The sequence below is a fragment of the Passer montanus genome, unplaced genomic scaffold (assembly GCF_014805655.1).
Source record: "Passer montanus isolate IOZ18808 unplaced genomic scaffold, ASM1480565v1 scaffold4, whole genome shotgun sequence".
Lineage (NCBI taxonomy): Eukaryota > Metazoa > Chordata > Aves > Passeriformes > Passeridae > Passer > Passer montanus.
The window spans coordinates 5,363,772-5,424,719 of NW_024368818.1; the positions used below are offsets into that span (position 1 = coordinate 5,363,772).

At 42.4% G+C, this 60,948-nt stretch overlaps 3 protein-coding genes and 1 long non-coding RNA gene across 8 annotated transcripts in view; all 4 read left to right on the forward strand.

The window, feature by feature from the left end:
• Positions 1-10,938, forward strand: part of LOC120506770 (gap junction beta-6 protein) — a 12,029-nt gene extending 1,091 nt beyond the window's left edge. For 2 of the 4 annotated variants that reach the window (XM_039718746.1, XM_039718744.1), the window contains exon 2: positions 8,043-10,938. In XM_039718746.1, coding sequence (XP_039574680.1) covers positions 8,065-8,856 — 792 coding nt within the window. In that variant the 5' untranslated portion in view covers positions 8,043-8,064 and the 3' untranslated portion in view covers positions 8,857-10,938. Of the gene's footprint in view, positions 1-4,898; positions 4,972-8,042 lie in introns of those variants that run through there. The other 2 variants (XM_039718747.1, XM_039718745.1) reach the window with 2 other exon arrangements.
• Positions 10,939-30,689: 19,751 nt separating this feature from the next.
• LOC120506777 (gap junction beta-2 protein-like) lies at positions 30,690-34,212 on the forward strand. The gene is made up of 2 exons (XM_039718756.1): positions 30,690-31,152; positions 32,149-34,212. The coding sequence occupies exon 2, from the start codon at positions 32,171-32,173 to the stop codon at positions 32,846-32,848; it is 678 nt and encodes a 225-aa protein (XP_039574690.1). The 5' UTR covers positions 30,690-31,152; positions 32,149-32,170; the 3' UTR covers positions 32,849-34,212.
• A 22-nt stretch (positions 34,213-34,234) lies between these two features.
• Positions 34,235-34,875, forward strand: LOC120506778. Its single transcript, XR_005628591.1, has 2 exons — positions 34,235-34,621; positions 34,739-34,875. It is a non-coding gene; the product is annotated as an uncharacterized LOC120506778 (long non-coding RNA).
• Positions 34,876-44,160: 9,285 nt separating this feature from the next.
• GJA3 (gap junction protein alpha 3) lies at positions 44,161-57,593 on the forward strand. Of its 2 annotated transcripts, XM_039718725.1 has the most exons (5): positions 44,161-44,403; positions 45,769-45,867; positions 45,968-46,166; positions 50,929-52,437; positions 55,317-57,593. In XM_039718725.1, the coding sequence occupies exons 4-5, from the start codon at positions 50,946-50,948 to the stop codon at positions 55,451-55,453; spliced, it is 1,629 nt and encodes a 542-aa protein (XP_039574659.1). In that variant the 5' UTR covers positions 44,161-44,403; positions 45,769-45,867; positions 45,968-46,166; positions 50,929-50,945; the 3' UTR covers positions 55,454-57,593. The 2 variants fall into 2 exon arrangements, with proteins under 2 accessions (XP_039574659.1, XP_039574660.1); XM_039718726.1 differs by lacking the exon at positions 45,769-45,867 and having other exon boundaries at positions 44,394-44,403; positions 46,065-46,155.
• Positions 57,594-60,948: the final 3,355 nt, after the last annotated feature.

Sequence of the window (60,948 nt, forward strand, 5' to 3'; positions counted from 1 at the left end):
CCATGTGTCCATCTCCAGCTAGGCACTGCAATGTAAATTTCCAGGTGGGCTTTTCAGCACATTTCCAGAGCCATGAGATTACATCTGTGCTGCATGTGTCAGTGTTTCTAGACTACTTCAGATGGTCCCCAGAACTGTCAGTCTCATAACTGGTAGGATTACGTATCTCAGAGCTTATCAATGGAACTGTAAAACCCCATGAATTAGCATACTTCTCTGGAAAAATTGATTGTCTTCTGACAGGGCCAGTTTTCTCAATTTGCTGAAGCTATGCCTCTGACAGCGTTGCTGTTTTGCGTCCCTTGGTGCACAACCCAGGTAGATTATTTGGGCAGCCTCATTTTTTTTTTGTACAGAAAAAGTAATTGTACATTGGAAAATGTATAGCAGGCTATCTTAGTAGCTGGAAAAATAACAGCACTTTGAGTTATATGTGCAAGTTCGTAATGGTCGCTGCATAACCTCCGTGGGTACTTGTGAGTAAAGGAGATGCTTTTACAAGTTGATTATTGTGAACACTTCCAGTTAAATCAGTGGTCCCAGACACTGTGTGAAACAGGAGCATGGATTGAAGCTGTTTTTTCTTTTATTGTTTTCCTTTGTTCTGTTCCTTGCTGATTTTACTTGTTACTTAATGATGACTGATGAGGTATCTGGAAGGAAAACTGTGACTCTTACCTGGCTAAATACCAGTTTGTGTAAGGAAAAGTTTGAAGTGATGATATATAAGGTGAGAAAACGTACTGTCAAAACAACAGGAATCGTAGAAAAAGAGAAGCATGTCTCCTGTTAGTTGAAAAAAGAATGTTGAAACTAATTATATTCCTTATCATATACCTGCATTTCTTCCTGTAATAGAGTTTTAAAAAGGAAAGAGTTACTTTGGTCTTTACTCTTGATGAATGAAATAACAAAATACATGCTCAAGGAAAGCTACAGTGCAGTGTAAAATATTCGTGTTTATAAGATTAATTAATGTTTCCAAAAGGGTTTGAGTTGTGTGTGAAAGAAGACAGAGGCTTGTTAATTTTAGAAGAAAGGAGAGGCTTGCAGAGAGAATGTAGACATGTGCCTAGATGGAGGGGGATAGAATTAGGAATTAGGTAACAGGCTTTAAAGAAAAAGCTACATTAAAAAGTCATAACTAAGAAGTTATTTTGATGACCAGAAGCAGGGTGCAGTATCTCTAAAACTTTAAGATATATGGGAAATAGGACATTTGTATCAACAGAGACACAGTTCTCGGGAATTCCGCTTTCTTCTAAAGAACCGTAAGCACACTTTGAAGGAAAGGTTTGCAGGGGGAAATGGCTGAGACAGGCTAAACTCCAGTAGGACTTGTGCTGTCTTGTTGTGCCTTCAAGTGTGACCTTTTGTGCAGAGATGTTCTGGAGGATAGGAATCTCCAGTTATGCTTGCAGGCTGGTGAAATAGGTATGAATGTTTTCAAGCATTGGAAAATGACTTAAAACTTACATGAGGACATGAATATGGGACAGTCATAAGGGTGTCATTGTGGGCAGAAACTGAACCCTTAAATGCTCTTGATATTTAAATAGCATAATTTTTTAATAATCTTTAACTACATACAAATTGGGTCTTAATCTGTTGGGTTTCTCTGGATTTCATGCTGGGTTTAATTAGAGCAAAGAATGCCTCCTGTTTTCCTGAACTTGAGTAGAAGGAAAGAACAATGCTTGCAGTGTTCAGACCTGCAACTGCAGAGGTTTCCTGTTCCTGATTAGTCTTTGCCTGTTCTTGTGTCAAATCAGATATACTGAATCCCTCTGTCGTGGCTCTTCTCTCCAGTTTCCACTCTGATCTGGAGATAGGTGTTCCGAACAAAGTTTAAGAGCTACTAGAGAGAATTGTACAGGCTTTTGTGGTTGTTAGGCTGCTCCTTTGATCTTTGTCAGCTTTTTAGGAAAGATGTTGCTGATATTCCAGAGTCTTCCAGCTGCATACTCCTTGATGTTTTTAATATACTGCTGTAAAATTAAAATAGCTGGAAGCTACCTGTTAAAGGATTTTAGTTGTCTAAGTTCAAAGCTTTGTCTCCTTGTATTTTGAACTCTGCATTAAAGCTATAGCAATGTAGGGAGCTGCATTCTTTTTCAGGTGTCAGAAATATGCTGGATGATTGAATTCAAGGTTGGTGCTTCCAACTTTGAACTGTTACTTATCTGTCTTGGTCCATTGAGCCTGTGAAGCTTGTAATTGCAGTGGAGCGTTTCAGGAGAACAGCCCTGTGAGATGGTGAGATTTTTCTTATCTCTAGTTTAATGTCTGGGAAACTGAGGCATGGGGCAGACTGACAAATTAGGTAGGAAGTCCGAGCAAGTTAGCAAGCGATTGCTGTAGCCTGTGTACCCACCTTTCTTGGTGAAATGAAAGGATGATGTCTTGTGGAAGATGTTAATCTGTATTTATTAGAAGCTTTCTTGCTTCAGCCTTGACAGTGCTGCTGTTCTCGTAGTACAGCACCAAAACTAGCTCAGCAGTAGGAATAACAAAATCTACACACTGGCAATTACGTGCTTGCTGTAAACTAGATGCCAGGTTGGCAGGGTGGAGGCATGGTGATGCAAAATTGCTGAAACCCAGACTAGTGTGTTCTTCAAATCTGAGTAATGACACAGCATTATGCAGCTCTGGGACACCTTGGTGCTGGTTACCACCTCCCCCTATGAGCCCCTGCTCCAGTGCAGCTGTTGAGATCAACACATGAAGGGAAAGTTGTCTCAGCAGCACTTTTGAATGCATGTTGGATGTGCAGCAGTACTTCTTGAGGAAAGTTGGGTCGTAAAATAATTTCAGTAATGATTTTACATTTGTTAGTTTAGATGTTCTGAAGCTTTTTGGTGGCAACAGTTCTGCATTAAACTGCTGCTCTTGGGTATGTGAGTTGCCTTTGTCCCCAGGTGGGGGGTGAGCAGGGACACCTGAGACCAGTGCTTTTTGGCTTAAAGATTATCTTGGTTAACACATTCCCACGAGGGATAAAGTGACTTTTTTCTTGGCAGTCTGCTGATCTTTTATCAGTATCTGGATGCACTGCTGAAAGTGGTGGAAAGTGAACCCAAACTGGTAATTCCTGGTACACTGTATGCTAAAATTCTGATGGAAGTGGAGTCATTGTGAACACCCTCTAAATTTCTGTGTAAATCCAGTGCAGTAAGTAAATTGGTAACCAAACTGAAGGTGAGAAGGGTATAATCATAGCCTGAATTTGTGCATAAATTAGGGGTCTGTGGGCCTCTTCTTGAATGGGCCTCCTAGATGTTCCTGTAGCATAAGCAGATACTGGAATACTTGCTTGTGACCTTTTTTTTCCTTGTGATTTTCACAATCACCATATATGTATGTGATTGAGACATATCATCTGTTGCTTTTATACCTTCACTGTATTCCAGCTGTGGATTTAGCCACTGAGTAATGAATTTCCAGTATAGCGGTCTTTAACAAAGGGAAAGGGTGTCTGTTAACAAGCTAGCTGGACTCAAACAGGGGAGCTCAGTGATGATTGTCCTCGGTGTTGTGAATTGCAGGGATTTTCACTGAGTGTATGCCCCATGCTGTGATTGCAGTTTAATGTAGGCTTACAGGAGCTAGCTTTAAAGTAGAAGGCAATCTAACCATGGCAGCACAGAGCTCAAAATACTGCCCCTGAGCTGTAGAACTACATAAGGAGTTAAGCTGTAGTTCTTCTCTTGCTGCTGTCTAGCTTTCTAGTGGGGGGAAAATAAAAACCTACAAAACAACAAAACCAAACCCCAGATAAAACACCTGCTTAGGTGACTATGTTGTGTGACCATACAGAACTGTTTCCCTTGTAACTTAACTTTTCAATCAAGCGTGGTGATCTTTTGTGATTGTTTTTAGCTGTAACAACCATATCCCACTGACCTGCAAAAACTTCTCTAATTGTTGAAATGAAACAGAAGGTGCTGCTAGTAGTAGAACAGATACCTGTGTGGAGACTTGGAAAAGCTTATTTTCATGCCCAGCTGCAATTTTTGTGAAAGAGTATTTAACATTTAATGCACTCCCCCATTAGAAATTATTCTAAATGCTTAGTTACTCAACCTCGCTAACTTCAGCTGTCTTTTCTTCCTTTATAAGCAATCCCTGTCCTCATTCCTACTTTATATCTTCCCCCAAAATTCACCTAAGTTTTCATGTCTTTAATGTGTTCTTGCAGAGTTCTGTACCAGCAAACTAGGTAAGTCCTTGGCTGTCTACATACTATTATTTCTGTAAGCATTTGGCAGGATTTCCTCACATAGAAATAGTATCTGGACTGGCCCTATAAAAATAGGATTTACCAACCCATTAAAGGGATGTAATGTTCCTGCTTTCTTCTGTGGTCAGCAAGACAGTTAATGTTTTACTTGCTAGTGAAAAGGAAAGCAAGTATTTGAAAGAAAGATAACCTATGCTCACGGTTCTAGCTTTTGAGTGAGTAAAGAGTAAATGAGCCATCACATCAGTACAGGTAGCCCTGATGGGGTGTTTAGTTGGGGTGATCTGCACTGGTGGCTGTAGTTGTGTGAAGGGCCATACTTGGCTAACTTAAATTCTGCTTGGATCACTGTGTCTGTTTGTTGGAGAGGGGAGGACACTTTGGCAGTGTCTGAATTGTCTTTACTGGATCCTCTAAGTTACATTGAGGGGAACTGTTTGAAGCCAGCTAGTAGGAAACACTGTGGCCAAAGTATTTGGATGGCATTCAGGCTGCCTGGATATGGCACTACAATCTTTCAGGGAGAAGATAGACTTCACTGGTGTCTGGTCATGCCTTTAGCACTCTGGAGTAGTCCAAAAGTCAAATGACTCTCTACCAATGTCAAAACAAGCCTGAGAGGCTGTGAGCAAGAAGGGGCAAAGGTTGGTGACTTGCTCAGCAAGCAGTGGGAAGAAGAGTGGATGGTGGCAGGAGGAGCTGAAGAGGTAGCTGGAAGATTTGGTAAGGTGTGTGGGAAGGGTGAAGGGAGGAGTGTTTGGGCGGATTGGAAAGACAGAGGCTTTTTTGGAAGGGAGAGGAGATGTCACCAGGAGACTCTGGACAAAAGACTGCCTCTTCAAAGTGTGATGGCTTTTTTCTTCTTTCTTGGTCCTGATACAGACATGTCTTTGCTGTAATTGCAGCACAGATTTTTGGCTTAACAAGCACAATATACTCTCAGAGAATATGGAGCAAGTCAGATGAAGAGGAGTGTTGCCAACCCCTCTTTCCTGCTGACTGTTCATTCTTACATTCTCATGCTTTGCAATTTGCAGCCTGGGGTGTTTGGTGGGGGGGGTGGGGTTTGTTTGGTTTGGGGTTTTTTTGTTGGTGGTTTATTTTTTTCATTTTGGTTGGGTGTTGTTTTTTAATGTAGCTGTCCTTTTCAGATGATCTGTGGGTCTGTACAGTTAAGCATATTGATTAAATGGATCATGTTTAAAAAAACCAAACCAACCAAAACATACTAGTCCTGGGAAGAACTTATGGATGAGTTGCCTGCTTTATAATGCACCTCCACAAAGTCACAGGACATGAGCTGTGTGACCTTAGCAGAAAACAGAACTAGGGGAGCTTCTTGAGCTAACTATATGCTGGGGAACTTGTATTTTGAATGTCCTCCTGCACAAGGAGGAGGAAACAAATCCATGTGAAGTTATAACAAAATGGCACATCTCGCTGCACACACACTACTGGCGTGCAGCAAGATGTGAAGCTAAGAAATGGGGCTTATGAGGAGCAGATACACAGGTTTCACTTCACAGCCTTTTCACCCTAAGAAGATGGAATGACTGAGAAGAAAGTAAGGACTCTGGTGGAGTTACAGGATAGGTGGATAATGTGTGTAATAACACAGTCTGCTTGGTGCTAGTCTTCTAGAGGATTTATTTTCAAATACTCATAAGTATTTCTAGTTATAGTATTTAGTTGTGGTATCATTTTATAAGTACTGTAATTGCCATATGTGTGTAATAGTAACAGGACACTTAAAATTGTAACTGTCCATCTGTTTAACAATGCAATAATTGCGAAGGAAAATTCTGAAAGAATTTTCTTCAATCAGATGGCAGAAAAGGGGTAGAAACTGTTAAAAATCCAGCTGATATGTTTAGTAAGGATGTCTGGTATTAAGGATTGTTCCTGTATCCTCAGTGTACTCATAGGGTTGTTAGCCCTAGAGACTCTGTAACTGTATGCTAATGAAAAAATAATCTTCTTGGAAAAAATAGCCTAGTAGGATAGCAAGGTAAATCTGTTTCTGTGTGGTTTCAGTCAGATACAGAGGAAATAGCCTGAAGGAGGCTCAGGAAAAGTTCTCTCCAGTCTGGAGGAGATCTTGGATCTTCTCCTTGGTTTTCACCTCTTGGAGTATAACCCCACACAGTCAACCAGCAGGATGTGAGGGAAATGTAGTTTATGGAACTAGTGAAGGGAGATTCACTTTAAATCCCATTAACTCAAGGAAAAGACACCACTGTGTTGTGTAACAATTCAGTGTCCTCATTTTCTCTGGTTTGTTGTGTACTTTGATACTCAGTCAAAGCATGTGGCCTACTGATTATATGTATCTCACCATAAACCAGGAAGGTTTTTGACATTACTCAGAATGGGAGTGTGATGTGAAAGACAACTACAAAATAGTGTCGTCATTTTCTTCCTCATGCAGTGTGATCCAGCTCAGAGTCAGGAAAATCTTGTGATTGATATGATGACCTTTTGGCCAGTAGCTGCTCTTTAAAGCAACTTTGAAAAGATGATTTTGCTTATTGGCGTCTTGTGCTGTAAATGCCAAAGAAATATGTGCTCTGAGATAGAAACAAATTCACAAAGTTGTGAAATAAAAACCTCATGAGTAATTTCAGAATCAAGAGATCTGTGAGCACTCTTAGAGGGTCCTGGCTGATAGGCAAGAGATGCTAGTTTCTTGAAGACACAGTAGTTTGCAAACTAATTTTCTGTAAATCCATCTGAAGTGGAAGGGTGTGGGAAGATGGGCTGAAATGCCTCTGAATGCTCTCTGTGAAAAGCTCTTTGTGGAAGCTGCAAAAACTCAGGCAATTGTGGTGTTCCTGAGGAGACCAGAAGGTGAAATCCTTAATTCATTAGTCATAGTACTTTGAAACTCACCTCCTGGAAACTATATTCTTCTGTTGAAAAAGTCTCTGAGCTACTGCTGGCTTGTCTGAACTCTTCAAATGTTGACTATAGCACTCTCCCAGCCTCTGAAATATCTCCCCTAACCTAGGACTAATGAAGTCTGTGTTATGAGAGGAAGAAAACTCCAACCTGACATGTATTCACAAAGGAGGAGTCCTTATCCATTTACCCTAGGCCCTTTTTGTAGTTAATGGAAAGAAAAGTGATTTTGATATGAATCTTAAGCATTGATTTTAAATGTCCAGCTCAAGGAGATGGATAATGAGGATTTTGCCTTCATTGCTTCAAGCTAGTGTGAAGTTTGCTTTGACTAAGAATGCAGTCACACTTTAACTGGTGAATGCAGGTTATCCAGACCTTCTCATGGAAGGTGCAGAGCATCAGCAGTAGTTGCTCAAGGTCTGTCTTTATTGCGGGAATGTACTCAAATCATTATTTACACTCTAAAGATAAGGATAAACCAATTGGCTTTGATTTATATAGGAATTCTCTCTAACATGTTTTTTAACATATCAGCCAAAAGTAAGGTAGATGTTATCTTCTATCATTTTGTTACTGTTATCAAGCTACTAGAAGTCGTATCTTTTCATTTAAGGCTGTGTTCATTGTTTTCCCATCTTTCTTACTTAATGTGGCATTGGCAAATACACCTAGGAGTCAAATGAATGTGGTGCTGTGTGTGTAATCCAGTATGAAATACTACCTGCTGATATGTGATTAGGTTATCATGTATGACTAGTTGTAGGTAAGCCCAGTGCGTCAACAAATGTTACCACAGCCAGTGGATGTGCTACAATTATGATATTGCCTTTATTTTAAACCACATGCTTGCTGGTATTTGTTTCCTGTCTTGATTAATCTTAGTTTTGTTTCGTCTTAGGTCAGAGGATTGAAACAAGACAATGGATTGGGGAGCTCTGCATACCATTTTGGGAGGTGTAAATAAGCACTCCACCAGTATCGGGAAGATATGGCTCACAGTCCTCTTCATCTTCCGTATCATGATCCTGGTTGTGGCTGCAGAGAGAGTCTGGGGAGATGAACAACAAGATTTTGTCTGCAACACACTTCAGCCCGGCTGCAGGAATGTTTGCTATGATCACTTTTTCCCCATCTCTCACATCAGACTCTGGGCCCTGCAGCTGATCTTTGTCTCCACACCTGCGCTGCTGGTGGCCATGCATGTGGCTTACAGGAGGCATGAGAAGAAAAGGCAGTTCAGAAAAGGAGATCAGAAATGTGAATTCAAGGACATTGAAGAAATTAGGAAACAGAGGTTTCGTATTGAGGGCTCCTTGTGGTGGACATACACCGGCAGCATCTTTTTCAGACTGATCTTTGAGGCTGTCTTCATGTACGCGTTTTATTTCATGTACGATGGGTTCCGAATGCCTCGCTTAATGAAGTGTAATGCCTGGCCCTGCCCCAACACTGTAGACTGCTTTGTTTCCCGACCTACTGAAAAGACGGTGTTCACTATTTTCATGATTGCTGTGTCCAGTATTTGCATTCTTTTAAACGTGGCTGAATTATGTTACTTACTGACAAAGTTTTTCCTCAGAAGGTCTAAAAGAGCTGGAAATTCGAAAGAGCAGCCCAACCATGAGAATAAGGAAGAAACCAAACAAAATGAAATGAATGAGTTAATATCTGATAGCTGCCAAAACACAGTTATAGGGTTCACAAGTAGCTAAAGTGGTGTCAATGCTGATGCTCACTCTTTTTGGAGTGAATGTTTCGTTTAAAGGCTGCAAATGAAATTTGTTGTATGAAACAAAGTTGGGTGAGGTTTTGATGCATAGTGTCAGATGTCGAGTAGGTACATGTGTGGGAAAAGTCAGGGCAGCCTAAACATGTGAAAATTGTGTGAGGATTAAATAGGAAGGTACACTTTCCTGTGAGTACCCTTACAAGCTGACTATGACAAGTGGGAAGCCCACTGCTCCCTTCATGCTGACACAGCTCCTGAAAACTAAATGCAACAGCAATAAGAACAAAACTCTTTCCAAGCTAGGTATTCTAGTATTACAAGATGTTTTGTAATAGTGATAGTTTTTACTTGTGAACTGATGATTAAAATATTTTTCTAAAATCTAAGATTCCATGTTACTTAAGGTGTTATAGTACACAACTGTGTTTTATTCTTAACCAGGCACATGCAGATGAACCCTGTAATACCATATTCATAGGGAGGAGATGGCAATAGGCTACATACATCTTCACAGCTTGCAAGTGCTGCTTGAGTCTGGGCAGGTAGCTGGAGATGCTTGCATACACACTGCTGGCTGTAGGGGAATTGTATGAAAGCCTACCAGTGTGGATAATTGAGATACCTAGATTCTGAGAACAAACTCGTGCCTAAAAACAGCACAAAAATATAGTTACAGCCTATGTAGATTTGTTTAAACAGCTAGCAGACCTGGTCATCTTGCTGATCTCTTTATTGCATACTGTCAGTTTTATAGCAACTTGCATAAGTTTATGTAGATGTTTATTTCTCTAATGTATTAGCTTTGTTTCTTTATACTGTATCACATCATGGAACTTTTTGGGTTTTGATTTGTTTGCTTTTTTTGTAGTAGACTGATGGTGCTGTTATGAGACTTGAGTCTGTCTGGTTTCAAGGACATGGAAAAGTATTCCTGGAAATGGAGCAAGTCTTCTGAATAAAAGGCAAACACTTTAACCTTTCTTAGTGAAGTGAGAGTCTATATGTGAATGCTAGGCAAGATTTTAAGTAGGAACTTATAAAAAACTTTTTCAAGTTGAGATTCTACATCCAAAGTGTGTATAACCCCCTAGGAACCCCTCATTCCCATCCAGGGCACTGATGCCCTAATTCTGTTGTCCATATTCTAATGGAGACAGACAGGAAACTCTGAGTGCATGGCATTATGTGGCTGTGGGAGGGATGTGCTTGGGAAAGCAGGGGAACCTGAAAGAACCTGAAAGTCAGAGGTGGGTGCAATGCAAAGCAGCTATATTGTCATGTGTGCTTCCTCTTTTGGGCTACTTCTCACCATCACAGGTACACTGACCTCGGTAGAGCTAAGTTTTGGGGGGTTGTTTGTCTGTTGTCATTTTACAGATGTATTGGCCTCACTATTTTTGTATAATGGAACTACTCTTCCGAGGTGCAGAACAAAGAGCAGGCATCCTTAGGAGCAGATATTGCAGTGCCCTTTCCTCCTGCTGTTGTATCACACTTCTTACAGGTGCTAGCACAGCTCTGTGTGTGTCCATGCTTCAGTAGAGGGCTTCAGTGGATTGGTTGTTTTATTTGTGACTAGTAAAACCCTAACAGGGAGCAAGCACAAGCAACAGGAGAGAGAAAATACCTAGTCAGCTCTGTCCCTGCATGAGGGCCTGAGCTGAGCCCTGCCATTTATCTATTCTCTTCCACTGGCAAACTCCTGATCTTTCCTGCCTTCACAGCACATTTTCTTTTTTAATCACTGTTGTGAAAAGAAATTGCTGCTAGTCTTCTGAATGTGTCTACCAGCAAGCTCGAGGAAAAAGTATACACAAGTATAGTATACTCGTGCATATTATTCTCTCTGCAAATTTAAGGAAGCTGATCCCTTAGGGTCAGGAAGGTGGGTGCTCAGGCTGTACCTTGCTGGATCACTCCCCAGGTGCACAAGCAGAGTGGTGGTTCCAGGGTACGAAGATACAGCTAATTCTCTTCCAGGACTTTTTCATGAAACAACTTGAGACTGGACTTTCATCTGGGTCATCTGTGAATCACATACCATATTGTGACTATAAATGGAGATCAGATAATAATTATGCTTGACTGTGTCTTACCTCCTTAGTAATCAATTTGAAATTGCCCTATGCTGAATGCCAATAAACCTGTGAAATACTTTGAGGTAGATATGTTTTCCTCAAATGGAGGAGGAGTAGTTTTTCTTGGTCTATGATAATATGCAGGCCTGCAGAACCCCAAATGGTGATATGATGATAGCTCTCTCTGTGGTTTTTCTTTTCCTGCTCAGAAGTTTTCAAACAGTGAGTTCCATTCCAGCAGTTAATTTTTTCTAGAATGTCAGTTCCATGGCTGCTTTTCTTTTCATCCTGGGTAAGTGGGCAAAGTTTCAATGAATAAATCTGTCGTCCTTTGTAGGCCAGCACAAGTCTGTGTGTGGCCGTGCTGTAAATGGGTTTGGGGTGGCTGGACATTTCCTGTGTGGTAGCAGGACCTGGTAAGGTGCAGTCTGACAACACTGCCCTGTTGCTGCGGTGCCCTGGCAGCCAGACGGGTTGGGAACAAGTGTGCCAGTCCCTGTTGAATCTGCACCAAGGGCAGCTGTAAATCAAAGAGCCAGAGCTGGTCCAAGGCTTCACTAGCACTAAGCTATTGATCATCTCAGCAGGCAAGACCAGTTGTGACTGATGTGTTTGGCTGAAATATTTCTTCTCATTGTATGTTCAGCCCTCATTATGAACGCTTTCCTCTGAAATATCCCTAATTTCTGTTGCTGCCAAGGTAAAGTCCCTGACAGTTTCAGTGCTCTCTTTAAATTATTCCCAATAGATGGCACCATGATGAAACAACAGCTTTAGTGACTTGTTTCTCCAAGTCAGCTTCCCCCTGCCTGCTGCATTTTGTGGCCTCGGTAGATGGTAGAGGAGGCAGCAGTGTTTAGTAGGGTCGCAGTTAACCCTTTCTGCAAGGAAAAGCAGAGCTGCTTTTCTTGGTTTCCAACTTCCTGTGCCTTTCCCTGCTGGCTGAGGCTGGCTGGGCTGCTCTGAGCTGCAAAGCACGCCTGCCCCCAGCCATTCTCTTTGCCCTTGCTCCTGCCCTGCAGCTCTCCCTCTGGGAGAGGGTCTCTAAATCTCTGACCTACTGGTGACTGGTTTATGCTGTGCTGGCACCACCATCCTCCCGTGGTAGTTCAGCCAGTTTTCTCTGATGGCAGCTGGCTCAACTGTCTCTGCCCATCCCTGCTGCTGTTCCCCACCCTGTGATTTCTCCTTTGTTATGCCTGGGGCAGAGATTGCTTAAATTGGTTTTGGTGCCAAACAATTAATCAGAGCCTCTGGAAAAGCTCTCTTGCAAATTCCCTGCATCCCCTCCCACCTTCTTGTCTTGCTGTCCTTTCAATGGGCAGGAGCTCTGACTGCCTACAAGGACAGCAGCACTGGCTGCTGGACTCTATTCCTGTCATGCACCATGGCCCTTGACTCCAGCACCACTGCAAACCCTGCTCCATCCTTCTCTCACCCCAGCCCCATTGCAACTTTGACTCTGTTTTTCCATTGACCTAGGCCCATCCCAGCAGCCCTGCATGCCAAAGATCTAAAAGCAAATGAGACGAGCTGTGGGATGGTCTGAACCCGCTCTCCTCCTTTTGCACAGGCTGCCTTCCCTGTGCCAGGTGCTGCAGCCATGAGCTCTTTGCTGCCAGGTTAGAGTCACTTTGGCTCTCCAGCCCTTTTTGTGGTGTCTGTTGTGTCAGCCCAGTGCCTCACCCACCCTTGCCCTGCAGGAACATGCTGGGAAGCACTGCCACAGCCAAGATGAGGCAGACCTCTGCTCCTAACTGCCTGGTATGTTTTTCTATTGCCACTGTTATCTGTATTTCCCTTACCAAGCCAAAGCTGTATTACAGTCCTGCTGAAATAAATCTGTTTTATAGAATTATAGAATAGTTTGGGTTGGAGGACACCTTGAGAGGTTATCTAGTACAAACCCATTGCAATGAGCAAGGGTGTCTTCATCTATATCAGGTTGCTCAGAGTCCCATCCAACATGACTCTGAATCTTTCTAGTGATGGGGCATCTACTGTCTCTCTGAACGACCTGTTCCAGTGTTTTACCACTCTCATTGTAACTAATGTCATCCTTATATCTAGTCTGAATCTGCCCTCCTTTAGTTTAAAACCATTACCTTTGTCCTATGGTAAGGGGCCCTGCTAAAACGTTCATCACCATCTTTCTTATAAGCCCCTTTCAAGTGCTAAAAGGCTGCAAGGTCTTGGAGCCTTCCCTTCTCCAGGCTGAACAACCTTAATTCTCTCAGCCTGTCTTTGCAGGAGTGACCTTCCATTCCTCTAATCATTTTTGTGGCCCTCCCCTGGACCCACTCCAACAGGTCCACACCTTTGCTGTTCTAAAGACTTCAGAGCTGGATGTAGCCCTGCAGGTGGGGTCTGAGCAGAGCAGAGGGGCAGAATCTCCTCCCTGCTTTGGATGTAGCCCAGGACACCATTGGCTTCTGGGCTGTGAGAGCACACTGATAGCTCGTGTCCAGTCTTTCACCCTCCAGCACCACAAAGTCCTCTGCAGGGCTGCTCTCAATCCCTTCATCCTATGGATACTTAAGGTTACCCTGACCCAGGCTGCGTTTGTTGAACTTTGTGAGGTTCCCATGGGCCCACTTCTTGAGCTTGTCCTGATCCCTCAGGTGTGTCACTTGAAAACGTGTTGAGGGGGCACTTGATCCCACTGTGTATGTCTCATGTCACTGATGGAGCTACAGAGTATTCTCTGTAGTTGGAAGAGACCCACAAGGACCATGAAGTTCAACTCTTAAGTGAATGGCCCAATTCAAACAGACCACCTTGGTGTTATTAGCACTATGCTCTAACCAACTGAGATAATCTCAGTGGCTTAAATTAAAGGTCATATGGTTTTGAAACTGCCTGCCATGGCAGAGGAAAGGGGATATTAAACAGTGTGGTCCCAATATGGAGGTGGTCCCTGAAGGACACCACCTTTTACCAATTTCTTTTGGGACATTCAACCACTAACCACTCCTTTTTGGATATGACCATCCCAACCTATTCCTCATCTACTGAACAGCAAAGCCATTAAATCCACCTCTCCATTTCAGAGAGAAGGATGTTGTGAGTGGACTGTGCCAAAGGCCTTGCAGAAATGCAGGTAAATGACACCTGTAGCTCTTCCCTAGTCCGCTGCTGTAGTCACCCCACCACAGAAGGCCTCTGGGTCAGTCATGCAGGACTTGCCCTTGGTGAAGCTGTGCTGGCTGTTTCAAATCACCTCCCCGTCCTCCATGTGCCTTAGCACAGCTGTGCTCTCAGAGAGCGTGGCCTCTGAAGCCAGAGGGATTGTCAGGATGAGATCCTACCCCACAATGGCCACTGCTGTCCCCTCAGGCGGGCCCATGGGCAGAGGCCATGTCCACCACAGCGAACTTCTTTGTAGGGACATTGATGGGGCTGCAGTGAGAGCATGCCTGGTGTGGCAGCCTTTCCCCTGCCAGAGGCAGTGTGCACACCCATTTCCCTGAACAGCCCTGTATTATCAGGCTTGTATTTCTCAGCTTAGGCATGTAAAGGTGAATGGCCTCCTCTTCAACATCCACAGAAGCTGAAAATTGGCTTCACAAAAAAAGATGGGGGTGGGGTGCAAATAACATTTCTGCAGGTTCTCACCTGCTTGTCCCTGCATCCCTGACACTTTTTTGGAGTACGACTGCTTCTCCAGCACGCAAGCAGAGCCAGGTGGCTCGGGTGGACTTCTCCAGAAAGAAGCACCCAATGCTGTGATTGACACACAAAGCAATGGACAGGTGGGTCCGTGGGAGGAAAAGACAGGGAGAGGTTCTTGCAGAGCCCTGACTCAGCCATCAAGTCCCAGCAAGGGCTGCAGTCAGCACCGTGTTTCATCCCTGGCAAGAGGCAGGACAGGAGTGCTGCTCCCTGTGCCTTGTCACCATGGCCACCACCTGCCTGAGCTGCTAGGACACCTATCAATGCCAAGATTTGCACTTCAGCCTCCCCACACCCGCCAGTGCTCTGAACATCAGGTTGGCCCTTTCTGCAAGCTTGCAGATATTTCAGCTCCAAAGCTCCTCACTGTCACTCAGCAAATCCCTGTTGATTCCAAGCAGGCTTGGGCCGGGCCCTTAGGAAGGGTGTAACTCCTTAAAAGCACTGCAATTCCACCCAGACGCTTTCTGCACTCCCCTTTTGCAACATCAGTCCCGTTTCACACAGCAGCTATTACCTCCTGGCAGCAGATCTCCATACCGGGTTCATAATTCCCAGCTGAGGCCGTGCCCACCCACTGCCGGCAGGGATGGTGCCCCGGTGCTGGGCAGGCTGAAGGGCCCACACCGATGTGTGGTCATGCTCTCACAGCCAGTTCAGCCACTTCCAGTTTCTCTTGGTGGCTGCAGAAAAGACTTCATTACTTAGAGGAGGAGGGGGACAACTCCTTAGAATGTTCTGGCTTAACAAATCAAGAGTCTTTTTCTCCTGCTGTGTTGGATGTTGGGTAGCCATTTATTTGTGTGTGAGCCCATGAATCAGAGAAGCTTGGGACAGCAAGATCAGTAAAGCAGGAAGGTTTTACACCCTGCTGGCTCCTAACCCAACAGAACTCTTAGTCCATGGCAGTCAGGTTATTTGACTTCCCTCAGACCCAGAGGCAGAGCTGGTCTGCTCCTAACAATCAAGAGCAGCGTGATGCAGCCTTTCTGTATTAGCCAAACCACAGTGGAGTCCTGGCTAATCTAATTTCTCCCAATACTTTACACTACCATCTCCTTATAATTTACATGATGCACCTCTCAGGCCAGTGGCCCATCTCAGTGATGTCTTTGGGACATCTGGGAAATTTATTAAACAACATCTGGCAAGTATTAAACAATGATGACATCATATAAAGCATGATAATGGCCTCAAGAAAGAATCCTCTGATGTCACCTAGGATATGTGAAAAGCCTGGAAAGAAAAGCAACTGGTGCACCCTATGGTCCAGGTAAATCTCCCAGTATGTCCCTGGGGCTAAAGTTCACAACATTGAACCTGGAATGGCTCTTGCAGCTTTTAGCCAGATGTGGGTGACACAGGAGGGAGAATTTAATCCTGTTATTAGGAATGATGGCTTGGTTTAATTGAAATATTGCCCAGGTAGGCACAGAGAGTGTGTTCAGTTGAGGGTAATAAAAAAACGTTTGAAAGCATCCAAGAGAGGCTGTCAGAAAAAATTGCCACACTCAGCTATTTACTCAGTTTTCAGTTTTTTTATCTGGTAAAAATTTAACTAGTTCACCAGTCCCTGCAAAGTTTCCCAGAGCAGATAAGGTTGTGCAGTGAGCAAGAACACTCGTGTCTCCCACACCACAGCTGTCCAAATGGGGCTGAACCCCGCTCTGATCCCACAGTTCCAAACAGAGCCAAAATGAAAAGAATAGTTTATATTAACACAGAATAAGTGTAGCAAAAAGTAGGATTCCCAGCAAATGTTTTGAAACCTGGGTTAAGGACTCAAGTTTTCTTGTGGTATCCCTTATAATTATGTATGTTTAAAGAGATATTTTCAGCAGGAGAGACTGATAGAAGATAAAATTGTTAGATAATGAAAGAGAATTAGTTTGGATCAGAAAAGAATTAAGGCACATTGAAGAAAGATCTTTTTACCAGTAGCAGATAGGTGAAAAATAAAATTAATTTCAAGGAAAGACTTTAATTCCTCATCCAACTCCCTGGTTTCCAGTGGTTTGAGCACCTTCAGGAACAAGAACTGTCGAGGCAGGCACTTCAATCAGCTCTGCTCTGTGCCCTTAGGTAAAAGAGAAAAGGGGAAAACAACCAAAAACAAAAGCAAAAAAATTTAGATGTGTAAAGAAAAAAGTTGCTAATAAAATATATAATTATATCACCCAGTTGTGCTCAGCTTCCTTGGGGGTCAGAGACCCGAAGGGGGCTCTCAAAGACACACGTGATTTCTGGCACAGAGCTGGAAAGTGTGTCCACACCCAGCAGAGGTGAGAAGTGATGACCAGAAACACCTTCCTTTTTCTTGGTCACTGTAAGGAAAAAGAGCAGCATCAATGAAGTAACTTCTTCACGTGTTCACAGACACATGAAACTGATAACCTGGAACTGCATTTACTGTGCATTATTTCACAGGAATTAGAGCTGAAAGGCAAATGCTGCATAACTCAGTTTTACCTCCTCACAGCCAAGAGGGATAACCTTGATTCCAAGCTTATTTTTGTGTTTATCCACTGCTTATTGTAAATATTAAAGTCGTGCTGGAGCTTCCTCTGCCGGGAGAGCCTGACTTGCCAAACTGCCACCCACGCTTTCTACCTCTGGCATTTCCCCTGCTCTTCCCAGAGTGAGGTGGGGTTGAGATGAAAGTTATATGGGGCTACATGGAGAAACCCCTTGCCCATCCCTCTGGTCCCTCCAGCGACAGCAGAGAGTTCTGGCATTTCCCCTGCTCATCCCAGGGCTGAGGTGGGGTTGAGATGGAAGTTATATGGGGTTACATGGAGAAACCCCTTGTCCATCCCTCTGGTCCCTCCAGCGACAGCAGAGAGAGGAGTTGTGGATGAACAATATCCATAGGTGATAGTGGAAGCTACCCAGGTGAATTTAAGTGCCCGGAGGGCTGGGTGGCAGCTGGATGGGGGTTTCCTTTATTACAGCTCCGATCTGAGTAGGTGTCTGACATCTGTTTAAATCCTAATAAGTACCTAAATAGTCTCTTGGATCTCATCCCAAAACCTATCTAACCCCTTTATCACTGTGTAGGGAACCCTCATTAGCAGTCGAAGGTTTTGGCAGTCAAAGACATCCTACCAGCTAATCACCAAGCAAAGGGAACACTTCACAGCCTCTGGAGGACCGACCTGTACAGCTGTATGTCCTCGGCCGGAATGCTCTTGTGATATTACCTGGTTCACACACAATTCACCAGCATAATTTACTCCTCAGCAAGTTAACTCTCACTTTTTTCTTGGGTTTTTGTGGGTTTTTTTGTTTTGTTTTGTTTTGTTTTGGGTTTTTTTTTCTGTCTTTTTAAACAGTTCTTATATTTTTGCAGTGTCATTCACCCAAGAGCTCGGAGGTATTATCCAATCGACCACTGAAGAATAGCCAGCTATTAAACATGATTAAAAGCCAGCAGAAAATGCATTGTTTCTTGATGTTAGAAAGATAGGAAGAAATGCTAATTTTTACACACTTACGAACCAATGAAAATAAGGGGAATATTAAAAATAAGATGTCACAATCTGCAAATCTGAAGCAGCATTAAATTCACCTGGATCATACTTCAGTTGTATTTGACTTGAAGAATGCTTGAAGAATAAGGGCTGCCTGATCTTGCTTGAGCATTTCCTGTATTAGAAAGGCTGCTTTGATTGACTAAATTAATTTTATATTTATCTTGATAAAATCCTGAAAAATTCCGTGGTAGATATACTTCAATTAACCTAAAGCTTGACTACATTTTTTTAGCTTATTTTGGTAAGCTGTTGGTGCTGCAAAACCAATTTGAACATTGGGTAAATTCTCAGCACTAGCCAAGCCCAGCAACACCGACAGCAAAAGCCCAAATATTTGTCATTTTGGGATTTAACTATGATTCTCAGCGGGTGGAGGACACCACTGAGGACTGAAACATGTTGAAGGGATTCCTTTAGACTGCAGGGCTCAAACCCACATGTCCATCTAACCTCAGGAGAAGGAGGTGAGAGTACCTCCCCCTCCAGCACAGCTCACAGGCCCTCACTAACAGTCCTGGGCTGTGGTATAGAAATGTAAGGCTTTCCAGAAAGTAGTGGATTTCAGAAATCTGGCCAGTAACTTCTGGGCCTAACTGGAGAGTATTTAGACAAGTTTCCCCTTCTCTTCCTTTGCTCTCTGGAATTTCAAAGGGAGCACAAGCTGTTTTATTCCTGAAGCTGGACCGTGGTCACAATTCTGTCATAGGACATGTCAAATAAGAAAAAACAAAAATAATAATTAATTTAGCTAATTTTAGAGATCATGCTGTGCTTTTCACATCAGCAGGCAGTGCTATTACATTACTAGGTAGCGCTGAAAGTGTACTGAGTACCACAGAAAAGGAAAAAGAGATGCAAATACAATTAACCAGGCCAACTGGAGCTATGCATAGCTAAAAGGGCATGAACAATCTTGGTTTTTTTATGCCCTTATGTTTTTTATTTCATGTCTCTGAAGTTATAGACATGCATGGAATTTTGCTCACTTACAGGCAAAATACCTATTCGTGGGACATACACTGGGCTGCACAACAACGCAACATGTCTTGACACAAGGAAGAATGACCTCACCTGGGGCTGTGGGCTGCAGTTTGGAAATAAAGTGTTTCAACAGCAATTGTAATCCCTGGCAGGAACCGAAAACTCTGCATGTTCTGATCTTGACTGGAATTTCCTTGGGCTTCGCATAAGTGCTGTCAATCCAAATAAATTCCAGTAGATTCCATCTCTTTTGAAATAGTAGAAACTACTGCAAGTGATTTATGAGCACCTTTGCCTGATGCTCCACCCGTAATAATAAAATATGTATCAGTAAAACACCTGGTGTTGTTTAGACCTGATTTATTTTACACTTTTTCCACAAACTAGACATGTACAGAGTTGCTGTAAAGTTGTTTTAATCCCATTTGTCTGTCATTTCCAGACAACATTCCCTGCACAGCTCAGGACAGCAGCCAGTCTCTACCAGGCAAATGCCAACAGGAGCACTGTGTGGTGGCCCCACTGTGAATGCCTACTGGTCTCATTTTGGTTTGGAACCTTACAACCTGTGGGTCTCCAAGACCTGAAATTTGCCTCTCTTCCTATCCTCTCCATTTTCTCTGAAACCCCAGCATATTTGGGGGAGCAATTTTTCCTGGTTTTTTTTTGCATTTGTACACGTGGCTATGTGCCAAGACAGCCCAACACCCAGTTCCTCTGTGCTGCCTTGACCACGAAAGACATCCCAGTCCTTCCCTGGCCAGACTGAGAAGGGACTGCACACCCAGGCTGGAGAGAAGAGACTTATAACTGGGTGTCTCTTGGAGGGGTGTCCTAGCACACCTGAGGGGCTCTGGTAAGGAAGCCCCAGCTAACACAACTCAGCATGCACTCAAAGTGTGGGGTTTGGCCACTTCCCCTTGAGCACGCCTCAAGCAATTCCAACCTCTTTTTCAAAATGCTATCCTTTTATGTAGTCAAATAACAAAGGAAGAAATTTTTTTCCCCATGGTCAGTTTATTCTGCCACCCACCATTTACTCATAAAAATGTCAGCTCAAACAGGAACCACCCGGCAGCAGGCATGTGATGGTGCTGAGAAAGGATCTCAAATAAGGAACAGCAACGTGGAAAAAAAAAATATTTCTTAGCAAAAGAAATTATCTACTGACCCATTAAATTATGCCAGCAAGTCACCAAGCACCTGTTCAGTTGGAGTCCTTGACTTTGTGCCAGATTTTAAGTACTGAGGGTATCTGGATAATAAAAGCATTGCAAAAGACATTGGTTTTATTGGATGTCCACCTTTCCCTGCCTGAAGAAAATCCCTTTATGGTGTACTTGAATAAAATGAAGAACAGAGGTAGAAACATTCTTGACCCAAAGGGATTTTATTTTCCTTCTTTTGTGGTGCTGGTTAAAAAAGATATTTCTTGTATTTATCTGGATTTTTGTAATCCTGAATGTCTACATTTCTTGGGAATCAGCTCGGTGACCTTCTGAGGAGATGCTGTGTGGCTCCTTGCAATTTCTTGCCATAATATCTCTGTTTCTTCCATTGCAAGATCCCTTCCTACAGATCTCTGCAGTGGGCTCTGCTGGGACTCCTGTGGAGAGCAGCATGATGACAAGCAAGGAGAAGAGACACTGGTACCTGCAACATTATTTTCCCTGGGGCTCCACCACCCTTTGGAGACAGAAATCAAGGACTCCTTCCTCATATTCATTTAGCAATAATTGCTGATGCAGTCCTAAATGATCTGATCCCTTTGATTTGTTCCAAGTCTAGCTGATTCAGTCTATGTGTAAACTTAATAACTACCTGAGCTCTCTTCCCTGGTTCCGTGTAGTTAAAATACAGCTGCAGAGAAGTCCTTGAGATATTTCAGGGAACAACCTGAAAGTTTGCAGCTTACCTTCTTTTCAGATCTGCCAGTACAAGTCTCCTCAAAGAGCTTGAAAGTCATCTTCCACCACCTAGTCAGACGCAGTGAAAAGCCTTTCTTCTCTCTGGGACTATTCTGCACACCAGAGATTTCTTGGTACCTGACTAAAACACACAAGTGAGACAAGTTCTCAGTTTTTCCAGCCTGTGGCAGCTGCTGGCAAAAAGACTGGGGAGAGTGACAGGGCTGAAAAGGCACTGTCCTTTGGGCAATGAAAATGGGGTATTAGAAAAGTCAGGACTGGGAAGAGCACATGCAAAGTTTGGAAGCGTGGCAGGGAGAGCCTAAAATAGCAGACAGATTATTTAGGCTACTGGGGCAAGAGTTCCAGGGATTTCTTCACCAGCAGCCTTTGTATCCCAAGGATACTGCCATGTTCAAAGTGTTCTCCACCTCTTATTGCACAAAGCAGGGGAAGAGCCAACATCCCTACTCCTTTCCAATCTGTTACAGACAAGAGTTATGAAACAGATAAATACAAAACCACCACTTCACTTCTCATAACTATTCATAATAATTAATGCTGTAATCAATTATTGACTCATTTAATGAAATACTGTTTCAGTATTTCAGTCCCCAGTTGTTATCTTCAACTGTCATCCCAATTTATCAGTAAGGGTCATAAATTATAAGCACTGACCATTACTTAGCCCCTAAAAATCAAAAGTTCTTCTATTTATACCTAACATTTGTTTATTACCTGTAGAAAATGCAGGAAATGAACATAACAAACCAGAAACACTTGGGCAAGAAAAGGGTCACACTGGCCCATGAGTATTTTATTCAGCTGCAGAATAATTATTTCAGTAAAAAAGTTATTGGGATTTTTTTTTTGTTATTGTTTGTTTGTTTTTTAATGTTAGCAAGGTATCTAACATTTTCCCTGCCTTAACTCATGCATTTGTTTTTGCGGTTTTACGTACCAAATATACCATCTGAGGCTTGTGCTGCTAGTCTGGAGTTTGTCTGTACCACAGAACTGAGAAGAGTCCTTCTAAGCATCAATGCCATGCTGTAGTCCAGCCCCACATCCCCCAACCCCAGAGAAGCATGATCTGCCTTCCTCTGACAAAGGAAACTGCTCTCAGCTCAACAGCATTTTTGTGTATTTGCTCTTTGGTTTTGTGTCTGGTTGTTTCAGGTCAGCAGAATCACTCCAGCAAGCTGACCTCTCCCCACTCTGCTGGTAACATTTCCCTCTTAGGTATAAGGTGGGGATAACCTGGATGTATACCCTGTTTTATTACACACTTAGTGGCCCTTGGCCAAAAAAAGTCTTCCTGAAGCCTACTTCAGCTTCCTTTATTATTTCCTGCACAAAGCAAAGCCTCAGAGTCTTGCATAATTTCTGTTAACTTTACAGCTCCAAATTGTTGCCCATTGACCAACAGCACTCAAGTTTGAGCATGCAGCTGCCTGCTTGGTTCCTGTCAGGACAGGAGCTCTCCTAATGTTGTCTCTGCCCAGGGGCACCAGTGCCAGCTTTGCACACAGCTTTGTGTGCTTCGGTGCCCAAGAGCTCTTCGGGTGCTGCAGATTTCGCCCCATCAGCATTACAGTCTTACTCTGTCACCCTGTTTTCTTTTTAAATCTCCTGCACTAAATATAGATGGCTGCTGAAAGTCAGCAGATTTTGAGCATGCTCCCAATTATGTGCATAACCCCCTTGCCATGTGCTAAATTTTTCCAGCACTCAGTGGAGCCCTTGCTCTTGGATACCCACAAAGGAAAAGAGAGCCATTTGGCTATGCCACAGTGAAGGAGCCATCTGATGGGATGTGTGGCAGGTGTTTCACAAGTTGTTGAACTGCCAGGAAAAAAGCTTTAAAGTAGGGAATGAAGAAAACCTAGGGAATGAAAAAACAGAGAGTGGGCATTTGAGAATTTGTCTTGTCTATACGTCCTGAGGCACAGCCTGGATACTTCCCAGACAGCTTCACAAGCGTGTTCTCATCTCCAGGGAATAGCACTGGGCATGGGGATAGCACCCAAAGGGCCCCGGGACTGTCACTGACTAAGAGCACTACACAGACACATGACCTCCAGGGCACAGCTGTAACCCAGCACGGATCTGTTGGAGGAACATGTTGGTGTAGGCTTGACAGAGCTTCTGCCTGGAAAGCTCTTTGTAATTGTCACTGCTTTTCTTAATTTTGTTAACAGCATGAGATTCAACCATATCCCTTTAGTTCCTCATGACTCTTCCTTCCCAGCTCCTTTCAACTCCCAGTGCAACTCCTTTATCTCCAAATATTTAGCAAGAGGAAATGTTTCCCATTATATATTTGCATGCAAGAGATGACTTGGTTAATATGATGCATACATAGGTGCAACCAGGCGGTTACTGAATCATCCTATTCTTGTTTTAAATCTGATTCGGGACATGAATTTCAGACCCTGACAAACTGCTGGATCAGCCACGTAGTCAACGATTTGAATATTGACAAAGAACCCCAAGAGAATGTACTTTATTCCAATTAAATTAAAACAACGCAAAAGAGGTGAATCTAGCCCAATTTCCATGGAGGAATCATACATCGTTCTCACATACTGCCTGCTTCCCCATCATCCCATTTGAGTTCCTGTCACTGAGTCCAACGATTCACACCAGAAATTTTAATCACAATGCGTCCCACCCACATCTTTCCCTTCTCTTTGTGGGGTGTGCAAAATCAGAGCTTTTCCCGTTGCTGGCATCCAGCCTCTCCTCAGTCTTCATTGGCTTTTTATTTAGCAGCTTTTATGGCTGTCCATAAAGGCTCCATCATCCCAGCTTTTAGCAATTTCTCTCCGTAGTCTTGAAGTATTTGTCACTGATATGTCTCATTGTCTTCTTCCCACCCTTATCTGTGAATAAGTAAATGAATGCGAGTTTCTTCTATTCTCTATGTTCTCCAAGAGATAGAGAAGGACAGAACCTTCTCAGATAAGCATCAAAGATTGAAAGTGCTCCTGGCAAACCTGAGAAGTTTGCCTGAACTCTGATAGTGCATTCACAGACATGGAATATGCATGGCAAAAGGTGGGAATTGGTCTGTAAGGCCTGCCCCTAGCTCCGGCTGTGCCCTACACCCTCTTCTTTGGAAAGATTATTTCTGGGAAAGCATCTCCCCAGACACAAAGAAAATGACAAAGTTCCTTTTGGACCCTGCTTTGCCCGTTCCTGGCCTTATGGTGCATCTTTGTGACCCCCTCTTTCAAAAGGCATCACTCTCTCACATGAAACTCCCCACCCTGTCACAACACTTATTTTGTTTGTTTGTTTGTACAACGGGTAGGAAATAGGCGTCCTACCCACCGACTCTGTCTTACCCGTGATGGGGTTTGAGCCTTTGTGCACAGCAGGGCCAGAGGCTGTGGAGCTCAGGGCACTGGAGACCCTGAGAGCTGCAAGGCCAGCTGGGCCAGCCAGATGCTCCCCTGAGGGGACAGGCGGTGGCCCTGTGAAGGTGTCTCTGGAGCTGCAGGGCTTGGACAAAAGACCTGAGTAGTCGAGGGAAGCATACTTATCTATTCTAATTAGGGAGGAAAGGCAAAGAGCTACTACAAAGAAAATTCTGGTTGCCACAGGGGTGTGAAACAAGGGATCGTGCAGCAACTGACGCTTTAAAATGTGTCAAAAAGTGTTGTGTTAACGTGTCTTTTTTACAGCTGGACTAAATGATGAGACCTGTTTAACTTCCTTGTTATCCTGCCCAGCCAAAATAAAAGGTAGAAAGGATCGGGCAGCTATTGACACTTTAAAACGAGTCAATAAGTGTTGTGTTAAAAGTGTCTTTTTTACACCTGGACTAAATGATGAAACCTGTTTAACTTCCTTGTTATCCTGCCCAGCCAAAATAAAAGGTAGAACCCATGCTGCTTTATGAAATAAATTTGGAATATGATTTTGAGGAGCTTCTGGAAGACAACTCCTACTCGGACAAGTAAACCAGGTGCTGTGCCCCTCTCCAGAAGTCTCCTGAATTATTTGAACTAGGCAGCAAACATAAAAGAAGATTGATGTCTTCTGTGCTGTTCTTTTGTCAGGGGTCTCAAGCTTTGTCTGGCAGAGAAACCTTCGGAGACTGTAATGATCATGGGATGGACGCCATGGCCAGAGAACTGAGACTCACCTGGGGCAACACCGACATAAAGCAGCATCTTTGCAGCCCTTACATCAGGCTGAGTTTGCAAAGCACGCCGAGTGCTGTTTTCACACGCAGAGCAGCCTCTCAATCCCCGATCCTCCTCCTACAGCACAAACCACAGCAGTATTTTTATCACATTAACTTTTTTTTTTTTGTAAAAAAAGCGGAAAGATGACAAAGTGACAAAGTATTTACGTCAAACAATGAAAGTTTGTTCTTTGAAAATAAAATGTTCCCTGAAAATGGAACGAGCCCATTACTTCTGTGTGGGGAGGCAGGACGCAGGGCTGTACCCAACATGGTGGCTCTGTAAGATTTAAGAATTTAATGTTGTGCAATAGACATGGAAGCCATGGCTTTATGGATTTGAGCTCCTACAACCATGTAGTTGTACTAGCCAGACCTTGCTAACAGCACTTCAGGCACTTTTCTATAAAATAGAAGGTTTATTTCTGAAAAGGCTGGGAGGGCAATTAAAGTGCATGTAATAAAAATGACTGGTTATGTATTTCAGACACTAATATACATGTAAAGATATGGAAGGAGACAAAATTATTTGCTCAAGGGCTAAGCAAGTACAGTATTTTTGGTCATATAATGATGAGTGTTTGAACAGCAGAGCAAACTGGTTACACATGCTGAGTTGAAGGTGCTTTTATTGCTGATGTTAGTGCAAAAATGCCAGGTGTGACATGTTTAATCCAGCCTCAAAGAAATTAAAACTATTTCCAAAGTGTGGTCTGAGTCTCTAGCTGCATTTCCAGTTGATAAATGACAGTTGTGCATGACAAGTAGTGAGTAAGCTGCTAAGTGTTGACAGAGCCCCATTTGAAGCAAAAGCGGTGAATAAGGAGGTTGCTACACTTATGAATCAGCAAAAATCAAAATAAAAATCTTCGTGAATCGTAAAAGTGATGCTTTGCAGTCAAAACTAAGCCTGACCATGAGGAACAGATGAGAAGCAGATCTTATCCAGTGTAACAGGATAATAAAATGCAAGTGAACCTGGGCATCTGCTGATGCAAACTAATACACAGTGTGAAAATTAGTTCAAAATACACCTATTCAAGTGTATGGGTGTATGTGTACCCCAGGAGGTATTGTTCTAATTTCTAACAATGCTTGGGAAAGAATCTTGGACTGACTATGAAAAAATCAACGTATTGCTATAATGTGTCTGAAAAATGAAAACAAGTAAACAGGAATTACGAGAAAATGATGGCAAATGCCACAGGAAGCATTGCTATGTGAACTTATAAACTGTGCAGGTACTTGGACTGCTCTTGTAAAAATGACACACATCACAAGTTGTGATGAGAATCATGAAGATATATAACAGCTCCTGCATGGAGCTTCAACAAATCAGGCCTTTCAGCACAGAATAAAAAGGATAGAGAGATGATATGACAGAAGTTTATGGACTCTTAAAGGAGATGAACAGGAAAAGATAATTAGTTATTACTCCCAATGATGAGGACTCAGGAATGTCCCATGGAATTACATAAGAACAAGTTTTCAGGAAATGAAAGTTTTTTCTCTTTCACCACCATAATTAAGCTACTGAGTTAATTACTCCAGGATCATGTGGATTTATATATATGGCATAAATATTACATATTTATATAAGCCATAGAGAGGTGACATCAAAACATAGTTAGGCAAAGCAGTGAGTGAAACAAGTGCTATTAAGAATATTAAAATTATAGATCCAGACAGAGCCTCTGGAGGTGCCTGGGGCTGTTGAATGCAGAGATGAAGACACAGTCTTTAGAAAGCCATAGGGCATTACTGGGAGATGATGCCAAGATTTCTGATATCCTGAGATAAGCTAAAAGCTGTTTCTGAGTTGAGGAAGTTACAACAGTATTTATTTTCCTATTTTTATAAAGCTTTTCTTTCCACATTACTTTATGACCCACAAGAAACAACATTTTGTATATAAAAGAACACTTCATAGCATTCACCAGCTTTAATTCTATCTCTTGCTTACAGATGAACCTTTAAAAATTCCAGAGTTGTTAAAACTTGTCTCTCGCACCTCCTGCCAATGAGACAGGTGTTAAGAAAAGTGTATGCAACAAGCCTGTAACCCTGGATTTATGCTCTGTCAGAATCCCTTGCTAGGATTTCCCTCTCCTTCCCAAATAAAGCATTACATACATGTGCAAGCAAACAAAAATCAAGTAAACTGAGGGTAGCACTCAGCTTTAACATCGAATTTGTTTGATTGCAAGTGAAAAACACTGTGGCAGTACTGAGCAACACGAGCTGTGAATTTCTTCCAAGCATTTACAATTACTATGTATCAAACCTGGGTATCATTTCATAAAACATAGTTAACTATTCGAGGTCTTTCTTTTTAGATTATTTAAAGGTCTTAGATTTCAGTGAAGCTTTTAAGACTCTCACAACGCCCTTCTGAACAAAATGTCCAGCACACAGCTGGATAAACATGTCATGCAAACATGGTGAGCAGCTGGCTCATGGGTTGGGCACAAAGGGTTCCAGTGAATGGGGTGACATCAGACTGGTGTCCTGCCACTACTGGGGCTTCACAGGGCTCCATCCTCTGCCCTCTGCTCTTCAACATCTTCATAAATGACTTGGATGCAGGACTCAAAGATACACTAAGTTCACCAATGATACTAAATTGGAAGGAGCTATCCACTTGCCTGAGGGCAGAGAGGCCATGCAGAGTGACCTGGACAAATGACAGAGCTGGGCAATCACCAAGCAGCTGAAGTTCTAGAAGGGAAAGTGCTGGATTCTTCACCTGGGATGGGGCAGCCCTGGATGTACAGACAGACTGGGAAATGAGATGCTGCAGAGCAGTGCTACACAAAGGGTCCAGGGTGTCCTGGTCTGTGACAAGTGGAACGTGAGCCAGCAGTGCCCTGGCAGCCAGGAGGGCCAACCCTGCCCTGGGGGCATCAGGCACAGCATGGCCAGCTGGAGGGATTGTCCTGCATGGGCAAGGGAGGGGATTGTCCTGCTCTGCTCTGCTCTGGGGCAGCCTCACCTCCAGTGCTGGGGCAGCTCTGGGTGCCACCATGTAAAAAAAGACATTAAACTATGGGAGAGTGTCCAAAGGAGGGTAACAAGGATGGAGAAAAGCCTTGAGAGGAAAACATATGAGGAGCAGCTGGGTCGCTTTGTGTGTTCAGCCTGCAGGAGACTGAGGAAAGTCTCATTGCAGTCTGCAGCTTCCTCATGAGGGGAGGAGGAGGAAGAGCAGACATTGACCTCTCCCCTTTGATGACTAGTGACAGGACCCAAGGGAATGGCCTGGAGTTGTATCAGGGGAGGTTTAGGTTGGATATTAGCAAAAGGTTTTTCACTCAGAGGGTGGTTGGATACTGGAACAGGTTCCCTAGAGAAGTGGTCACAGCATCCAGCCTGACAGAAAATGGTCTCCAGCACATGGTGTTACTCTTGGGTGTCCTGTGCAGGGCCAGGAGTTGAATTCAACGACTCTTGTGGGTCCCTTCCAACTCAGAATATTCTATGAAGTCTGACTTAATGTTCTAAACCTCTGAGAGCAAAGCCAAAGTAATTTGTAATTTTGCAGATACACACACAAGTTCGAGCTTCTAGTAGTTGTTATCTATACAAATTACTATATCAAATTTAAATATTATTTAAGTCCCTACTGATGAAAGCATTTCTACTCCCAGATACATGTCACAAAACCAGGCTCAGTACTAGGTGTAATATACAGAGCTTTGCTTCAATATACAGTAACAAACAGCATTTTCAGCAGTACTTTGTATACTCAGACACATTTTTATTATTTTTCCTACACATGCTTTTCAACACACCATTTCTGGTAGGAATTTTTGTCGGTGTTCTGAAAAGCCAAGGCTCTTTACTAAATTGTAATCAAGCATCATTTAGTAGAAGTCATGCTTGGTTGGATGCTTTGGGTGAAGTGCAGACTGTGTGAGGATGACCTGAGCCTGAGAGCAACACATACTTTATATGTTACATGCAAAGCCCAAGGTAAGTGCTTCTAGTGCTGATACAAGTAATTCATGCCTGGCTGGCCTGGACTTTGTCCACAAAACCTTTCCTTAAAGATGGGGCTTAAAGAGTACTATAAAAAGAACAAACTTTTTTTTTTTTTTTTTAATTGTGAACAACAGAGCTCAATCACCAGACAAACACCTAGTGACAGATCTTCACATGGCAAGTAACTCTGATTCGAGTCACTTTGTACTTCCTGCTAGATTACTTTCTCTCACAAAAAACAACTTTAATCCTCACTCCCTTTGCGCAGTAGCACTGAAATCAATGCTGTGCACCCTAGTGAGGAATTCCTTTTCAAAGGAAAACCAAGCATCTCACTTCTATCCTGCCTTTAGCTGCCTGATGCCCTTGTTATGCCTGCCTACATCTGGCTACCCAAAAGAATTCTTTAATTCTCAATTATTAGCTACTTTACCTACTCCTTGTCTTCCAAAAAAGACTTCTACTTTACCTGCTTCCTTGCCTTCTAAGAAGGTCTCTGAGGTTTCTCTCTGTAGCCCTGCCCCACCCCAGGGAGGAGGAATCTATGGGGGCTACGTTTTATCACAACATTGTCCCAACTTTTGCAAGGTGACGATTTCCTCCGGCTGCCACAGCTCAGGGACAGTTTCGGAGCGTCCCGGGGCCCGATTTCCCTCCGGGACGTGTTTTCTGCCAACACTTGGGAATCAATCCCGGTGCCGGCCCGTATTTGCAGGCTACCGGGTCCTCTCCGCTCGATGCGCGCTCTCTGCTCATGGACACCCCGGGCGAACCCCAGGGCGCTCCCGCAGCGGCACCGTCCCCAGTCCCGCTCGGCCCGCAGCAGTTCCCGCCCCGCGGGCACGGCAGAGCCCAGCACCCCCAGCTTTCACCCAGCACCTCCGGCTGCGACCCGGACCCCGGCCCGGCCCCGCCCCGGCCTCCCACCGCCGCCTCCGCGGGCGGCCGCAGGAGCGGGGTGGGGGCGCGGACCGCGCAGCCCGTCCCGGAGGAGCCGTCGGACCGCCGAGCCAGAGCCGCTGTTTGCCGAGGGTGCCGCGGTAATCCCGGCGCTGCCCTCCGCTGAAGGCTCGCAGCCGCGCGGGAATTCGGCGGGATAAAGGTCGGCGCGGAGGGAGGGAAGGGCTGCGATCCAGCTCCTAACCCAGAGTGGGGATTTGGAGTGGTTTTCAATAGCCGTGTCTTGGTGGGTAAATTGGCTCACTAACAGCCAATTGCAGTGTTTTGGTAGTGGCGGATGAGAGGGAGAAAAGTTTTTTGCTTCCCCCAAAACTTGCAGGCTTGGTTCAGAACTGCAGTGTGAGATGGCACTTGGAACCCAGGCTGTTCAGCTCGGCGATATGCACTTCCCAGACTTTCCTTCAGTACTGATTAGCTTCTTGTGAAGGTTTTATTGACTTAATTTTAATGACTGTGCAACAGATATGAGGGAATTCTTACCGGAATGATGCAGCTATCTCATCATAGCCGGCAGGTTAAGTCAGTGTAAAATGTTGCATTAGATGGTGCCAGTTTCAGCAGAGACAAAGCATGAGCAGTCTCAGGAATTCCAGTCATGTTCTCAAAGTTGTTTTCTTTTTTGCCTTACCCAATTTTACCTTTCCGCATCACAGTAAATCTGACCTCTCCCTCTTGCCTCCAGGCTTGTCAGTACAGGCTGGGCCCTCGTACCAAGGGTATGTGTTGGGGCACGTTTTGCCCTTTGGTTGAGATGTAACTACACCAGGGTAAAAAGGTCTTCATTTTTTTCCCCTCTCTGCTGTGTGAGAATGAGAGATTTTTGTAAACTTTGGGCCTGTGTTGCATTGCAAGGTACCATGCTCTCCCCACAGCACACAGCCAGCACCAAGAGGAGATGGAGCTCTTTTCCATGGCCTGTGTGGCTCTCCCAGTCTAGCCTTGACATGATGGACCAGCTATGCAGGCTCCCAGGTCGGGTTTCAAAGTGTTTTGTCCAATTCGGTGATAGTTTCCAAATGGCTGCAATCAGTGAAAGCTGAGCCCTGAGAATGAAGTCTGAACTTCAGCAAAACTTTCAAAAGGGCAAAGAGTGGATTTTAGTTTTTAAGAGTGGGAGGAAAGCTGAAATGGAACTGCTCTGATGTTTGACTTTCTGTATTCTGCTGGAGTGTGATAGCATCTAGAAAATCAACATAAACTCTTCAGCTGAGGGCTTTTTCTTCTCAACTCTGTGACTCTGCTTGCCTCCTTTTTTGGATGACATAGCAATGAATGTGGAAGGGCAGGCTCTGCTTTATCTGCCTTTGCTTGCTGGTTTGGGCTATATAAGCATGCAGCCCTGACAGAGCTCTCACCAGTGTTGGCAAATTCAAATGTTGTACTTCTGAGATTAAGGGCCTTGTCTGAGCTGCAACAGAAAGCCTTGCAGGCCTGCTGGAGGTGTCTGTGTGGAGCAAGGACTTCTGCTGAAAAAGGCCAAGTAGTACTTACCTCTAGGACAAAGAAAGCACCTCAGCCTTCTAGGGCTGTGGTGGTGGTAAAGAAATACTGTAAAAAAATGCTCGAGAAGACTCTCGTTTCTCTAGATGTGGTTTAACTCATAGTGATAGTGATTTCTCTTGCTTTGGGAAGTACAATGAAAGGCAAAATGCTGACCAGAGCCCACCACAGAAAAGGGAAGGAGAACATAGATGATGTACAGAGGAACTGTATTAAGATGTACCTATTTCTTGCCCAAAGGCTTGTTGAGAAATACACTGAGGTATGCTTGTCCCATCATAAACTGATGGAAAGAGAGAGTTTAATAAGTTGTTTGAATCCATAAACATATGGGTGACATAAATGAAAGTGACACACTTGCCTATGGCTCTGGTGAGACTGTTAGGAAGTTCTCTTTTTTTCACAGATTTAGAGTTGATTTTTCACAGTTTGAAAAGTGACCATTCTGTGTATTGTGTCTTCCTGCAGGTAAAAGGACACAGAAGAGAAGATGGACTGGGGAACTCTGCAGAGTGTTTTGGGAGGTGTAAATAAGCACTCCACCAGTATCGGGAAGATATGGCTCACAGTCCTCTTCATCTTCCGTATCATGATCCTGGTTGTGGCTGCAGAGAGAGTCTGGGGAGATGAACAACAAGATTTTGTCTGCAACACACTTCAGCCCGGCTGCAGGAATGTTTGCTATGATCACTTTTTCCCCATCTCTCACATCAGACTCTGGGCCCTGCAGCTGATCTTTGTCTCCACACCTGCGCTGCTGGTGGCCATGCATGTGGCTTACACCAGGCATGAGAAGAAAAGGCGGTTCAGAAATGGTGAGAAAATTGATATTGAAGAGCTGAAAAATGAAAGGATTCACATTCGGGGCCCCTTGTGGTGGACGTACACCAGCAGCATCTTCTTCAGGATCATCTTTGAGGCTGTCTTCATGTATGTGTTCTATTACATGTACGATGGCTACCAGATGCCCCGCCTGGTGAAGTGCGACGCTTGGCCCTGCCCCAACACTGTGGATTGTTTTGTGTCTCGGCCCACTGAGAAAACCACGTTTACTATTTTCATGCTTGCTGTATCTGGGATCTGCATGATGTTGAATCTGGCTGAGTTGTGCTACCTAGTGATAAAAATTTGCATGAAAGAATCTGGGAAAGCAGCAGTTTTGAAATAAGTCCCCATTTTCAGGATTTACTGGCTCCTCATTTCCTTTCAACTTTCTTAGGTATAAAAAAGTAATAAACAATATTTTCATACTCAAGGAAAAGGATAAAAAATGAATGTTCTTTTGTGTTTTAAAATGGATAGCCTCCCTGGGAAGGTGATGCTGAGGCAGGTTTTAAAGATCATAAGCTAATTCAGTATTCCTGCATCCACAATTGGAGAGCGTGGCCTTCTGGCACCAGCTTCTCCAGGTATGCCTGCTGCTGGGATCCTACTGTTGGGACAGTTAACTCTTCAAACATGGGGAGTGGAAAGGACCAGAGAAGGCTCTAGTGCCCAGAGGAGATCCAGAAATCACACAGTGTCTTGGCTCAGAGGCAAAACAGTATCAAAGGTTTTTGGTGAAAAGTGGGGTAAAGGATTTTTTGAGGCATATCACAGATTTTGAGAAGGAAGAAGACAGGGAGGTGATTGTGTTTATACTAGGTGTCCTCTCTAAGTAATCTGGAGAGCAAGAAAATTGTGTAGGAGCACAGATACTCTGGCAGTGTATGCTGTCAGCTTTGCTGGGCACCAGCATGGTTTTTTTTTCTTCTCATCTTCTTGCCTGCACTGAGAAGCATTTCCTTAAGTGCTGGGGATGGCCAGTATCAACTGCCTGTGAATGCCATTAGGTCAGTGCTGCCTCCCCATAGTCACAGAGACTACAGCAGTGGGAGGAAAGAAGTTCCTTTCTCTTGATCAGATGAAAAAAAGTAGGGGAGGAGGGAGGCAGTGCAACAACTTCTCTTGTTCTCTCACAATACTGAAGAATCTTGGTACAGTAGACTTAATCTGATAAAGAGATGTTTAACCACCTGTGCCTCACTCAGCTGTATACTCTTTTTTTTTTCCCCAATAAAAACCAAGAAAAAACCTTTTTTTTGTTCTGCTGGTTATCCAAAAGAAGTGCTTCAACTTACAGCATGATATCCAGTGCTCCTTCCATTTCTCCTTTTTTTTCTATCTAGCCTGCACAGCTTTTTTTCATAAAACCTTCTCCCTATCTGAGGTGCCCTTCAAATGAGTTGAGCAAACCACTCCCAGTCTCTCTGACTTTCCACATAGTGAGATTAAATCACCATTCCTTTTCTTAAAGTTGGCCTAGCAGGAATTCCAGACAGCTTGGAGAGCTAAAACAGCAAAGGAACCTGATCAGAAATGAGGAGGAACTTGATATTTTTTTAAAGTTCACACTGCTGTGCTGTAAATTGTATATTACTAATTTGAAGTATTATATGAGTCAGTCTGGTCTCAAAGAAGTCTCAAAATGAGGTGGTTTATGCTGTAATGGGCAGCATATGGCACTTAGGGCAACAGAGTTGATCTCCCAAGTGCCTGCCCATTGAACGACTGTTTCTCCTCCTTAGCTTTAATAACTGGCTTTTCCCCAAAATGAATGAGCACTAGCTCAGCTTCTCTATTTGCATTCATCTTTTACTGTACATTTGGATTTGTCACTGTTGGAGTAAACAAAGCTGCATGAATTAAGGCCCATGACCCTTCACTGTGCACTGAAAGTGGAGCATAAATAGGCTTACCTCGCTTGTGAGCTACATCCAGTGATACAACTTGACTGCAGATGGAAATCTGTCATCTAAGAGGAAAGCAAGAAAACCATGAAAACACCATCCTCAGAACCATGAAAAAAAGATAGAAAGTCATTCATAGTGAGCTGGACTGGAAACTTGGACTGTGAAAACATCCTTAATTCAACTCCAAAGAACAGTTTGGCACATACCAGGTTTGTGCTTGATAGTCATGAAAAAAAGATAGAAAGTCATTCATCGTGAGGTGGACTGGAAACTTCGACTGTGAAAACATCCAACTTAACTCCAAAGAACAGTTTGGCACATACCAGGTTTGTGCTTGATAGAGCTCCTGCTTATTCCATGTACATGTACAGAGAGCAAACTAGTCCCAGTGCTCTAGTATTACATTTCTTTTGTAACAAGATATTTTTTCCCCTGAAGTTATAATTAAAGCACTTTTGTGGTGTCTGTTTTCTGTATTACTTATACATGCTGTGTGTTACCTAATGTGTTTAATAAAAATCTGTTTACCATAGTGGAAAACGTATGTGTCAGTACTATACTCAATAGCCAAGGGCTAGTGTAAGGATTTTGGCCTTCTGCTGCAGGTTGGTGTTTTCACTGGTTCCACTGCCTGTTACTCAGAAATCTCCACTTGCAATAAAATATGCTGCTTAAGACAGCCTTGCAGATGGAAAAGGCAAATGATAAACTTAACCAGCTCCATAGGGAAAGAGTTTGTTTTCACCTCCTACCTTTGAATTTAGCTGGAACTTTGAATGAGACACACCAAAACTGTTAACACTAACACTATGAAGTTGTCTTCAACTAGCAGTCTGGCAACAAGATTATCAGACAGCAAAAAAAGATAGAACTGGGAAAAGTGTTTGGATGTAGCCAAGAGAGGGCTTTGATCCAGATCTGCAGCATCAGGCAATGATAGCTCTGAGATCTGTGCATATTTAATTTGGCTGAATAGACTGCTTTGTAGAAAAATCAGATACTTTATAGGAACATGGAAATCGCACCTATTTCTACATGTGCTACATTGCACAGCTGACTTACAAATGGATTTCATACAGATTAAAATATATTGCTGTGTTGAAATTGTGTCTTCTTTCCTGAAATTCACTAGTAGTGTCTGTATTTGGTACTTGATTCCTAGGCTTTCCTCAGAATAAAGATTGCAAAGCATGTTGAAAACTTAAGAGCAAATCTGAGCAGCTGATTCCTCAATGTTCAGTGTCCAGCATAGCCAGGCCATGAAGTGTCTAATAATGTGGTATCAGAACTGGGGAGTGTAGGAATGGGACTGGCTGAAATTATTCTTCGACTGAAATTGCTAGGAAAAATCACCATTGACTCAATTAGATTAAACTTCTATCCAACACCTCAAAACCAAAACTACCAACATGTTTGTTAGAAGAGTAAGGAGATGAGGGGACGCAAACTTCATTGGTAACTCATGGATCCAGACAGAAAAAAGAAATCCTAACTACCATGGGAGAAAGGGTGGTTTCAAAGGAAACCAGAAGTATAGACCTGTATTTATGACTTCTGGATATAGAAGTACCTTTATTAAAGGTTTTTATAGACAAAAATAAAAATATCCTTTGGTTGTTTACAGTTAATTATAAGACAGCGTTCTAAGTTATTTTATATCTGATAGGACAAATATAAAATACATATGGTTCATACAGAGAAATGCACTCCTGTACTATGGAGGTTCAATTCAAAATAGCACTTCTGTTACAAGCTGCTTTATTTTGCAAAAAGTGTACTGTAGCAGTAAGGAACAGCTAAGAACACTTTGCTAGAAACTAAACCTGATGAAAATTAATCTTTTTTTTTCCTCTAATTATAATTTCCTCACCTGAAAATTAGGCTAATGGGGTTTGCCCCGAAACTTTCAGGTTTCGGGGCAAACCCAAAAATCACACTCAAAGAATTGCACTGTATTTTTATTCACCTGTTCTGATATTTAGGACAGCCACTACCCTGACAATGAATTACAGGGTCCTTTGATTTTTCACCATCTTATTATCTACACAGTCATTTGAACTTGTTTGCAAACAGTGGCAAGAGTAATGGTAACTATTTGAAGCTTAATGAGCTAAGACTAATGGTAATGACTTTGAAGATAGTTCAGAAGATGTCTACACTTTTGTCCCCATCTGACCAACCTAGCTTGTCATTGTCATTTTCTCTTATGGATTATATTTCTCTTCTATAAAGCTGGCTCAACTTTGACTTGGCTATTTTCTATACAAAGTTTCCTAGCCACCAAATGAAAGTCTTTATCACCTAGGCTTGGAAATGCATTGATCTTTAATTCGGAAGGCCCAGATGAGGAAACAAGTCACATCTCAGACTCTCCATCTCTGAGAACATTCCTTGCTCTTGCTATGGTTGGTCCCCCATCCTCCTGTAGATTTAAATGTCAGAATTGCACTTACCTTCTCATTGCACTTACCTTCTCCCTTTTCTGAGAGTTTAATCATTGCCACTAACTCAGAGATTACACATCTATGTATTTGAATAGTCAAATCCATTTATTTGAATTGGCCATCTACTAAAATCCTCTCCAAGAATACCACCAGGCTGACAGCTGCTTGCATAAATCTTTGTGGTAGAGGAGTGATACAGCACCAGAATGATGTACAGTTTAGGGAAGTATGTTTTCAGTGAACTTAGAACTTGCAGAGTTGAGCCATGAATGACTGCAGATTGTAGATGGATATTTTGAACAGCAGCATATATTCTGTGTGCTGCTAAGAACCAGCATTCCAGTCATAGCCTGGCACAGCCCCCAGGAAAAGGAATACTGTAGTGTGTGGTGCAGACAGCACAAGGCATTTTTCAATGGACAAGCTGTGCTGGGCAGGTTTACTTGCTTATGCAAGATGTGTATTTTCTGTTGTCTGGGTAATTGTGTCAATTTAGACACATCATCTGGGAAAGACAGTAGCAGCCTTAAAAATGGGTAAGATGAGATAATGAAATAGGGTTTAAAAGTGTTCTGCAGATACTTTTCTGTGGAGGTTCAATCTTTATGACAATATATAAAAACTCCTTCCACACCTCTCAGCGATCCACACGTCAGCAGGAGGAATGCTGCATTTCTGTTGTGATGATTGGAAAACTTGCTATCTGTTTAGTATCCAACTATCAACATTTCCTTCATCACAAGACTTCTTTCACTTGATTTGAAAGTATAATGGCAGTCCTGGTACACAGAGTCAACCCTGACTCTCATTGTTCCTGAGTTTTCCCAACTGAAAGATAAAGGTGACAACTGCGTCATGTTCACAGGGATCACAGTTTAATCAAACACTGTTTGCTAAGATCATTGCAACAGGTGCCAGAAAAAATATTATTTTGTGGTAAAGATTTCAAACCTATTTTATGTTGCATCATTAGGTTAATGTCTGCTTACATTTTGTCATGTCCCTGCCCTAGGTATTGCATCCTTTCCAAGGACTGAGTATTTAATATGCAGTTTAAACAGCTTCCACAATCTGTCCAGCACAGATTAAAAAAAAACCAGTCTATTCCTCTACACACACACGTGCACAAAGACTCAGAGCAGCAAATTGACTACATCATTCCCTCACTGTTATCTGATAGAAGACTGAATGAGACATTGCAAAACAGATTTGTCAAGCATAATTTCTGTCTATGCCATGATAGAAGCTTTTGTGTATTGCAGTAAAATAGTTATTAATCACTCATTGTCAGAGCATCAGGATCCACCAAATGGGATAAACTGAATGCAGCTGGGAGGAGCTACGGGTACATGGGAAGATACTTAGGATTAATAAGATCTTTATCACCGGCAGAAATGGTTTAACAATAGCAGTTTAGAAGGTAGGAAGGTGTAAGTGCTTCTATTGTGAAACACGAAGCACTTGCAAAACTTGATGCAGAACAGACGGGAGACCTGTTCTGAAGCAAAGACCAGTTTTGTAAAGAAGAGCTGCAGTTTGTGGAAGATCATCCGTAGAACATTACACAATAGCGTGATTGACTTGAAAAAAACATCATACTGGTATGAATTCAAGATTTGTCAGAACCAGGATGTTTGAAATTAAGTTTTCAGTCTTGTTAGCACCCAAAAGTCTGTTTGCAGTGCAGCGTTTGCCCAGGATCATCTCTGTCAACATGGGTCCTCTGTGCTTTTAGCAACTGTAATAAGACATTGGTGTGGTATAATATGTTCCACTTAACTATGTATATGAGGTGGTATTGTGAGTAAATAAAATTCCAATTGATACAAATGAAATTAGTGATGGATTTTTTTTTCCTTCTCAGCACAGTTAATAAAAAACTCCTTATGCCTTGGTTGTGTGTCTCGCAAAACAGGCATTTGTCCCGACAGGAGAAAGATTGAAACCCTGATCACTGCTCAGTTTTGCTGCCCATTTTCCTATATGTGCAAAGAGTGGTGGAGTTCACTGAAGCCTGGTCTGCAGCTAGGAGATTATTTCCCACCAATGGCATGCCACTTTGTGCTACTGATTTCTTTAACGGCAGATCATCACATTGTGAAGAATTTTTAATTTTGTAGAGGAATTTTCCCTTACATAATACCGATTTTTCTATTTTAAAGCAAGATGCCTACTGCTGTTCCTTTCTGTGTAAGGCAGTAATTATTTGAGGCCTTTACAAGTTCATCATGCATGACACCCAGGTATATTCCTGGTAAAACACACTGTATTTGCTTTTATCCTGAACAAAATGAGAAAGAACATCCTTGTTTAGAAGCCTTGGTTGTGGTTTGGCACAATGAACTGCCCACTGGCAATACTAGTTTAGGGCATTCATACTGATGTCATTCCTTCCTGCTCATTGTTATCCTGTCTGTCTCTCTCTCCCACGCCATTCAACACGGTGCCTCCAACTCCAGGACCTGCACCGAGCCAGCACAGTTGTTTGCACAGCTGTGCTCAGCACTGGACTGGCCCATTGTTTTAGCTGATGAAGAAACAAATGTTTTGCATTGCTGGATTGTTTTTCAGATGGATTAATTCCTTCAGCCTCATTACAGGGAGGCCATATGAACTTCCACACTGACAAGACCGTGGGCAGTAGGCCACGGTGTTGGGCAAGAAGAGCTTCAGTGGAAGGGATGGAGGGAACGGCAACAAGAAGTCTATTTGCTGCTGCGCATGCTGCAATTTCAAACCACAGCCTCTGGCTGTGTTTTCCTGAGTGACTGCTACTAGAAAGACAAAAACCATAACTGCCTATTTTCCCTTTGCTTCTGTACCCTCCCATACTCCCTATTCCTCTTTGCTGGCCCTGCTTCTCAGCTAATGGCCATCTTCTTCCTTGCTCCAACACAATTTTTCCTCAATTTTTGCATGAGTTGATTTAACTCACTAACTCAGCAGTGAACTATTTGAACTCTGCATTCTAAATTTGTTTTTCTTCAGATCAGATTCCTGTTGTGGCAGGAATCAATGTGTTTCAAACACCAATATTTTTATTTCATATTTTTGGTTTTTTACAGAGAAAAAATAGCATCATACAGAATGATAGTAGAGGTCTGCATGTCCTATGTCTCTCTTTTTGATTCTTCCTCCAAACAGATACCTGGCTTGTACAGTTATAGTTCTTCCTCTGCTACATCTTACATGGAGCTTTAGATTCCATGAAGATGAATCAAAAGCATCTTGCTGGTCCATATCCCAGAACATTCAGATTTATGTTGTTGTTGTTCTTGTTGTAATGTTAGGAGACTTCCCATGTTTCCAAAGGAAAATCTTGCTGTTCCATATCCCAGAACATTCAGATTTTATTGTTGTTCTTGTTGTAATGTTAGGAGACTTCCCATGTTTCCAAAGGAAAGAATCAGAAAGGACCAGAGGAAGCTGGTTCTGGTGGGTGAAACACCAGCCTAGAGTCTCAGTGCTATTTTCAGAACCATATTACCTAGGACAAGATATTTAGTCTTCCTGTGCCTCCATTCCTACCCATTAGAACTTACAGTTTCATCCTACAAAACTAGAAATAATAATACTACCTGACACCAGTTCTTGCACTGCCTCCTCTGATGTGCTTAGCAGTAGTGTCGAACAGAACAGAACACTAATCACTAGCTGGTACAATAATAAAAATGAGTTGATAATACGAGATCAAACTACAACTTCCATCTTTTTATTGCCATGTTATTTATTATTTAATTAATTCTGAAGTCCTTCAATTCCTCTATGTAGAAAACAACTACACATTTTAATCCTCCTCGATCCAAGCTGTGTTTCCGGAGGTAGCATTACCCTTTCGCAGAATTTAAATATCTTTAGTGCCATCTTCTGTAGGGCAGTGGCATGTCAAGCGCAGCTCTCCACTGACACAAATGGCTGAACTGAAGGCATTTGTAGCTCTTTTCTTCGGCTGACTGTGTGGATAAAACTGCTGTCAGCACTGTTGAAGCACGTGTCACTTGAGCATGGCTTATGACTGAAGACATGTACCACAGTATAGGGGTCTTTCCACCAGACCGTGCTTGGATGCACAGTTACATAAGAGTGATCCTCTTCTGTATTTCAAAAGAGATATTTACATTAGAAATAGCAAGGGGTGAAACATTGTTTTAGATCAATACAGATCTGAAAATGTCTATTTGTCTTGTTGAGCAGCAGCTCTGGTTCAGACAAAGACCAATCAAGAAATATCATCTTAACTTACAAGATCTTTTTATAATTTCATAAAGCTTGGTGTCTATTTTAAATTTTCTTTCTGTGTACTTTGTCATGAAAACCTGACTCATCTAATCTTAAAAATACCTGCCTGACTGCTCTGTTTCCACCTCCTGAATTCACTTTGTTTCTGTGCCAGCCACATCATGTACTGCTAAATGTCTGTCTACATGTGGAACAGGGGTTGTCACCTGTGTGGAGGCTTGGATGGAAGACAAAAGACAGTACTAAAGAAGATCACTAATCCCTCTCTGGAGACATTCAAAACCCAGCTGGACATGTTCCTGTGTAACATGCTGTAGGTGGCTCTGCCTTGGCAAGGATGTTGGACTGGATGACCTCCAGAGGTCCCTTCCAACCTTAATCATTCTGTGATTCTGTGTTAATTAAAGGAAGGCTGAAAATTTTGTAAGTGTGCATTTTAATGTAAAAATTTAAATGTCACCTTAACACCTTGTGTGTTGCTGTCTGGTGTTAATGCCAATGGAGGCAACCCTTTAAACATAATGAGAACTAGCAATGCCGTGCTTCTTTAAAGAGAAATGAGGAAACTAACAGGATGGCTCTTCCAAGGAAATCCTTCTGTCAGAAAGTCCACACTTTTGAACACCATTAACTGAATATGAGCCTATTTTCCTTCTGAATAAACTCCTTAGAGAGACAAGTTTTCTGTCAGAAAGTCCACATGAAGAGGCACTTTTGAACACCATTAACTGAATATGAGCCTATTTTCCTTCTGAATAAACTCCTTAGAGAGACAAGTCCGACTTTTTTCTATTTACTGCTTGCTTGGCTACAGATACTCCTGTCCTAGTATATGACTAACAAATCACATGTCCTCAATATGCTTTCATGTTTAGGACATATGCTTGGGCTTTCACCAGTACTTAATTGGCTCTTCACTTTTAAAACTGCTTCCTTTAAGTTTTCCCCATGGATTTTCCATCCTTGCCTGTTTTCTACAAATGATCCAGAGGGTTTTGCTGACAGACCAAATCTCTTATTGCATGAACCCGGAGGGGAATTCTTGGAAAGGAAATTGTTAGCTGATGGGTGTAGTCCCATGGCAGGCAGGCACTGCATCAGCTTCTCCTAGTTTGAAATTTAAAGGATTCTATCATAAAAACCTTCTGTGGCACTACTAAAAGGATGCTCTAGAATCTCACTGCCCTCCTGAATAAGAATATTTTTCTTAAAAACACAGGTGTCAAGGCCAGTTTGTACAGAGAGTGGGAAATACCACTCAAAACCTCCAGAGAGTGAAAAAGCATCAGAGAAACACCCAGTGCTTCATGCTATTAAAACTTATGAGCTGAGAGACTTCACTGCATGAGAAAAATTTTAATGTTAGGAGTTACTGCAGCTGCTGGGATTCCATCCTGTAGCTTAACACAGCCTCTCATGCCCCAGTGCCTCAGGATCAACCTTGTGATATACTTACAATCATGGCAGCACTGTGTTTCAGATATATCACCCATCTCTGAACAATCATTGCCACCTCTAGTGCTTAGGGTCAACAGAGATCTTCCTCTCTAGTGCTTTCAGCTGAAATGTTTATAGGGACCAATCAAGCAGTGCACAAATACAAGAACATGGGCATGGTTGGATTCAGATCCTCAACAGTTCTCTGCTGCACACAGCTCCTCAGAGTGTCTCAAAAACTTTATTGCATTTTTTTAAACTAAATAAAGCCTTGGGAATGACTGGTGGTTCTGTTTACTCTTCTTTGTAGAGTAGCTACCAAGAGAAACTCGTATGTTACTGCTGAAGAGTTGTTGAGTCATCATATCACTTTAAGTCATTCTTCCATAGAACCATAGGATTGTTTGTGTTGGAAGGAACCTTAAAGATCATCTAGTTCCCATTCCCCTGGCCAAGGGCAAGGACACCTTCTACTACACCATTTTTCTTATGGCCCCCAAGCTTGGCCTTGGACACTTCTGGGGATGGGGCATCTACAACTTACCTGGGTAATGTGTTCCCAGTGGCTCACCACCCTCACACTAACGACTTCCTAAAATGTAATCTAAATCGACCCCTTTTCAGTTTCCCCCTTGTCCAGTCACTACATGCCCTTGAATCAAGTTGCTCTCTGGCTTTCTTGTAGGTCTCTTTAGGAACTAGAAGGCTGCTGTATGGTCTCCTTAGACCCTTTTCTCCAGGCTGAACAGCCCCAACTCTCTCAGCCTGTCTTCACAGCAGAGATGCTCCAGCCCCCTGATTATCTTCATGGCCCTCCTCTGGACCCACTCCAACAGATTTACATCCTTCTAATGGTGGGGTCCCCTTGAGTTGGATGCAGCACTCCAGGTGGGGTCTGAGAGCAGGGGAGAAATCATCTCCCTCGACCTGCTTTGAGCAGAACCACCTCCCACTCTGCTTTAGACGCTGCTAAAACAGCTGTGTGGCTGTTTTCCTTTCCCTGGGGCAACACTACAGAACACACAAAAGCCTAACCAAAATATAAGTGATAGTAATATTTTGAAGTACTTATGCTGAAAATGTCAAGAGCTACTTTTAAATAATAACTTTCAGAACAGTGACAACTGATCTCTGTTTTGCGGGTTTTTTTGTGGGTTTTTTGTTGTTGTTGTTGTTTTCTTTTTCCAAAAGTTCTGCACACAACAGCTTGACAGCTGATCCTGACTGAGGAGGGGTCTGAGGGAAAGAAAAAAAGGGGCTGGCAGCCCTTTGGGGGGCTCTTCATGCAGGACCACCTGCAACCTTTATCTGCTCTCAGAGACAGAACTCTCGTTTTGGAGAAGTCGTTGGGTTGGTTTGGTGGGTTTTTTTTCCCCCTTTTGCTCAGGTATCGCTGACACCTGACGGAGGGCGGCGCATCCCCGGCGGGGCCGGGGCGCGGGGAGGGCTTTCTCACGCTTCTATCCTCAGCGGGAAATAAACTCTTGTACTCCCCAGGAAATCCCGCGGCGGTGGGATGGGTCATCTGCACAGCGACAAGCATTTTAAAGTCCCGGCAGACAATCCGCTCGGAGCCCCCCGGGCGAGGAGAGGGGCTGCCGGGCCGCGCCGAGCGAAGCCGCGGCGGGAGGCGGGCAGGGGAGGGCGGAGGGAGGGCCGGGTGCCCGGGGCAGCAGCAGGCAGGGCGCTGGGCTCGGCGCTGGGCACGGGCTGCCGGCGCCGCCCGCCCCGCCCCGCCGCTTCTGCCTCAGCCCAGCCGAGTTTGGGGGCGCCTCTTCCCCCCGCTTAAACGACCTGTGCGCCATCTCCGCCCGCACTCTTCCGAAGGAGTCGCGCCCGTGCTGCTTTCCAAAGCCTTCCTCCCGGCAAGCGTAAGTAGAGCGGCCCCGGGCTGCGCCGCCGGCCCCGGTCCGCGGGCACGCTGGGGGCGGGAGCCTGCCCGGGCCTCTGCCCGCTCGCCGTGTCCCCCGGCCGTGGGATGGGCGCCAGGGAAGGGCAGGGCGGGGCCGAGCCTGCTCGTCCTACTGAGGAGGAGTCGTGGCAGGGGCCCTGCGGCTCCGAGTGCCTTCCCGAGGGACCCTGGCGCGAGCGTCCCTCTGTTCCTGCCACACCGAGGGACCCGTCTGCAGGCAGCGGCGCTCGCAGGTGGGACCGTGACAGAGGCTGGTGTGGCAGGGACGAGTGTCCACACCTCACCAAGTACCTCAGAAGATGCAGTGGAGGACAAAGCAACAAATATTCATATCCAGGATGGTTGTATAGGCTCGTGTGATATCTTCCTTAAAACTTGCCACTAACATGTGAACACTGATGTACATTTCTAGCCAGTTTAGCACTTGGAGTAAATTTAAGTCTTAAATAAAGCAGAGGCAGAATTTCTTTAAACCTTTTAAGTGGTGCTGCACAGAATGATGGAGTTCATGAGCATAACCTGAGATGGTTTCTGAGTTCCTTGAGGTGAGGTCTGAGTTATCTGGCCCATACAAACGTTTTCTGCTCGTAGTGGGGAAAGCGGCCGGGTGACCTCCCTGCATGGACCAGACTGTTACCTCACTCTGTTCACATCTTTGGTCCAAGAGTTACCCAAGCATGCCAGTTATTCACTTGTTCACATAGGACTCCCAAGCAACGCAAAGTATTGGGATGAATAAATATTCTTAGGAAGGTATGAAGCTTGATGAAGTAAAAATTTGCCAGTGTCATAAGCAAAAAAGTTGTTTCATTTGTGTCTTTTTTTTCCTGTAGGCAAAAAAAATTTGGGTTCATTGCTGACTCACTGAAGAAATCATATAAGCCTAGCATGTTATTAGAAAGTGTGTTAGGTCTTTAAAACCCTGACATAGATACAAAGAATTAATTGAACTGAGTAGTCAGAGATACTAGAGGTATTTACTTCTTTTATTTAAAGGGAAATGAGAGAAACCTACTGGAACATTTTGGAATTAAACTAGAAAAAAATTAAATTGTTTCCACAGTATAAAAGTGTACTTTGAGGAGTTTGAACAGGGTCTCCCTTCTAGTTACTTTAACTTGCCTGAAGTCCTCTCAGACAGATACTCAAAAGTTGGAGTCCCTGCTTCTCTGCAGTGAAAAAGGGTCTTGAGTCTTTGGATGCCAGAAAGGCTCATCTTTCCTTTGTATATCTGGGGCGGGGGGCGGGACACTCCTCACGGCGCAGTTTTTAGATCTGTGTGGCTGATGGCATGTGGGCACCTGACAGCTCTGTCTCATTCAAGCTTCACTCACTCGGGATGTAGGACTGCTGCCCTCATGCTCCACGGCTGTTCCGCAGTCCCCTGGTAGTTCCACACCCTTCACACCTTTCAGCTTTGCTGGTAAGTCACTCTTTTCCTTCCCATGTAGAGCTCTAAGATGGCATTTGAGTATTCTGGGGGAGACAAGGGTTTGCTTTTTGTTCCTGTTTTTCTCCTTCAGATAATGAACCAGGGCAGGGAAGAGGGAGTTTAACAGGTGGGGTGTTGCTCTCCTCCTGGGTTCAGCCCTGCACTCCTCGCGCTTTTCCTTTACTCAGGCCAAACTTTCACTCAGAGGTCAAGTGGAGTCAAGAAGAAGTCTAAAGCAGTTTTGCCTGGGATTTAAGGAGGAGGCTCCATAGCAGTAAAGTAAGTTCAAGGTAATAACAAGATCAGTTAAGGAATTAATTTTTAACAAGTGTTTAAAATACAATGAGAGTGGTGATAGATGTGTCTGAAAGTATGACACTGGGAGCATGAGGAAAGGTATTTTTCAAATCCTCATTTAAACAAGTTTATAAAATGAACTGTGAAACCTCTATTGTGATTTATGAAACACTCACCATTGTGTTTCATATATATGTACATGGCCTAATGCCATTCAGTTTCACTGGAAATTATAGTAGCTCATTCTGTCCCTGCACATATGCCAGTTTGTCTGGAACTACATGGTGTTGCTGCAGATTTTCTGCAGGATGACTGCTTTTGTCTCATTTAAATTAGCAGAGTTAAGAACCTGGTAGTGGTGGAGATTCCTGATTGGTGTAAAAATAAAGTAAATATTGCAGGTTGCTTTAACAGCTTTTTTCTTTTTCTTTTTCTTTTTTTTTTTGGTCATACTGCTTTATAAAATAGATGTAATTTTGAAGAAAAAATCTAAACCCCAAGTTTTTAGACTGTCATGCGAAATTAAAGGAAATGTGGGCTGAATTTAAGAAATTGTCTTCAGGCAAGGATATCTATTAAGTATCTAAATATTTGTTATGGTACATTTTTGGGATATACCAATGTAATGAAATCATAAATTCATCAAGTGTCATAATCTGGTAATGTGTGTAGTACAGCTGTGTACTTATTTGTGTTCATATGTGTGTACAAATACATAAACATGTGCATGTTTGAGTAAATTTATAAATAATAAAATGTCAAATTTTGCACACCTAGTGCACAAAGTGATGAACCTCTTCAGTGACACCATCAGAAATAAAAATAACTGGAAAGTTTGTCGATGTCACAAATTATTCTTCTCCTGCAGAGGGATAGATATAACATTGTAGCTTCTAAAATTTATTCTCGCTTGATTGTTCTCTTTGTTACATGCAAAGTGTGTTTGTGCATGTACTAAACTAGTAATTAATAACACGGCGTTGATTCTTAAATGCTATGCTGGTTTTTATGAATGTCCATTTTTCAGTGTGGTCTCAAAGGAATGATTTTCTAAAACAAGAAATACAATACAACGAAAAACACCAAATAATACAAGACTCCTGGTTCTTGTTAAATGATACGAAGGTTCATGAAGTCCTTACTTTTCATACTGTTGAATTAGATTGTTTTCTAAGACAGATTCTCTGTCATTCCCTTGTGGGTTTTCATGGACATAATGAAATGCAGATAAAGTTGTTTCCTTTCGTAATCTGCATTTTTTTCCAAGCACAAAAAGAAAAAATGTCTTCTTTCACAATCCATATTGAAGATTAGGTCTTAAGAGTTGCCTGTCTCTGTAACACGGAAAGTAATACTATACAGTTGAATTTTATGTAATACTGCAAGAGCAAGCTTGGGATATTCTCAGCTAAAATACTGAGTTGTAGCCATTTAAATTTAGACATAGGTTCTTGAACTCAGTAGGGAAAAATCACATATTCTCTAAGCGTTGTGAAACTTCTGTTTTCGTTTAATGTAATTTAATAATGTTATGTATCAAGGTAACCCTTTGCAGTTGTTGATGTGATTTTTGGATGAGTTACATTTGCCTTAAGAATTGCTTACTGAAGAATGTATTGACAGTGGAGAAAGATGCAGGACCTGGATTTCTGGGGACTCTCCAGCCAGTGGAGATGTGTAACTTTGCATTGCCCTTGGAAAAAATGTCTTTCCAGTATTTATGTACTATAGACAAGACACATTTGTGGTGAAGGCAACAGTTGCTGCAATTCATTCTAAGATGAACACTGAGGTTTTTCACCTCTGTGCAGTTGAGGTGCTGTGAAGTATCTGCTCACAGCTTAAACACTTTCTCTTGGTGTGCAGGATGAATTTGCACACTCTAATACACAGAAATAAATATTTAGGCTAATGGAAGCACTAAAATAGCTTCTTTATGTGTATCCTCTGAGAAAAGTGTGTTGTGTCATGTCTTTGGTGTCCTGAATTCTCAATCTGGGCTGACCTGTAGTAAAAAGAAGAAAAAAATCTTGAGTAGTATTAGTGATTGGAGAATGGTTAAGTTAGATGGATTTATTATTTGCCATCTTTAAGTTCTAAAAATTTTTAATGTTTTTCTGTTAATCAATAGACAAATCCTCACCGAAGCACAAAATGTCCTGTTTTCATTGTAGACATCAGTGCCTGCTCATTACCTGAGCTGCCTATTTTGTTTTATCTGCATGGAAAATGAAGAGTGAAGCAGAGAGTATCAAACTGAAAGGCACAACATAATGTAAAGAATAGCAGAAAAAGGAAATATTGAACTTGGGTTTATGCTAAGCTTCTTTAATGTGGAAAATAAAGAGTGAGGCACTATCAAACTGAGAGGCACAAAATAATGTAAAGAATAGCAGAGAAAGGAAATATTGAACTTGGGTTTATGCTAAGCTTCTTTAATAAATATCACATTATTTATTTTGCTTTTCCTACATTTTCCCACTCATAATGATAACATGCCCAAACAACAGTTTAGTTCTGTTCAAAGCTGGAACTAAACTGGGTATATCTTCAAATGATTTTGAATTGAAAAAAAAAGTATAAAATTAATTCATTACTGTTGTAAAAATTATTATTTGTCAAGATTAAAATTACTTAACCATCCAAAATATTTTAAACATTATAACATTAAGATGGATGGTTAAAATTTAAAGTAATATAAACATATTAAATTAAGACTATAAAAATACTATAAAAATTTTTTTCAGTTTTGGGCTACTGTTTTAAGAGGAGAAAAAATACATTATTCAAAAGGAATCTGAATATATTTAAAACAAAATGTTTCAGGGAACATATGTACACAAAATCAGTATTTTGTTGTTAGTGTCATCGTTTGTAGTTTATCATGTTACATTGGAAGAAGAATTCACTTGTATTGAAAGGAATGCGTTTTTGAAGAATAGCAAAGATTTATTTTTAGAGGGAATTTTTATTAAATTAACTTTGTGTGATGAAAAATGAGTTAGTATACCAGGATTTATAGAACTGCAAAATACTAATGGGTGTGTTGTTGCTTTTTGTGTGAAAGCATACTGCTCTGCAGTTATAGGTATTTTGTTGCTTCACAGTAAAATCAAATTATAAAAAAGTACCTTAAATAAATTTAATTTCTTTCCTTGCGTAACTAAAAACCTGAAAGAAGTTCAGGATAGACTTTGGAAATGCTTCTTCTGGAAAACCAGTGACATAATTGCTGGAAATTACATTCATATAATGATGAGAATAGTACACTTCTTTAGTGGTAAATTCCTAGCTCTAGCGATGAACAACTTTTTTTTTCTCAGGAATTGTAAAACACACAGGTGTTTGGATAAGAATTATAAGCATAGCAAGATGTAATCAAGTTATATATGATAATATTCTAAGATTTTTAAACAAGAAGACAATCACTATTCTGATAGGGTTGGTTTTTTTGGTATGCAAATTGTTAAATCTGAATTACAATTATGATACAAGTATTTCTGAAGGTATTGAAGTTAGCTGAAAGCAAATTTTTAAATTTTGTTTTTAGTTGAAGGTTGACATATAAAATACAGAAGTGAGTTTATTAGGGAAATTAATTGTACTTATATATAATATATATTCCAGTATTCTTATATATAAGCCAGTTAGGAACAGGCCAAGGATAAGAGGAGTGATACCAGGAGGTTTCTCTTTTTTCTCAATTGGAGGAAGCTTGTGAGGAATCTGATATTAAAAAAAAATCTTGCACTTTAAGCCTTTCCAAATCAACAATTGTGTCTCTGCCTAGAACTGGACTTGGGAGGCCCATCATGCATGAATTGGTGGAAACTGCTGAGAATATATGCCAGTTGTTTGTCACAGAAATAAGGTCATAGGATGTAATTCTGTTTTTTTCCAAGAAAATCTCCGTATTATAGTTGCTGAAGTGACCTTGAGTTTCTTGTTTTGGTTTTTTGTTTTGTTTTGTTTTGTTTTAATGATGTTGCAGTAGATATGATTCAGTAACGCAAACTGCCAGTACAGTAGGGGAAATAGCAGAGAAACCTTTCCACCATTCCTTAAAGAATTTCTCATTCTTCCCAATATTTCAAGTTATTAAAATGTCTGGATTTTTTAATAAATAAACATATTTAAACATGATTAGGCTTTGAGAATGTGCTTGTTGAGTTACACAAATTCCAAAATTCAACTGTAAATTCCATAGGTTTTGAGTAATTATTTTTCTCTGTTTGTACAGTTTGAAAATAGCAAAGACCTATTACTAACTTTCTAATTGCTGGAGTAAATATGTTCTGATAACAATAAAATTATTAGAGTTAGGCAAACTTTGCATCACGTTCTGGATACAAGTGTATGTGCATTAATAGTAGCATTATTCTGTTTAATTGATCTGATTTCTACTTGATCTTTTCTAAATAAAAGCAGGAGCAGATAGAGCCATCTCAGACAAAGGAAACAGAAATAATGCTTTTAAAAACGTTTAAATTTTGTAGAAAATCTAACTTACAAATCCTTCTTGCCAGTTGTGTATAGGCCTGTATGGGCTCTGTGAGAGCATTTTAAACATCTCCCTTCTGTGCTTACCAAAGCCCATGGTTGCGTGGTCCCAGGGTTCTTAAAGTATGTGTGCAGTATTCTGCAGAAGCAAGATAAGAAATATGATTTGTCAAGGATCAATCTGTTCTGCTCCAGCATTGTGCAATTACAAGGTGTTTTAACATTGCTCTAATTGCTCTGATGTTCTTGTTGTAGGTTAGAAATCTGAAGCAATGGGTGACTGGAGCTTTCTGGGGAGACTGTTAGAGAATGCACAGGAGCACTCCACGGTTATTGGCAAGGTTTGGCTGACGGTACTGTTTATCTTCAGGATCCTGGTGCTGGGGGCTGCTGCTGAGGAGGTCTGGGGAGACGAGCAGTCGGACTTTACGTGCAACACTCAGCAACCTGGTTGCGAAAATGTTTGCTATGACAAAGCCTTCCCCATTTCTCACATCCGCTTCTGGGTGCTGCAGATCATTTTTGTCTCCACTCCGACCCTCATCTACCTGGGCCATGTCCTGCACATTGTACGCATGGAGGAGAAGAGGAAAGAGAAAGAGGAGCTGAAAAAGAAGGGAAGCAGCAAAGATGGCAACTACCAAGTAGCAGCAGCATCTGGCAGCGGTGGTGGAGGAGGCAGTAATAATGCCAAAGATCAATCTATTGTCAAAAGGGGGAAGGAGAAGCTCCCAATCCGTGACGAACGTGGCAGAATCCGTATGGGGGGTGCCTTGCTCCGTACCTATGTCTTCAATATCATATTCAAGACACTGTTTGAGGTGGGCTTCATTGTGGGCCAGTACTTCCTATATGGCTTCGAGCTAAAGCCGGTCTACCAGTGCAGCCGCTCACCTTGTCCACACACTGTGGACTGCTTCATCTCGAGACCCACTGAGAAGACAATCTTCATCATCTTCATGTTGGTGGTGGCCTCAGTCTCCCTGCTGCTGAACATGCTTGAGATATATCACTTGGGGTGGAAGAAACTTAAGCAGGGCATGACAAGTCAGTACATCCTAGAGATGCCTGTCGCAACAATGACACCAGTTATGGTAACAGGGGAGTCCAAACCTGTTTCCCTGCCTCCGCCAGCACCACCAGTGGTGGTCACGGCTGCCACACCGGCCCCCGTTCTGCCTGACACCCGCGCTGTCACACCGCTGCTGGCCCCAGTGACCATGGCATCGTACTATGCCACAGCTGCTCCAAGACCACGGCCCCCCTCCAACACGACGTCCATGGCAAGCTATCCTGCTGCTCCCCAAGTTCCTGAGGAGAGGCACCGTGCTGTGACTCCCACGCCCATCTCCACTCCCGTCACCATCCCGACCCCCATCCCCACGCCCACGCCAGCCGTCATCAACTACTTCAACAGCAGCAGCCGTGCCCGGACATCCGAGCAGAACTGGGCCAACGTGGCAGCTGAGCACCAGGGGAAGGTTTCCTCCAGCTCAGCAGGCTCCTCTACCCCCAGCAGCGTCCGGCATCCCCTTCCTGAGCAGGAAGAGCCACTGGAGCAGCTACTCCCACCCCCGGCTGTGCTGCCCATTGCCGCAGCCAACAGCGGCAGCAGCGCCAGCCTGAGCGGGGCGAGCGGCAGCAAGTGGGATGTGGAGGGCGAGGTGGAGCTGTCGGGGGCACGGCCCGTCTCGGCGGCCTGCACCACGGTGGAGATGCACGAGCCACCGCTGCTCGTAGACGCGCGGCGCCTGAGCAGGGCCAGTAAGTCGAGCAGCTGCAGAGCCCGGTCGGACGACCTGGCCGTGTAAGGCGGTGGCCCCTGCTCGGGGAGCAGGTGGTGCAAGGCGCAGTGGGCAGGGGAGCTGCCTGGGGAGGCCAGGCCTGGCGTGGGTGAGGAGGCCTGGGCTTCAAACTTAGACGCTTGCTGTTTTTGCACTCTGTGAGTTGTAGTGGGGAAAATTATCAACATTTTCTAATAGGTCAGGGGTGACCGAAGCGCAGCACGTGGGCCAGGGGACCAGTCCCACTTTCCTTCATGTTCGCAGCAGATCCCTCAAGGGCAGCCGTAGGGGAGGCCTGCACAGATGACAGGTGGCGATGGTAGCTGGTCAAGCGCCCTGAGGCTGACTTTCATCTGAGAAAGATGTTAATATCCCTGGTGCCCGTGCACCTGGCTGTCATCTCCCTCTTGCCCTTGCCTTCACTTCAGCTCTTTCCCAGAAACTCTACATGAGCAGATGCAATGACTTACTTTCTTCCTCTTAAATCTTACGTAGCCCTGTGGCAAACATCAGGGTGGTATATTGCCTCTTGGCACCTGTTGTGTCTACGGACCAACTTGCCATATTAAAGGTAACTCAGTTTCTTACATATAACATGCCTTATGAAGCCTTTGTGTTCATGGCAAGTCACCGATGCGGTCCTCAGCCAGGCAAAGTTTAGGGAACCCCTGGAATAGATTTTTGAGGTTCTTATTTCCATAACTTTTTTATTTTACTCTTGACCTCTTAGGAAGTGTTCAGTTTGACCTTCTATCCAGTGTTTGCCAGCCATGATCACACCATGTTTATAAGCCTGCAAATATGTTTGAGCATGTTTGACTATAATTTTAGCTGACTTGTAAAATTGCTTACAGGAGGACAGGAATTCAAACCACACTTCGGAAATTATTACACAGAACAATTTCTCTTCAGAAAGCAAGGATTATGATTTCAATACACTGTGGCTCCATACATTGCCCGTGGACAAACAATTAGGATAAAGTACAGCTCTGCATTTTAGACTAATAGATATCAGCATAAGTTTGTTGGAAAAATGCTTTTTAGAAGTAAATTTGAGTGCTTATTTTTAAGTATTTGAACATTTTGAGAATAATTTTTAGGTTTAAAGTTACTTGACTGTGTACTTAATAATTTTAGTTTGATCTTTGATCTGACAAGAAAATGTAAAAGCAAAAGAACTTACTAATGGTGAAATTCCCAAATCAACATTATTTCCTGTTGTGTACCCTTTAACATCAATCTGTAGTGTCTTTAGGTCAGTGAAAACAGACTTAGATAATATTGTATTGCAGAAAAAGTGGCTAAAATATCTGGGCAATGTGGTGGCTGAAGGGTCTGAAGTCGACTGAAGTCGCTTTCAGAATTTCCATTCAATTTAACAAGGAGCAAGATTTGGGAATGTATCTTGCAGGCCTTATTCAAGCAAGACTAACGTTCACATGAGGTTTTGGGAGCCTTAGATTTTGGGCCTTTGAAAAGACATTGAAATCCTGCTTTTGAAAAATGTGTGTGTCCCTTAAAAATGGGTGAAGGAAAGTACTAAGGTTTTTTTTCTAAGGTGCATCTTTCTTTTCAACAGGCTCTGTCCTTTATTCCCTCCTAAACAAGGTGTTAGAATTCTGCGTGCCTGAGTAGGCTCAGGAGAGTTTCAGTACAGAAGGAATACAGAATTAAGCCTAGCTTCTGTTCTAACCAAAATGCAAAAGAACTAAAGCTTGGAGTCAGTCCTGTTGCTGCTATAAACCGAACGTACTGTAACTAGAAAAGAACAATCAAACACACTGGGATAACCCTTTGCATCTTCAAAGTGTTTGGCCTGGCAGTGCAGTCCTTACTCAGGCAAAGCAGAGTCAACCTGTAGCAAGTAGTTAACATTACCAGTTATTTCTGCTGTTAAATGTTTTCCTGAGTGTGCTTATTTTATTCAAGAGTCAAAATATATTCCCACCACTCAAGACTAAACATTTTTGCTGCTTTCTGAGTAGTCACAAAGAGCTTCTCATGATCAGCAGCACTGTTCTGCAACCCTTGGGCATGTTGTCTCATGACTTCCTTGTCCTGCTTGTGTTGAACCAGGTGAGGAGAAGTCCTTCTGCTGCCATGGCTCTTAAGGGCAGCTGCTGCATTAAAAGTCGATGTGTAGTAGTACAATAAAGATATTTATTATTAAGTATTCAGCTTCAGCCATGCTCTCATGGATTTTCTGTGTTAAAGCCATAAAAACCCTTTCTGCAAGAAAACTAAAAGCCAAGTTCTGCGTTCTATTGAATCCATGCAACTATGCTAAACATAGACTAAAGTTGATGAAGTTGCCTAGATGTAAACAAAGGCAGAGATTAGGATTAAAAATTTTAAGATTTACTAGCATCTATAGTAGCAGTTTTGTAAGTTTTGATAAATGCCCGTTAACTACATTGCTGAAATAATGCAATATATGCATCTCTGTGTTTTAGTACATTGGAGTTTATAGACTACATTTTCCTTTGTTCTATGCTTCTGAAGAGTGAAGTCAAAGTCTTTCTGGAGTGTATTTATATAAACCAGACCACCTGGAATGTGTGCTTTTTTATATCGCTTCCTGAGAGCAAAACTGATGATGTTTGATGGGGCTCTGCATCTTGCAGCCCTTACTTTAGTACTATCCTCACAGAGTGTGTCCTGCAGGATTGCATCCATATTGTATATAAAAAGTAGTAAGAGAGGTAGATTTAGCTTAGGGTCAACTGAGACCTAGGCTGACCTTTTCAAGTTAATGTGTGTGGTTAGACCTGCACAAAGTTCAGATGCTTTTGTGGAATATATGGTATTTTCAGCCAGAGTAACTACTGGAAAGCTCTAAAAGATGGTTTTTCCTGTTAGGTGAAGCTCGGGGGGAGAAATGTAACTCTATTGCAACCCCTAAGAGAAGTCTGAGAGAGCAGCCTCTGCATCCAGGCAGTCCTGGTCTGAGAAAGCAAAGCTACAGCTCACAGGTTGCGCTTTTAAGATCAGCTTAAGTTCCATCACGTATCTATGCAGCGTCAAGCCTCTTCATTGCCTACAGTTTCATTTGGACTCCAGTAACTGTTTCTTCATTTAAGGCAGGTAACTGTTGGGGCAGAACTCCTCCTTAGAGCTTACAACTGCTTGTAGTTGCCATGTCACATCTGGATTTGGATTTGTTGAAAGAAAAATCTTACTGGTGTGGCTGATTTTGAGGACTTTAATCTTTACTCATGAATGATCACTGAATTCAGCATCCTGTGAGTCAAGTGCTGAATTCTGTGTAGAATTCTGCAGTTCTAGAAAATATGTATGAACACCCACTGACTTGCAGAATAGAGTCTATTGGCAAAAATTATCTCCTAATTTCTAAGTTGTTGACTCTTTCCTGTCAATTAATTACAGAATTTCATGGGAACTGGTAGCAGGTCCTGATTTAACCAGTCATGTGGCTGTTCAAGCCACAATTTTGAAAGGCCTCAAGTGCACAGCTAAGATGAAATCTGTAGGTAAGTTATCACAAAAGCAGAAGTCAGAACAGAATCATGCCTGATGTTAAGCAGACTGGAAAAAAAAACCAACAAAACCAACACTAATTTTTGCTCTTTGAGTAGAATAATTTTGGGAAAACTTGTTCTCTCTCTTACTTGAGGTTAAAAAATGTGCTGAGGTGAAGTATGGAAACTGAGAAAAGATACTCTTTGAACAAGTTACCAGGTGTATGATGTACTACTCTTTTTGCAGTATATTTGTTGTTCAACAAGGCACTTAGAGCTAATTAAATGTCTGACATTATGCAGCTCTTAAGGTTATTTTATGGTATGAATACATAAGTGTAGGATCAGTAAAATCATAAAAGCAAGCTTTAAAAATCAAATCATTATTTAGGTCCTTTTTTGGTTAGTTATGGGACCACCTCCTCAGCTGCTCCAAACTTGTATTCCACTGAGTTCATGTGGGTGACAGCAGTCTGCAGGAGCAGAGTGTTGAGCCCCCAGGTCTTTTTGTTTTATCCAGACACTAACACCATTTGAACAGGCTGGGTTGTTGTTTTTTTTTTTTTTTAATTCCAAATGTTATGCTTTGATTCTTCTTCTGAAAAGTGTGCTCTTGTAATTTTGATTTTCTGAAGTTTACATTCAGTTTTTGGTTTAAGATTGCACATTTGGATGAAATAAACTGTTTTCTAAGTTTACATTTGTATAAGAAGTAAAAGAATGACTCTGCCAATATGTTAAAAGAGAGAGAAATGTCTTACTATAACACAGGAATTCTTCAGCCATAAGGCAGTACCATTAAATTTAACCTGATCACTGATGCATAGTATCAGCTTTGTCTGTATAATTAAAATATGGGCCTTGGATATATAGGGAGCACACCAAGGAAAAAATTATTTTTCATCATGAATTCAATTATTGCCAAATCAACTGAGGTTCATTGTTGTTCATATGCTTTCCTGTGTGTTTAGAGCTTCAATGACAAAAATTAGGTGTGACATATGTCTTTTATGAGCTAAATTTACAGCCTGGTTTAAAATTCCAAACAAATACTTGTGAATAAACACTGCACTGTTACACTGTAGAAGATTTTACAAAAAAAATAAATGAGATGTTTTGCTTTCTAGGCAAAAATATGGTTCTGAGCCTGCAAATACAATTTCATGAAAGTTATTTTAACTTCTGCCAATAAGACCATTAAAGGCAATGGGAGTATTTGCATAAACTAAAACCACTGATGTATTAAAGAAATTGTAGATTTGCATTTTCAGTTTGCTGTAAGATGCCAATCTAATTCTAGCGTTTTCAGTTCTTGAAGAGTTATGCAAGATGTGTGAGCATATTTTAAGGTGGAGAGTACATTGCTATTTGCATTGCCACTGTTTCTCACAGTTAAAGGGTTCTAAAGCATAAGAAAGCTTACTCAGAACTTTCTTGTTGCTTTCCAGATGTTTGTCTTTTACATTATAGAATCTGACAAAAAACATAGCAAGTTTTCTGGGCAATCAGGAACTTGTAGTAACAATAAAACCAGCGAACAGTACTGTCTTCAGAGAAGTGCCTTGTATATTAAATTCTGTAAGAAGCAAGTTGATGTAAATGTTAATTTACCTCATATGTTTACAAAATTGTGACTAAATAAACTTTTTGTACCACAGCATTGTCTCTTCTAGATTAAATTTTCATGGTTGTGTAGATGGTCTTTTGAAATACCAATGTGACAGAAGAGTTAGCTCCCTCCCTTTATTCACTTACACTGCTGCTTCCCTTCATCATGTGAAGTGCTCACTGAACTGCATCTCTTGGAAAACTGGATGCTGAACCCTGTCTCCCTGCAGAGCTCCCAGTGGCTTCAAAGGAAGTTCGTGGTCCAGAAGACAGGTGAGAACAAGACCCACTTGAGCATGTGCAAAGGTGAAATACTGACTACCTTGACATCAGTGGGAGGTTTGCTTCTGCCTTCCACCAAATCCAGGCTTCACCCTTGGCTCCTGCCTTGACACAGGAGTCACTGTTCATCTCGTGTAGTGTGGCATTGGCAGTGACTCCCACCTTTCCCCTCAGTGCTGACACACTAACTTTGATTTAACCATCTAGCTGCTGTGCCATGAGACTGTTACCTATAAATGCATGAAGGGTTTTAGTGCAGGGTAAGTGTGTCCTTGCTGGGGATAATGTGGGGTGTCCACTGCATTTTAAATTTGCTGATTTGCCCCTAATAGGAATGTTCACAGTTTAGAATGCAGAAGTCTAACTCAGTTCTGCACTGAAAATGTACGATGTGCTAAAGGCAAGTCAGTCTAAACATTGTCTAGTCCCATGAAGAGGCCAGGGCCAGATTTCTGAGAAGTTTTACTTGTGGAAGGAGCAATGTAGGCAAGACTGTGTGTCTTCCAGAACTGTTAAGTATGAAGGCTTTGTAAAACATTATTTTATCTGCAGCACATTTCATTATTATTACATGGACCTGGCAGGTCAAGACACTTTCTGCCCTGTAGTACTGAGTGTTTTTCTCTCATGGGATTACGGTGAAGCTTATTTTTACGGTGCCTCCTTGTGCTCAGGCAGTGCTGTCTCTGCTTTATCTGATGTATCCATATGGTAAACCAGACTGTTTACTATCTCTGATGACTGGCAGGGGTAAAGCAGGCTGTCAGGTGTATGATAGGAGTAGTACTAAGATTGTGCTTAGCAATAATAAGCTGAGGAAGTATGCTAAGTTGTATGGTAATACTAGCTGATAACTCACTTGCCTCTGACCAAGAGCAACTTTTTCTACAAATATATCTGGCAAACTTTCTATTTAGATGCATATTCCACAATTTTGTCAATTGAAGAACAGACAGGTACTCCCAAGGGAGCTGAGAGCATCAGCAGTGCAGACCCTGCTTGGTCATGGACTCTCCCTCCCTTGGGACAAAGCCACTGCTGTCACCTTGCATCCACTTGGTCTCTGAAGGCCTTTTTGATGGTGTGGGAGCCTTTTACTGCCACATTGAGTGAGGTAGCTCTCATGCTTTCTGGAGAAAAAGCATGAGAGCTGTGCCCTCCTCATCCACAGCTGTGTCAGGGCACCCTGAAGGTTCTGATAGTAATGAAAAGAGGTGTGCTGGGGCGAACTCTCTAACCTGCTCCAGTAAATGTCAACAGTTATGCTGAAAGCCAAATGAGGAGCATTTCACACAGCCCTGTACTGCTGCTGCAGTTCCCAGGGATTTGGCACAGGAACAATCAGCTGGGCTTCAGCAAGCATTTTCACTGTGACTGCACTAAGAATGGGCTTTAACTAACACCATCAGTGTTTCCCCACACTGTAGCTGAGATGGGAATGAGGGCAATACGTTGCCTCTCAAGGAAACAGATGTCAGATAGCGAGGTCTTAATAGCTCTGACATTTTGATCACTTTTGGCAACTGAATGTGTATGAAGTCTAATTGCCTTTGTGTCTATTTTCAGCAGACAATAGAGTAAGCAGATGCTTATCCAAACCCACAAAACTGAAGAGAGCTTTCTCATAAAGATGATCTAGGAAGACTGTTTTTCTTAGAGTGTCGTAGTCCAGGAAGACAGGGTGTTTGAGGAAGGACATATTTTAGCAGGTGCAGGTATGTGATATTATGTCAGAATTACAGGTATCATTAATTACTATTGATGCATTAGTAGGGCAGTTGGATTGCACCAGCTGTTCTTCATTGAGCAAGGTTTGTTTTCATTTTTAAAGAGGCATAGTGGTACATAGCAGCAAAATGCTGTCCTGTGTGGGTAGTCACCTCCTTTTCTTTTTTTGTGCAGTATGTGGTCTGTATATCTTTGAGTCACTTATGACAGTGGCTATAGATTGAGGTTCCTGGTGTCATGGATAGTAGCAATGAGCAGACTGACACCAAGGTCACAAAGAACTGCCCAGGCTTGCTGTGTTTGCATCACTAATGTAGCCATCTCTAACATTTTTTCAGCCAGATCTCTGTAATTTTAGAGGTTGCCTCCTGAGAGGGGGAAAAAAAAATCAAATACTTGCAGTTCTTCACCATTCTTATTTATTTGTCCCATGAAAGTATGATAAAATATATTAAAATGTCCAGACCTTTGCATTTCTAAGTAGCATGAGACATGGCTTTTTAAAGAGTTCCTATGATTTCTAGGAATTTTTTTTTTAACAGAAAGGGCTTCACAAGTTCACAATTGTCTCAAAAAGACAATTCATCTTTTGTTGGTATACATTCTTCTTGTGCTTGCACAGGATCCACCAAAGTCGGTGAATTGATGGAATAAAGTGAAATAAAACCTTTACTTTTCATGTGAGAATATAGATTCTATGTCTATACTCAATTCAGTGAAAACTAAAAAGGAAGAGCAAACAATTATCACCGATCATATATCTCACTCCCCTGCCTGAGAAGATTAAACTTTCTAAAGATTTTGGTTTTAAGGCATGTTGTGGTCTTTTGAGCAGAGACTAAGGGATAATTATGGTTGAACTATCCTGCCCCGCAGAGGAACCTACTGTTTACTTTGCATGTCTTATGTAGTGGGGTTTGCTATATAAATTCTGCACAAAATGCAGAAGTAAGCAGCTAAGGAGGTTTTGCCTAAGCAAACTCACTGTGTTTGGATTATGGATACTCTGAGGGGAAAGAATCGTTTTCATTATGGGAGAAAAACCTGTAGCAAAGCCAGCTAGGATACCAGAAACACACATGGCTGATTCTCTGGAATTTCTACATCCTGTAGTCTTTTAAACTCTGTATTCAACTAAAGTAGTGCAGCCCAATGCTTTGAGAGCAAAATTCTTGACCAGGAGTCTACAAAATAATGCCTGCATTTACATTTGTCTGTGAATGGGGCTGTGCTAGTGACTGCCGTGTTTTGGGATTTTGTAGCATGGAGAAGGATGCAGTCTGCACCAGCCTCTTGCTGTGGCCTACATGAGAATTCTGTGTCTAACTTTAAGGATGTATTTTTAAAATCTCTGCTCTTTATTGTTTACTGGAGTGGAGTCTCTTTTCAGCATA

What these genes read in the sequence shown, in the direction of transcription:
- LOC120506777 (XM_039718756.1), top strand. Translation starts at nt 32,171, where the DNA reads ATGGACTGGGGAACTCTGCAGAGTGTTTTGGGAGGTGTAAATAAGCAC.
- GJA3 (XM_039718725.1), top strand. Translation starts at nt 50,946, where the DNA reads ATGGGTGACTGGAGCTTTCTGGGGAGACTGTTAGAGAATGCACAGGAG. An exon ending in GCGGCGCCTGAGCAGGGCCA is followed by an intron (nt 52,438 to 55,316) that starts GTAAGTCGAGCA and finishes TTTTCCTGTTAG; the next exon opens with GTGAAGCTCGGGGGGAGAAA.